Source organism: Carya illinoinensis, chromosome 3 (assembly GCF_018687715.1).
Source record: "Carya illinoinensis cultivar Pawnee chromosome 3, C.illinoinensisPawnee_v1, whole genome shotgun sequence".
Classification (NCBI taxonomy): domain Eukaryota; kingdom Viridiplantae; phylum Streptophyta; class Magnoliopsida; order Fagales; family Juglandaceae; genus Carya; species Carya illinoinensis.
Window position 1 is genome coordinate 3,934,985 of NC_056754.1, and position 72,089 is coordinate 4,007,073.

At 33.7% G+C, this 72,089-nt stretch overlaps 7 protein-coding genes across 8 annotated transcripts in view; 1 reads left to right on the forward strand and 6 right to left on the reverse strand.

Moving 5' to 3' along the window:
* Positions 1-12,679: 12,679 nt before the first annotated feature.
* On the reverse strand, positions 12,680-13,237 carry LOC122302197 (zinc finger A20 and AN1 domain-containing stress-associated protein 5-like). Its single transcript, XM_043113335.1, has one exon. The coding sequence runs from the start codon at positions 13,235-13,237 to the stop codon at positions 12,680-12,682; it is 558 nt and encodes a 185-aa protein (XP_042969269.1).
* A 1,326-nt stretch (positions 13,238-14,563) lies between these two features.
* On the reverse strand, positions 14,564-15,118 carry LOC122302198 (putative zinc finger A20 and AN1 domain-containing stress-associated protein 8). Its single transcript, XM_043113336.1, has one exon. The coding sequence runs from the start codon at positions 15,116-15,118 to the stop codon at positions 14,564-14,566; it is 555 nt and encodes a 184-aa protein (XP_042969270.1).
* Positions 15,119-21,043: 5,925 nt separating this feature from the next.
* On the reverse strand, positions 21,044-21,739 carry LOC122302608 (ubiquitin-40S ribosomal protein S27a). The gene has a single exon (XM_043113942.1). It carries the CDS (start codon positions 21,684-21,686, stop codon positions 21,216-21,218), a length of 471 nt encoding a protein of 156 aa, XP_042969876.1. The 5' UTR covers positions 21,687-21,739; the 3' UTR covers positions 21,044-21,215.
* A 6,988-nt stretch (positions 21,740-28,727) lies between these two features.
* LOC122302609 (glutaredoxin-like) lies at positions 28,728-30,716 on the reverse strand. The gene is made up of 4 exons (XM_043113943.1): positions 30,554-30,716; positions 30,368-30,456; positions 29,240-29,338; positions 28,728-29,114 (listed from the first exon to the last, which is right to left on the reverse strand). Exons 1-4 carry the CDS (start codon positions 30,607-30,609, stop codon positions 29,035-29,037), a joined length of 324 nt encoding a protein of 107 aa, XP_042969877.1. The 5' UTR covers positions 30,610-30,716; the 3' UTR covers positions 28,728-29,034.
* Positions 30,717-31,953: 1,237 nt separating this feature from the next.
* LOC122302611 (glutaredoxin-C2-like) lies at positions 31,954-33,574 on the reverse strand. Its single transcript, XM_043113945.1, has 4 exons — positions 33,413-33,574; positions 33,190-33,278; positions 32,278-32,376; positions 31,954-32,170 (listed from the first exon to the last, which is right to left on the reverse strand). Exons 1-4 carry the CDS (start codon positions 33,466-33,468, stop codon positions 32,091-32,093), a joined length of 324 nt encoding a protein of 107 aa, XP_042969879.1. The 5' UTR covers positions 33,469-33,574; the 3' UTR covers positions 31,954-32,090.
* Positions 33,575-35,415: 1,841 nt separating this feature from the next.
* Positions 35,416-42,105, reverse strand: LOC122302610 (isocitrate dehydrogenase [NADP]-like). The gene is made up of 15 exons (XM_043113944.1): positions 41,620-42,105; positions 41,188-41,231; positions 40,953-41,062; positions 40,065-40,102; positions 39,705-39,782; positions 38,868-38,921; positions 38,669-38,770; positions 38,500-38,588; positions 38,312-38,415; positions 38,103-38,171; positions 37,897-38,012; positions 36,931-36,965; positions 36,698-36,840; positions 36,227-36,349; positions 35,416-35,865 (listed from the first exon to the last, which is right to left on the reverse strand). The coding sequence occupies exons 1-15, from the start codon at positions 41,912-41,914 to the stop codon at positions 35,772-35,774; spliced, it is 1,494 nt and encodes a 497-aa protein (XP_042969878.1). The 5' UTR covers positions 41,915-42,105; the 3' UTR covers positions 35,416-35,771.
* Positions 42,106-64,777: 22,672 nt separating this feature from the next.
* The window catches only part of LOC122302612 (polyribonucleotide nucleotidyltransferase 2, mitochondrial), a 15,792-nt gene continuing 8,480 nt past the window's right edge, over positions 64,778-72,089 (forward strand). For both annotated transcript variants that reach the window (XM_043113946.1, XM_043113947.1), the window contains exons 1-6: positions 64,778-65,202; positions 66,228-66,383; positions 66,481-66,651; positions 66,967-67,092; positions 67,179-67,340; positions 67,489-67,608. In XM_043113946.1, the coding sequence (XP_042969880.1) occupies positions 64,864-65,202; positions 66,228-66,383; positions 66,481-66,651; positions 66,967-67,092; positions 67,179-67,340; positions 67,489-67,608 (1,074 nt within the window). In that variant the 5' untranslated portion in view covers positions 64,778-64,863. The remainder of the gene's footprint in view (positions 65,203-66,227; positions 66,384-66,480; positions 66,652-66,966; positions 67,093-67,178; positions 67,341-67,488; positions 67,609-72,089) is intronic.

Here is a 72,089-nt window from a genome sequence, read left to right on the forward strand (position 1 = left end):
TTTCTTAGGACTGGCTGGTTACTATAGGAGATTTGTGGAAGGATTCTCCCGTTTGTCTGGACCACTCACCGCCCTGACTAAGAAAAATGTGAAATTTACTTGGAATGATAAGTGCGAAACAAGTTTTCTTGAGTTGAAGAAAAGACTTACCACCGCACCGGTACTTACACTGCCGGAACTTCTTAAATCTTTTGTAGTATATAGCGATGCATCTAAGGTAGGACTCGGATGTGTGCTAATGCAAGAAGGGAAAGTGGTTGCTTATGCTTCACGACAACTGAAGAATCACGAACAGAATTATCCTACTCATGATTTGGAATTAGCTGCAGTAGTTTTTGCTCTTAAGATTTGGAGACATTATTTGTATGGCGAGAAGTGTGAAGTCTTCACAGATCACAAAAGCCTAAAGTACCTGTTTGAGCAGGAGAATCTTAATATGAGACAAAGAAGATGGCTGGAATTAATCAGCGACTATCAGTGCGACATCAAGTATCATCCTGGAAAGGCCAACGTGGTAGTTGATGCTTTAAGCCGCAAGAGCAGACAAGAAGCTTCATCAGTTCCTTCATCAGAAGTAAATTCCCTCTTATGTAGTATGAGAAAACTGTTGATTAGAAACCGTAGTCAGGAAACCATGTTGACTACAATCCAAGAATTCATTCCATTGGACTGGGAAGAACTGAAAGACCGTCAAAAGAAGGACAGTAAACTTGCGGAAGTTGTAAAAAGGATCGAAAAGTCAAAAGGACCAGTGGACTTTAGCCTCAGAGAGGATGGGACTCTGTATTACAAGGACAGAAGAGTCATTCCAGCAGATGAAGAGTTAAAGGAAAAAGTACTAAAGGAAGCTCATAACACACCTTACACTGCTCATCCTGGTAGTACAAAAATGTATCAGGATTTGAAACAGTCTTTTTGGTGGGAAGGAATGAAGAAGGACGTAGCAGAATTTGTGAACAAATGTTCTGTCTGTAGATTAGTAAAAGCAGAGCACCAAAAGCCAGCCGGTAAATTGCAGTCATTGCCAATCCCAGAATGGAAATGGGAGGATATTTCCATGGATTTTATAGTAGGCTTTCCAAGGACCTCAGCCGGAAATAATACTATCTGGGTAATAGTTGATCGTCTGACAAAAAGTGCTCACTTCATACCCATTAAGAATACAGATTCTCTAGAAAAATTGACGAGAATTTATATAGCAGAGATTGTCAGATTGCATGGAGTGCCTAAGACAATCGTATCAGATAGAGACCCTCGTTTTACGTCACGCTTCTGGAAAAGTTTACAAGAATCGATGGGCTCTAGTCTGAGGTTTAGTAGTGCATACCACCCACAAATAGATGGACAGACAGAAAGGACGATTCAAACTTTGGAAGATATGCTAAGAGCCTATGTTTTGGATTACGAAGGGAATTGGGAGAAACAATTACCTTTGATAGAATTTGCTTATAACAATAGTTTCCAGGCCACTATTCAAATGGCACCATATGAAGCCTTGTATGGTAGAAAGTGTAGATCACCTCTGTATTGGGATGAAGTAGGGGAAAGCAAAGTAGTTGGACCAGAAGTCTTACAAGAGATTAAGGACCAAGTACACTTGATTAAAGAAAGGATGAAAACAGCACAGAGTCGACAGAAGAGCTACGCTGATAATCGAAGGAGGAGCATAGATTTTAAAGTTGGAGATTGGGTCTATGTGAAGGTATCTCCTATGAGAGGAGTAAGTCGTTTCGGAGTGAAAAACAAGTTAAGTCCGAGATATGTGGGACCCTATGAGATAGTGGAGAAAGTGGGAGTAGTTGCATATCGTTTGGAATTGCCAACTGAGTTCCATGGAATTCATAATGTTTTCCACGTGTCTTCTTTGAAAAAGAGTTTTGGGAATCAGACACCAATGATAGTGGATCCCGATAGCATACCTTTACAATCCAACTTGACCTATGAAGAGAAGCCAATGCAAATTCTTGACTGGAAAGATAAAGAGTTGCGGAACCGTAAGATCCCATTGGTCAAAGTACTTTGGCAAAATCATAATATTCAAGAGGCGACTTGGGAGAAAGAAGTTGATATGCGAGCCAAGTACCCCCAGTTGTTTGACATCTAAATTCAGTCTTGCAGAATTGTTTTGGGCTTTTGCTTAATTGATACTTTGTAGTTCACTTGTACGGGACTGACAATATCAGACGTTGTACTTCGTTATTTGAATATCAATAAAGTATATGTGTTTCCTTAAATTTTGAATTATTATTTCTTACTTACTTCGATTTCGAGGACGAAATCTTTTTTTTTTAGGAGGGGAGATTGTAACAGCCCGCTAGAAATTCAATTGTAAAATTTCTATTAACTTTAGGAATCTCGTGAAAAACCCATAAGTTTTCACGAATCCATTAATCGTATAGGTTTTTGTCTAACTACATAGTTAGTGTTATTATTTACTATGGTATCAGAAGTGTATTTTTGATTATTGGAGATAGTTAGAAGTGTCAAAATGTATTATGATTTGTGCCATTAGACTCGGAGGGTTATTTAAAATCTTATGGCGCAATAACTTTTTTTTCACATTTTCGGACAAAACGTCTGTTCAAAACTGTAGATATTATTGGATAAAAAGAAATATCTTGAGGTAATTTTCGTGAATATTATTGGGTAAAAATATTTTGAGTTGATTTTTATAGATATTATTAGATAAAAATATCTTAAGTTGATTTTTATAGATATTATTAGATAAAAATATCTTAAGTTGATTTTTGTAGATATTATTGGATAGAATATTATGAGATAATCTTTTATAGATATTTTGGGTAGGAGAAAACCACACTCAACTCTCAACTCCAGCCTTATCACCTCCCTTATCTCGTCCATAAATGTGTCTAGCCAGCACCCATGAACTTATCTTCAATTACTCCTTCTAATAAAAGATTATCAAACACTCTCTCTCGGACAGATTTTAGGAGATCTTTTGCACGCCCATTTCGAAGCTGTTGTAAGTGTTTTATCATAAAGTCTCCTTCATATAAGTTGTTACTTTTTGAGTCTAGTTTACATGGATATCTTATTTGCCCCATTTGAAGATCATTTGGTCAGTCAAATATTGTGTAAACTATAGAAAGGTCATTCTGGGAGATAAACTGGAGAATATGTTATAGTTTGGAGTTTTTGACCAAGCTAATGGATAGATATTGATCCGAAATTTTTATGGAGTATTGTTAACATGTATATGTGACTATTGGTTGAGGATTTTTGCATGATTAAAGGTTTTGATGAAAGATGTTCTTAGATTTAGAAACTTAGAAACTGGAAGAGGAAAAACAGTTTCTGTTTTGAGAAAGTTTAACTCTTTGGTGGTCTAAACCTATTCTAATGACTTTGATAATTTTATTGGAGGATCCTAAACATCTTATATACATGTTATATTATTATTTTGAAGATATTTGATGTTAGTTTCAAAGATATGAAATTTTATGCAAATAGATATTCAGATAAGCCAAAGTGTGGATATTCTTGGCTAAATTTATGTTTTGGTTAATTTCTAACCATGTGATCTTGAATTAGAAGCTTGTATATGTTTTAGGACATCTTTTTAAACCATGTAATGGTTTGGTTTGAAGATCATATATTTATAAGTCATAGATCAAGAGATTTATCAAAACTAGTTGAGGAAAAAGCTCCTGTTTTTGGACTAAGTGTAAAACCAAAAACTCCAAATGTTATTTTGTGATTTTGGTGACTTTAGTTTGATGATTTAAAGCATGGTTGATGTTAGGATGATATTATGAATATGTTAGAAGTAAGATTTGATTTTTGAAATTCTTGGAGATGTTTTGATTTAAGGTCAAAACTTGTGATTCAAATGCTTGGATCTTTTTACAAAAAAGTTTGGTGTTGATTATTAGATTTTTCTAAATGGATGTTTTAAGTATGGTTTTGAACTTAGGATTGGAAGATGTTTGTTGCAAAATTTTGGTTTAAGCATGAGTTTTGAAGTTGGAAGGAATTGCAACAAAAATAAAGGGAAATGGCCTATGGATGTTTCGACCATAGTGTGTTCTTCATGGTTGTGTTTTGTTTTAAATTTTTATGAGTTGATATTTAAGTTTAGGACAAAATTTACATGAGGAATGTAAATTTTGGAAACTTTTGAAGTTAGTATGCAAAATCCTTAAGTTATGGGTAAAACGGTCAATTTCCCACATGTAGAGAGTAAAATGAAAATTTTACTCTTTAAGTTAATATTTTCCATATTTCAAATTATTAGTGATTTAGTTCTAATTTTTAGAATCACTAATTACAGTTCCTCGTGATCGCACTTGAAGTTTTATAAGAAACGCGGAGATCGAGGTAAGTTAGCTTTTAACTTACTAGCAGTCTACTGTGTATGTGTGCTAAGTAAAAGAATTACAGTGTATGTATGTATGTTATCATATATGTCATACCATGCCAAGTTATCATGTAATTGTCTATTATACAGAATTTATTCTGTCATCAATTTTTATCTGTTACACAATATATTCTGTCATGTATTACTATACATTACAAATATGTCATGTTAAATATGTTGTCTGTTATATGTTATGCCATGTTACGAAATGTTACTATCTCAAGTTGGTTATGTATTTAACTACAATTGTGATGCGTAAAATACATGGGGCCACAACAACTGTGGAGTATGTATTTTTCATGTTAAGTCAAGTTTATGTAGAATACATGGGGCCACAACAACTGTGGAGTATGTATTTACACATAGAATACATGGGGCCACAACAACTGTGGAGTATGTATTTTTAATGTTAAGTCAAGTTTGTGTAGAATACATGGGGCCACAACAACTGTGGAGTATGTATTTACACGTAGAATACATGGGGCCACAACAACTGTGGAGTATGTATTTTTCATGTTAAGTCAAGTTTATGTAGAATACATGGGGCCACAACAACTGTGGAGTATGTATTTACACATAGAATACATGGGGCCACAACAACTGTGGAGTATGTATTTTTAATGTTAAGTCAAGTTTGTGTAGAATACATGGGGCCACAACAACTGTGGAGTATGTATTTACACGTAGAATACATGGGGCCACAACAACTGTGGAGTATGTATTTTTCATGTTAAATTCAAGTTTCAGAGCAAGTTCATGCTAAGTCAAGTTTCAGATCAAGTTCATGTCAAGTCAAGTTCAGTTCATGATTCAATTTAAGCTATGTCAATTATGATATGTTGTACGCTAAGTTATGCTTTAATTACTTATGAATTTGATTATGCATTTATGCTTTTACTGTCATACATACATCATTAGTCTGTATGGAAGTTTTTTGTTAACTTGCTGAGATTTGTAATCAAATATCACTGTGTTAGTCCCAACTACCATTCCCCCGAATGGTAGATCTTGTTACAGGACCTGAAGGAGGATCAGGAGCTGACCAACTAGACATAGTCGACTGAACGACGGTGCGTCGTTAATGTTAATATAGTAGTTAAATTACTACTTGTACGATGGAGTTGCATCTCCAGTACTTTTGGATCATAACTATTTTGGAATAGTGCTGTGATCTTAGTTATTCAATGGATCTTTATGTATGAAGTATGTTTTAAGTATTGGGATATTTTCAGTTTGGTGCATAGTATTGCTAAAAAAAAAATTATCCGCTGCGAATATTGCATAATGTTAGATGCATGTTAGGATTATTGCATCTTATATGTCATGAACGGGGGCAGGTAACCTTGTGTTACATGTCTCGACGCTTCAAATGTCTGTCCGATCCCAAACGGAATTTGGGGGCGTCACACATAAGCACACACTAAACATAATATCTGGTCTACTGGCTGTTAAATATAATAAGCTACCAATCATACCTCGATATATCTTCGAGTCAACTGGCTTACCGGATTCATCTTTATCAAGTTTAGTTGATGGGCTCATTGGTGTTCCAATTTCCTTAGTATTTTCCATCCCAAACTTCTTCAGTAATTCCTTAATATATTTTGATTGATTGATGAATGTCCCACTTTTTGCTTACTTAATTTGCAATCCGAGAAAGAATGTAAGTTCTCCCATCATGCTCATCTCAAATTCTTCCTGCATAGTCTTATCAAAAACTTGACACATATTTTCATTAGTAGCACCGAATATTATATCATCAACATAAATCTGAATCAAAAGAATATCTTCATTTTCATATTTAATGAAAAGAGTTGTGTCGATTTTTACTCTTGAAAAACCTTTTTCAATCAAGAAACCACTAAGTTTTTCGTACAAAGCTCTAGGAGCTTGTTTAAGTCCATATAGTACTTTTGTGAGTTTGAAAACATGATTTGGGGAAATATGATTTTCAAAACCTGGAGGTTGCTCAACATATACCTCTTCATTTATAAAACCATTTAAAAAAGCACTTTTAACATCCATTTGAAAAAGTTTGAAATCTTTATAACAAGCATATGCAAGTAGCATTCGAATAGCTTCTAATCTTGCGACTGGTGCATATGTCTCATCATAATCGATTCCTTCTTCTTGATTAAAACCTTGGGCTACAAGTCGAGCCTTATTCTAGTTATGACTCCAGACTCATCTTTCTTATTTCTAAAAACCCATTTTGTTCCAATAATAGTATGATTTTTGGGTCTAGGAACAAGTGTCCAAACATCATTTCTTTCAAATTGATTCAACTCTTCTTGCATAGCTAAAATCCAAGATTCATCAAAAAGTGCGTCATCAATATTTTTGGGTTCAATTTGAGATAGAAAAGCAGTATGATTGCAAATATTTCTAAGAGATGATCGAGTACTTACACCTTGTAAAGATTCTCCCAAAATTTGTTCCACTGGATGATCTTTCACAAATTTCCACTGTTTGGTTGCATCTTGTATTAAATTTTGATGATCTTTCCTGATGGCTCCATGTTGAACTTCCTCTATTGTTTTCTCTTTGTTGAGATTGAGACTTTCCGTATTATTTATACCTTCTGTTTCTTCATCAATAGATTTCTTGGAGAGTGGAGAATTAGATTCATTAAATACTACATGCACTTGTACAGTCAAAGTCTTTTTATTGAATACTCTATAAGCTTTACTATTAGTAGAATACCCGAAAAAGATACATTCATCAGATTTTGCATCAAACTTGCCTAAATTATCCCTGTCATTCAAAATAAAACATTTGCATCCAAATACATGAAAGTAACCAATGTTGGACTTTTTCTCATTCCAAAGCTCATAGAGAGTTTTATCTAACTTAGACCTTAGCATAACTCTATTTATAACATAACATGCAGTACTTACCGCTTCGGCCCAAAAATAACTAAGCAAGTTGTTCTCATTGAGCATTGTTCTTGCCATCTCTTGAAGAGATCTATTTTTCCTCTCTACCACCCCATTTTGTTGAGGAGTTCGAGGAGCAGAAAAATTATGCACAAAACCATTTTCATCACAAAAAGTTTCAATATTTTTATTAACAAACTTTTTTCCCCTATCACTTCGGATACTTGAAATAGTATAGTCCTTTTCATTTTGAATTCTCTTGCATAACTTGGTAAAGGCATTATGTGCCTCATTTTTATGAGCAAGAAAGATGACCCAAGTATATCTAGAGAAATCATCAACAATAACAAATGCATAATATTTTCCTCCTAGACTTACAACTCTATTTGGTCCAAAAAGATCCATGTGTATCAGTTGCAATGGTCTAGTAGTGAAAATATGTTTCTTAGTTTTAAAAGAAGTTTTTGTTTGTTTACCAAATTGACATGCATCACAAATTTTGTCTTTAAGAAAATATGTTTTTGGTAAACCTCTCACAAGATCATTTTTTGAAAGTTTGGAAATAAGTTCCATGTTGGCATGACCTAATCTTCTATGCCATAACCAACTAGTTTCATTTTGAGCTGAAAAGCAAATAGCATCTTGTGAGGTAATTTCTTCAAAATCAATTGTATAAACATTATTGTTTCTAAAAGCAATAAAACAAATATTACAATCATGATCATTCAAAATAATGCACTTATCCATTTTGAAAGTAACTATAAATCCTTTATCACATAATTGACTTATGCTTAAAAGATTATGTTTTAGACCTTCAACAAGTAGAACATCTTCAATTATAAGAGAAGATTCATTACCAATTTTACCTATTCCCACGATCTTCCCTTTCGAATTGTCTCCAAATGTCACGTGTCCTTCTTCTTTAAATCTAAGATCAAAGAACTTAGTCTTGTCTCCCGTCATGTGTCTTGAACATCCACTATCTAAAAACCATTTGTTTTTACTTGTGGAAGACTTCATGCATACCTCAATGTCATCTTTAGCCATAAGACAAAGATTTGGTGATTCTCCATTGCTTGCTTCACTATCTGAACTACTTGAATCATCATCCCATGTAGCTTTCATTGCTTTCTTGCCCTTGTTTCGATCTTTCTTTAGCAGAGGACAATCTGGTTTGATATGACCAGGTTTATTGCATTTATAACAAATTAAAGTGTCATTTTTACCTGAATCTTTCTTGGAAAAATTTTTGAAAGATTTCTTTGGAGGAATTCTATTTTTCTTCAAGAACTTCTGAATTCTTCTTGTTATCATCGCAACTTCTTCATCTTTATTTTTATTTTCCTCATCTTCATCACTTTCACTTTCATGAGGAACAGCTTTAAGTGCTAAGCTCTTCTTTGGCTTTCCTTCTTCTTCTCCTCTTTTCAATGTGTACTCATGGGTGATAAGTGACCCGATGAGTTCATTGACTTCGAGCTTCTTGAGGTATCTAGCTTCAAGAATCGCTGTCACTTTTGATTCCTAGCTTTTTGGTAGAGAGTTGAGAATTTTTCTTACTATCTCCATCTTGAAATAAACTTTGCCAAGAGCTGTCAAGCTGTTTATGATGTTAGTAAAACGAGTGTGCATACTAGAAATAGATTCATCATCATTCATCTTAAACATTTCATATTCATGAGTAAGAATATAAATTTTTGATTCCTTGACTTGCGAAGTTCTTTCATAAGTAACTTCCAAATTATCCCAAATTTCTTTTACCGTAGCGCAATTCATTATTCTATTAAATTCATTTCCATTAAGAGCATTATATAATAAATTCATAGCAGTTAAATTTAAAGTATAAAGTCTATCGTCTTCACGATCAAACTCTTCTTCTTCCTTTTTGACCTTTACTCCATCAACCACTTTTGTTGGAATATAAGGTCCATTTACAATACATTTCCAGATTTCTCGACCTTGAGTCTGAAGGAATATTCTCATTCTAACTTTCCAGAATGAGTAATTATCTCCACAAAAGAGTGGAGGCCGGCTGCTAGATTGACCTTCACCAAACGAAGGTGAAATGTTAGCCATAAGATCTTAACTCAAAAGATAGTTAGCCTTATAATAGAGCTCTTAGCTCTGATACCAATTATTGCCTAGATGACTAACACAAGGGGGGGTGAATTGAGTTGTATTAAAAAAATAACAATTATAAATCAAATATATAATATAAAATATAAACAAAATATGAAATAACAATAAATATAAAGAGTAAGGGTAAGAGAGAAGCAAACTCAGTATGTTAACGAGGTTCGGCTTCACTGCCTACGTCCTCGCCTCAAGCTACCCCTTGAGAATTCCCAAATTCACTATTCAATCTCCTTCAGGTGGAGATAGAAACCTATTACATCTTTGAACAACACTGCTACAAAGGATCCGTGTAGAACACCCTCTACACTTGCAATCACCTTACACGTGGTGATTCAACTATTCCCCGTGTAGAATACTTTCTACACACACAAGGGTTATACACACCCTTTTTCTGATACAAGAGCTGATAGTGGGTAGGTTATCAGAAAACACTCCTCAATGAGTAAAATAAGAACAATACAACGCAAACTATATCTCTCAAAATGAACAAGGATTAAGGCTCAATGCTTAGAGAAGAGAGAATGAAAGTTTTGAATGAATGTTGTATGCTCTTGGTGTTGTGAATGTGAAGCTCTCAAATGATCTATTTATAGGCATATGAGATTTCATATTCAAATTTAAAAAGATTCACATGTCAAAGACAACATCATTCACTTTTTCAAAAAATTCAAATAAAAGGTTCTTCTTTTTCAATTGTCAAAGATAACATCATTCATTTTTTAAAAAAATCAAATCTAATCTTTTACTTTTGGCATATGACAAAATGAGCACACTTTCCTTTTCAAAAAATTCAAACCTAATCTTTTACTTTTTGCATATGACAAAATGAACACACTTTACTTTTCAAAATTTTCAAACAAAATCATCTACCTTTTGTATAAGTCCAAAAAAGTATCAATCACTTTTGAAAATATTCAAATAAAACATGCACATGTGAAAGATGACAATCAATCATCTTTAATATTTTCAAAGTTCAACCCTTTAATCAAGGCATGCACATGTAAAAGATGACAATCAATCATCTTTCAAAATTTTCAAATTTAATTTTCAAAAATATTCATGCACATATGAAAAATGTATTTTAATACTTTATGATAAAATATTAATTTTGAGCATTAATCCTAATTTTGAATTTTGAAGAGATTTACAACATTACTCTATAATTTTAATGTGAACTTGTTCCCTTCTTGCTCATGCTTGTTTCCTTGATGTGCTTGACTCCATTGTGTAGACAACTTGAGCTTGAGACTTTTTTATTCTTTGAATTCATTTGTTATCATCAAAATCCATGTATAAATATATAATTACACAAAACTTGAAATCTTGGTTTCAACATAGCTGAATAAATTTTTATACGCATAAGATTTTTTTGTCAAGAATATTTATGGTTGTCTCTTAGCTTTCAATACTTTTTTGCAAATTTTCCCTTTTCTCTCTACAGTCATTCGATAATTGTTTGCTTTGTCTCTTAGCTTTTACCCTTTTCCAAAGGATAAGGATTGAGTGTTGAGTCTTCACCTCACTTTCCAATGCCATGCTTGCAGCACTATGCTATGACGGTACTGCAGTTACTTCCAAATTGGCCTTTCAAACATATCTTCACATATTTTATTTAGTAATTTATTTTCCATATTTCTTTGACTATGGGTGGTTGGGCTTGGTTCAGGCTACTCGATTTGACATGATGAAGAAGAATGTCTAATTAGCATTCTATACATCTTACAATTCAACTACTTCTGCCAGTTTCAAAGGAATTTGGGAGCATTTGACTTTCCCGTAGTACTCAAGTGGCCTCAAGATATTAAACTTTGAAATCAAAACTGATATAGTAACATCATTTATGCGGTGTTGAACAATTCTATTACATTCCAAACATCAAATAGAAATTTGGCTCAAGAGTATCTTTGGCTCTTTGTTTACCCTTTTCCCTCTCTCCAATGAGTTGCTTTCTCTTGTATGCACCCTCACCCACTGTACTTGGATTGGATTACACCTCTTCTTAAAAAGAGCAAACTATTTATATAGAAATTATATTACTACATCATTAAATCAATATTTCGATAATACTACTGAACTGATTTCTGTGTGGGGCAAATTTTTTGGATGTGCCACATTTTTCCCTTTTGGCTGAATATATTCCTTTTGACTTCTGGGTGTTTTTTTATGCATGATAATTTAGAGTTGTATGTTCGTGGTGTCAACATGCATTGAATATACTAAACCTTCTTTTAAATCTCATCAATAAGAAAGTTTGTTTTTACTATCCTAGCATGCTTTTGGTGAATTTTTTTAGTACAACTAGGTTTGAAAGAACTGGTTTATAATTGAAAACTAATGATATAATATATAGGATCATGTTATAGCTTCTATTAATACTCTTCTTTTATAATATATCACAACGTATAATTATTTTTAAATTATATAAACATTATATTGTTATTTAATTAACTAAAAACATTATGTCCTTATTAATAAAAAATTAGTTATTAACAAAAAAATTATAAACTAAGCAAATGTGCATTGCACGTTGCTTTCATCTAGTAAAATAAAAAGACACAAAAAAATAGAAAAAGGTAAATAAAAACACTACAACTAAAAATTAAAAAAATAAAACAATAAAGTCCAACAATGAAATAAATTAAAATAGAAGGTAATTTAAATACTAAATAATAATTAATATCAAGAAATCACATTGAATCAACTAGGCAAATGTGTTTTATACGTTACTTTGACCTAGTATGTATGTGTGTATATTATATATATATATAAAAGTCAATCCAACGTAACAAATCAAACCCCACTGCATATTTTTATCGCATCTCAAGTTTTTACAGAAAATTAGAAATTGTGATACCAGCCAATTCCGATCATCACGTGATTATATTGTACCTAAATTTGTATTATTATATTCTAGATAATTAACCTGTTTTCACAGATACTGATTAATTAGACAAATAACACTTAAAGGCGAAGAACAATACCCTCCAATATTTATTTTCATTCTGTTTTTGTCAATAATTTCAATGCTCACTTAATCAAGAATAATAATATTGTGAAGGAGAAATGATAGTTGTAGTCATGAATGTACAAGTATCGTGCAATCACTTTAAAAAAAATAAATAGATATGAGACTCGTATGAAAAAAATAATATTTTTAATAATAAATTCTATTCTTTTTCAAAATAACTATTCGATACTTGTGTATTTTATGACTGTAACTAACATTACATATACGTATTGAAGTCCCAACTAACACCTAAATCAATCAGGACTTGCTCGCCTTCCAGCTCTAAACCCTCCCATGCAACTTGTCGGCCTTGCAAATCGGATTTTGCTGGGCCAAAACTTCCCTTCCAATAGCCTTGAAATCCACGGTGCATGCATGCTCTTCTGGGTATCTATGCATTCCACAAAACACGCTCCCACACCGGCAATCGAACCCTGTCAACCCCACTTTCTTGTTGCAGCTCTTGCACCTCTTCTTCCTCAAGCCCCCAGAACCCTTAACAATGGTGGCTATATCCGAAGTCATGGATGTTTGAGCATCTGATTTTGCAGGATTCCCCAAGCCTAGTGCTTCGATCACTGTCTCTGCAAGTGCTTCTTTGAGAAGGTCGGCGTTGTAGCAATTTGAGCACGGGTTGCTTCTGTCTTCCATTCCAAGCGGCCGGAAACAGCAACCATTCGTAGCAAGCTGCAGGCGATCCATGTTCTTAGCAAGTAGTACTTCTGGTGCTTCCTGGGAAAGTTCTTGTGCTTGAAAATCTTTGTAGCACTTGGAGCATAGGTTTTGTTTATCCTTGGATCCATAAAAGCCACAACCATTAGCGCAGAGAGGCGAATCCATGTTCTTGATTAAGATCTTCCTGCAAATCAATCCTTCGAGTTAATCTTCTTCTTCTTCTTCCTCTTCCTGATCTTACTCTTTTTAATTCTTGCTCAAGTACTTTTGGAGACTATAATTGAATGGTAATCAAAGCTGCTAATATATGGCAAATATATATAGGCGTGGACTGGCTGATATATGCATGGAGTTGGACTCTGGGAAACCGAATCCGATTTGGTCTTAGACACTTGGACCCGCCGACTATTTATTTAGACACAACACACCCAGACGGAAACCTTTCTTTTTGTTTTAATTTTGGGTGTCGGGAACGGTTGAAATTGTTGATGGATTAAAAACGAAACATGTTAAACTTCGAGTATAATCGGGAAAGCGAGCGATTCTCATTGGAGAAACATTACTCCACAGTGACCGAATAGTGATAGAATACTTTTTTAGAACTACTGCATTCACAAATATATTATACAAAATAAATTATAAATTAATGTAATTTTATGAAATTTATTAAATCTATTTTATAATTAAAATAATTATAATCTGACGTATCGCATCAAATAATATCAGTTTGTGGATTTAATTTTATATAATTTATTTGTGACTAAAGTATTTTCTTATTTTTTAACTCTTATTTGAGTACAAAACTATTTATAAATATCAATTGTTATTCAAATAAAAGTTAAAAATAAATAAAATTAAAATTAAAATTAAAAATTTGATTCGGTCACAATTTAGTCACTTTTACTAGTTCATGAAGGATCATTTTCCTCTAGGGAATTAATATATGTTGGCTATCGTAATTATTATACCAAGTTATATCACTAAGGTATTATAAAAAATTATTATTTATAATGATATATATGACTTAATAAGATAATATAAGTTTATAAAACCAGTGCATATTTCAATATCTTTATCTTCATAATTTGCTATTTTGCTACAGTAATTCCACTACATTTAGTTCGCGCTGGTCATCCATGTAAACTTTTTTTTGTTCATTTATTTTCTAATAATATTTTAATTTTATGATATTTTTATTTGATTAATTTTCTCGTATTTTTTAAAATTTCATAAAATATCTTTAACTCAAATAATTTAACTATTATTCACAAACTATTTCATTACTATTAATAAATTTTTCATCCTATCACGTTTCATCCGAATAACCAAACGAAACTTTAATATTGGAAAGATACTGATAAAGAAAATAAAAAGGAAAGAATAGTTGTAGAGACGGCAAACAGTAAGAAGTCTAATTCAAATACATATACTGCATATTGAAGTCCCAACCAACACCTATATTATAAATCAGGACTTGCTCGCCTTCTAGCTCTAAACCCTCCCATGCAACTTGTCGGCCTTGCAAATCGGATTTTGCTGGGCCAAAACTTCCCTTCCAATAGCCTTAAAATCCACGGTGCATGCATGCTCTTCTGGGTATCTATGCATTCCACAAAACACGTTCCCACACCGGCAATCGAACCCTGTCAACCCCACTTTCTTGTTGCAGCTCTTGCACCTCTTCTTCCTCACGCCCCAAGAATCCTTAACAATGGCGGTTATATCCGAAGCCAAGGCTGTTTGAGCATCTGATTTTGCAGGATTCCCCAAGCCTGGTGCTTCGATCACTGTCTCTGCAAGCGCTTCTTTGAGAAGGTCGACGTTGTAGCAATTTGAGCACGGGTTGCTTCTGTCTTCCATTCCAAGCGGGAAACAGCAACCATTCACAGCAAGCTGCAGGCGATCCATGTTCTTTGCAAGTGGTACTTCTGGTGCTTCCTGGGAAAGTTCTTGTGCTTGAAAATCTTTGTAGCACTTGGAGCACAGGTTTTGTTTATCCTTGAATCCATAAAAGCCACAACCATTAGCGCAAAGAGGCGAATCCATGTTCTTGACTAAGATCTTCCTGCAAATTAATCCTTCGAGTTAATCTTCTTCTTCTTCTTCTTCTCTTCCTTATCTTACTTTTTTTGATTCTTGCTCAAGTACTTTCGGAGACTATAATTGAATGGTAATCAAAGTTGCTAATATATGGCAAATATATATAGGCGTGGACTGGCTGATATATGCATGGAGTTGGACTCTGGGAAAACGAATCCGATTTGGTCTTGGACACTTGGACCCGCCGACTATTTATTTAGACCGAACGCACCCAGACGGCCTGAAACCTTTTTAGTCACGTTTGTCAGTCAAAGTATCATTTTCTATTGGAAATATATATTGGATATCATAATTATTATATCGAGTTATATCATTAAGAAATTATAAATAAATGTCATTCATCTTGATACAATTACAATGTATTCTCATTTCAAGAACATGAAGTAATTTCTCGATCGTAAAGAAGTACAGAATAGGGGTGGGCAGCGGGGGCCCGCCTCCCGCTACCCCGCCCCCGTCCGCCCCGCCTCCGCATGGGCGGACGGGGTACCCCGCACCACACATGCCGGGGCGGGAGACCCCGCCCCGCATGAAAAACACTAAGCGGGGGCGGGGGGCGGGCAGGGCTCAACCCCGCCCCACTTTTCCCCCGCCCCGCATTTTATATTTATATTTATAAATATATATATTTTATATTTATAAATATATATTTTTATTTTACAAATTGTATATATATAATATATTACAATTTATTAAACTTGTTCACAAGAATCTGTTAAGTCCCACATTGCTCAAGTAAGACTCTTGTATGGCCTTAGAGTTCTATATAAATGAGGCCTAGGGTGCCCATGGCATATGCAAGCTTGTGATGAACAAGTCTCATTCTCTTGTGATTCTTGTGAACAAGTTTAACAAATTTAAAAATTAATAACATAATTTTTATGTTATTAGTTTTTAAATTATTATTATATATATAAATTTTAATTTAAGATTTAATTATATAATAATTTGGGTCTAAAAATAATATTTTTAGACACAAAATTTTTTTTAAGCCCATTGAAATATAAGATTCTTGAAGTGGGCGGGAGGCGGGGCGGATGGGGTGTTTGCCCTGCCCCCCCGGCACCGGAGCGGGGGGCTCCGCCCTCGCCTCACGGGGGCGGGGTGCGGATGAAATATTCATCCCCCGCATCATGCGGGGGCGAGGTGCGGGGAAGGGGTGCACCAGCCCCGCATGATGCGGGTAGCACCCCTAGTACAGAATGTGTCATTACCCTTATTCTTGACTTAACTATAATAGTGCTTTAAAAAAAAAAAATGTAATAGTTGCTAGCTAGCCTATGTCTGTTTCTCCTATATTTTTTAAAATGAACTCAAAGAAATTCCCTATGGTTTGGTTTGATGACCCTCTCTTCTCGTCTTGTGTTTTTGGCAGTGGTGTTCTTGAAGTGCTCATTTATGACATGCTTAGTTATTAATAGCTGGAAATAAAGAAAAAAATCATAATTATTTACGCAGTTCAACATTGATGCATATGTTCACGTCGGGTCTTGCGTTTAAAATTCATTATACATGTGAGTGACAGTATTAGTAGTGAACTAGCTACTCTTTAGCTAAAATTTGATTTGATAATTCACTTTAACTATCCACTTTTCATAAACATTAAATAACAAAATCTTTAAATTCAATGAAACTTCAAGTCATCCTTCCACAAGTATTAAATAATATTCCTCGTTACTAGAATTTATACGTATTTCGTAATTTTCATCGAGTAGGTTCAACCTCAATAACCTTAACTTGGAATGGAAATAAGGAAAATGATATAGTTATAACCATCCTACTACTCATTTACTATTTTTTTGTATTTGATTTTTTTTAATTTTTTGTTTTACTTAATGATTAAGGAAGTGATTATTAATAAAATTTTATATTTTTTTAATTTTTTCTTAGTGATTAAGGATGTTAAAAAAATACTTAAAAGAAAATAATAAGAAAATAACAAATTTCAAATCCTTTATAAGTAGTAAATGGATAGTAATAGAATAGTAAGTCTATCACTACCTGGAGATAATTGATGTTCATTAATTGATCTCATTTGTAGATTCCATTAAAAAATCATTATTATTTAAATATTTGTGAAATAGGCATCTTGGTGAGTTATTAGTCCATTCTCATTAGAGATGCATGATAGGCAAGCTGAGAATATAGAAAATTCTCGTTTGGTTGTTGAATTTAACTTAATTCAGTCTAATTTTAAACTGAGTCTAATATTCAACCACTCAATTTTTAAATTACTAAACTCATCTCAACTCAAAACTTTCTTACACATGGGATCTACAACCTTTTTCAACTCAACACATCTTTATAAGTGGGGCCCATAACTTTTTTCAATTTTTCATAAATAGTATTAAACTCATCTTAACATTCAAATACATTTAAACTCATTTTAGATGAGTCGTACATAACTCACTCCAGTAATTCAACTTATTACTATTTATAAAAAATTTAACTCAACTCAGTTCAGTTTAACATTCAAACATAGCTTTAGCTTTTTTTTTAGTTATATACACAAGAGTTTTGCTACATACAAGCACAGTCGCGCACTAATCTATGTACTAATACTGATTTATTTATATTTAAAATTTAAATTAACATTATTTTCAATAAAATCTACTTTTTGACCAATCACATCATATTGGTATATAGATTAGTGCATAATTATGCTTGCAACTATATTTTTCCTATACACAAACACTTGCCGGTAACAATGACAGAGAAAACAAAGAGAATATTAGACCATTTGTGATTTCGTGTACAACTCACTCGATATTTCTCAAAAAAACAAAATGCAAAGCAGTACATTTAACCCATAAATCAGTACAATGGTAAAAGCAAAGCTTAGCATTCTTCTACCAATAGGAACCGACCAAATACAAAATAAAGTAGACTTTTATGTATGAGAATCCGTTAAATACAAAATATAATATATTTTCACCATATGTTTTGAACACAGAATAGAGTAATAAATGAAATGACCCAAACCATCGATGTTTGTACTCTATAGAGATGCTCATAACTTCTTCAATCCTTTTGGTAACTCCTATGGCTATGAAATGTTGGTTTCTTTCTTTGAGAGCTAAGAAATTGCATTGCAATCTGGAATATTTAAAATGAAATGAAAAATATATTATTTTCAACTATCAACTAGTCTTCATGTAACGCCTAGGCCCAATCTTAGCCAGGCCCATAGAAAAGCCCAATAGTAGAGAAAAATGACGTCGCTTCTAATAAGTAGGCTGGCTTTTTTCTCTCTTTTCTCCCACCAGGGACGGTTTCCCCTTTCCCATTTTTCTCCCCCGTCAAGTTTGTTATGAGGTGTGTTTTAGCCAAACTTCGGCTAGATTTTATCTATGAATGATTCACTATAGGTGCTTTGCATACAAATTCTCTATTCTCATTAAACTCTACAATCCCTCAACTTTCGAGGAGTAATCTCAAGTGTCTTTAATATTTGGGTCGGCCATTAAAAATTTTCATTTCAAACTTAAAATTATCATCTCATTATTATAATTTTATCAAATTTTTATATAAAATATAATAAATAATTTAACTTTTTTTTAAATTTTTCTAAATCTCAAAACAATAATAATATTATTTTATCTTAAAACTTAAAATTTTTATTTAAAAATTCTCAGTACCGAACTTAATTCTCTCATTCTCTTGAGCAATCCCTCCGAGCCTAAGAAGAAACAGCTTGTTGCCTCTTATTTATGTTTATGTATTGTACTCCAACTTTATGTCTAATCAAACCTTGTTGTTGTTGGACCCTCTCTTCATTTAAACCTGAGTTTTACTACGTATAAATAAAATCGCATACTAATCTGCGTATCAATACTGATTCTTTCATATTTAAAATTTAAATTAACATTGTTTTTAATAAAATTTACTTTTTAACTAATCACATTAAATTAATGTACATATTAATACGCAATTATACTTGCAACTAGATTTTTCCTTTTAACCCCCAACAGATTGTGCTAGGAAGCAGAAACCCTTTTAATTCTATTAACGGAATGAAATCGAATGTATTTTCATTTAAGATTTGTTAATTTCCATGCGTGCATTTGCAATAGAAAAAAGTTAGTTTGGCCACTCAGGTGTACAGTGCAGTTAGAAAAATTATTTTTTATTTTTATTTAATGATTAAAAAAGTAATTTTTAATGTATTGATGTATTTTTTTGTTTTTTAAAAATATTTAAATATATTAAAAAAATATGAAAATAAAAAAAGAGGAAAAAAAATAATAAAAAAAAAATTTGTCCTGAACAGCACGCTCAACGGTAACAGCATGGTAGCTTGGTCCTTCGCAATAATCTAATAGCAAAGCAATCTTAACAGAAAACGCAGAATAAAATCCATCCCTAGCAGAAAACAACAGTTAATCAAGTTCGAATCGAATGAATAACACATCTTCGCTTGAATTTTTTAATGGAATTAAAGGGGCCCGTAATTTGTTTGCCAAATTGGTCACCAATTCAATTTTTTTCCCAGAACTCAGATAAGTGTCATCCGGCATCACGTAAGAATGCATAAATGTAGTATAGCACGCATGCAAATACCAGAGCAGCTGCCTACAAGCCGCAGGTACATATCATTATCTGGTTTAGATGATTGCTGATATCATCATTGGGATACAACACCAGAAAATATGGCTGGATAGCAACTAAGAAATGGTAGCAGAAATCGATGCCAACAAATAAATAATCACCACCGAACAAAAATAAATTTCACTGCAGCATCTCTTGCCCGTATGGTCCAGTCATGACTACTTTTTTTTTATTATTATTTTTATTGGTACAGGATGTCCAGGAACTAGACAATGTGTTTCTAGTTCAAGTAATTCAAGGAGAATATCCGCCAGTCCGATGACCCTAGAGGTTGTTTGCATCGAAGGAAAATTTGAACCTTAGATGTGGGAAAGCATTCACCCAAGCCCAAAGCCTTTACTAATTGAGCAAACCCCCAAGGGTACTACTACTAATTTACTAAAAGCAGAAACAATCTGTAAGAACCATCTTAAAGCACGTCCTCACAACAAGGTGAATGAGGTATGTGTCAGAGCAACCCAGAAAACTCTAGTAAATCTTGATTCAAAATCTATACATCTCATGCCTGACTATTTAACGGCCAAAAAAAAAAAAAAACAGTTTCACAGACAACTCAACCGAGGGTTCAACACATTTTAAGACGCTCTTTAAGTATACAAACACTACAGCTAAATAAAGGTGCTCGCAAACAACTAAAGAAGGGTATTTCGAATCAGCCTTGTGACACTGAACCTTTACCTTCTTAATGTACACACATATTAACAGGCGAATACCTGCCAAGGAGGTCAAACTCAAATAGCTAATCCTTCCCAATAAGAGCAGGGTGAATAGGGAGGAGGGCAAAGTCACGAATTTATTACTTATCGACTGCATGCTTCACAGTTTCACTTCCCCCAAGAAAGTAGCTAATCTTGTCTATGTAGAGGAGTGATTAATGACAAACTAACGAAATCCCTGAAACTTGTTCTTAACTACCCCACAATAGCAAAGGGAGCCTGTAAAGTCCAGTATAGTGGGGCTATGTCTTTTGTTTTTCTCAATAAAATTTCAAATTACTTATAAAGAAAAGGAAACCATACTTATTGCTCAGTCCTACAAAAATATTCAATTCAGAGCATCCATATAATTCAATTTATTGCAAATTCGATGATCAAAACCCCCACAACAGATTATGCACGGAACAAATATCGCCCCCTGATCAAAACAGAAATTGCAATCGCCTCTGAAATTGCATAATTCAGCGAGTCTAAATTAATATTTATAATCTTCTAAATAAAAATCATATCTTACTAAATCCAATCAAGCATATTACTTGAACCTCAATTAAGTAAATGAAGTATTCAATTGCATCAAATCCAGATATCCATAAATTCAAAACATATATAAACTATCACATGCAGTAGTCTAGAAAACCAAAATTACCGGCTCAAAAAACGTCGAAACATAAACAAAGCGACCGGAAGGGTGGCCAATAAACTCGAAACTTAATTATTTCCTAATCACCACCAGCCTTCTGGTAAACATAGGTCAACCCACACTTGCCACAGTAGTGTCTATCAAAATGGTTAGCCATGAAGGTCCCCGCCCCACACTCCGCATTGGGGCATTCCTTTCTCAGCCTCTGGACCTTCCCAGAGTCATCCACCTTGTAGAACTGGAGCACAGCGAGCTTGACCTTCTTCTTCTTGTGCTTGATCTTCTTGGGCTTCGTGTAGGTCTTCTTCTTGCGCTTTTTGGCCCCTCCCCTTAGACGAAGTACGAGATGGAGAGTAGACTCCTTCTGGATGTTGTAGTCGGCTAAAGTTCGGCCATCCTCGAGCTGTTTCCCAGCGAAGATGAGGCGCTGTTGATCCGGCGGGATGCCCTCCTTATCTTGGATCTTGGCCTTGACATTGTCGATGGTATCCGAGGACTCGACCTCTAGGGTTATGGTCTTCCCCGTTAGGGTTTTCACGAAGATCTGCATGGTTGCGGTCTGGTGGTGATGTTTGAGAGAAAGGAGATGGGAAGTTTTATATGGGAGCTGGTGGATGTGAATTTAGGGTTTTCGTGCGTAGACGGGGTTTTGGATGGGCCTCCAGCTGCGGGACTTTGGAGAGTGTCATTTATTAAGGTCCATTTAAAAGCCATTTGGGTCTACCGACTCTATAATTCCGGCCCTGTATAAAGTATCATGACTCAAATAATTTGGAATTAAAAAATTGCAAATAAAATTTAGGATTGATTGTTTGGTTGGTTGAAATTAAAAGAAGAGTTTTTTTGGTTTTACATTTGAATTATTAGTTTTTTTCAAATTGCATATTTGGATAATTTCTACCTTAAATCACAAAGTTTTGAAAATTGTCATCCTCAAATATAAGTTGGTCATTACAAATGTGTTACTTTTTTCAATTTTAATGGACAGACGTAGACCAAATGTGTAATTTTTCAAGTTTCGAATCAAAATAACTTGAGTGGCTGCACAGATCGGGTCAGGTTGGCCCACCCTAAGTGACAGCCCAGGTCAGGTCGGCCCAAAATCATGTTTGCATGGATCGGGTTGCGGGCCAAGTTTTGATGGTATAGGAACACCTTGTCAATCTTTTATATTTTCTGATACAATTGAAAAAAAGTAGTGCCTGTAGTTTTTCCCAAAAAAATAGATCTATAACATGCATGGAGCCGAAGTTCATAATCATCTCTAATTTCATTAGCCCAGTTAAAAATTGAAATCTTTTCTTTCTTGAACTCAACAAATCCAAGTCCTTTGGAATTTCGAATGCTCTGTCCACACCTCAATTTATTTATTTTGATTGTTATGCTGTGCATTAATGAGGCTGTTCATTGGGATTGTACAGTAAAAGTTTCTTATCCTTCATTTCCGGTATCCCATATCAGTCAATTCCATGCTCATATACATGCAATGGAGGATATACCCAAAACTCAAGGTGTGGGTCTCGGAAATGATTTGGCCATTAACATAAATCCACACGAATGCAGGACGCTCCCCACATAATATAAAAGCCTCTTGTTGTAGTAAGCATGACTTCCCTAATCCAAAATTTGTCAGAAAGTCAGAATGAAAAAAGATCCACCTAATAACCACAATCCAAAAGGATTAATTATTATGTGTTATAAAATCATGAAAATAGAGAAAGAAATTCAAAGATAGAGAGAGAGCTCAGAGAGGTTAAGAGAGAATGAGAAGAGATTCTTTTATTAATCTGTTATCAAACTTATGAATTCATTAAAGGATTCAACGATATATATAGGAGTACAAAGGGGACTATGCTTTTGACGGTTAGTTCACTATGCTAGCACTATGCACTATGCATTTGACGACTAGTACTATGCATTTTGACGGCTAGCTAAATGTGGTCATACAATTCAAGATAGTTTATAACACTTCCCATTTGGATGACCATATTTAAAGAATATGCCTCGTTAAAACCTTGCCAAGGAAAAACCCTGTGAGAAAAAATCAATGGCGAAGGAAAAAGAGTACAGTATTCATGTGTATCGCCGAGTGCTTTAGGATTGCCTCATTAAAACCTTATAAAGGAAAACCCAGTGGGATAAAACCTTAGCGAAGGAAAAAGAGTACAATCAGCACAAGTCTTCAAGACATTACTTCCCCTGAAAAGTGTATGATAACAGGTCTTCAAATCTTCACATTCCAATGTTCCGCACAATTTTCTTAAATGTTGCAGTTGGTAATTCTTTTGTGAATAAATCTGCTAGGTTATCACTTGACTGTACCTTCTTGATATCAATTTCAACTTTCTTCTCATGAATTGCAATGATCTTCTTGTGTGTATCTGAAAGATAACTTGCATCTGTACATCCAACTAACTGTGGACTTGATTCATGTTGACAAAATAATCACAACTGGATCTTTCTACTCATCACTACTCTTCTGGAGTTGTACTCTTCTGGAGTTCTTGTAAATAACACAGTTAGTGGAGAATTCATTAACATTAAACCGCTAACCTCATTTTTTAATAAAAACGGTGGCCAGGCTTTTAAGATCAGATAGGCACCGCTGATTTTCAACTCTTCTGTAGGTGTTAAGCGTGCTGTCAGGCCCCGCAGAACTATGAAACTATATTTCGTCTCTTTTCTCTTGCTTCACGAGAGATGCTGTATCATAATTTTCTCTATAAAAGAGATATTCAGCTCATCCTCATTCGCATCTCATCTTCTTCACTTTTCTGTAATCATATTGCATTTTTACTCTACAATCTCTTTCTGCATTCTTATCCTACAATCTCTCTCTGCAATGGCTCAGCAATTTTCTCAGGGTCAATATATGAGGTATTCTGCACCTCATTCATCAGCTGTTCCTGCTTCTACCACAGGTGCTATCATGTAATATAATGATCTGACTCATAGGTCAGATAATGAAGCTATCTATGAGCTTGTGAGTCTCGGTACCTGATACTCATCATCCATTGTCGCATTTTCTCAGCGACTGCAATCCAGAACTTGTGGAGTTGACAATCTCCACGAGAATATTGTTATACTTCAGCGACTTCTTCTGGAGTCCAACATGAAGATAGGAGCAATAAAGTAAGAGAATAAGAATTTAAAATTCTTGCTTAAATCTTCTTTTCGATTGCCCACCCATTTATATAGGGATGCCATGTAAATTCTTGAAGAACAAGAGCGTTTGAAGAATGAGGCAAAGTGCCTTAAATTTCTATAATTTTTTCTTCAAGATAATAAAATAATATTTCACAAATATTTATATTTGTGTATCTATCATCTGGTAGATATTCTGTGTGCTTCCTTTTATTTCTTCTTTAATAATGCACACTTCTTATCAAACCCATAATATGAATCTGAAATACTAATTGTATTTAAAAGATGGTATTTCAAAACTAATAATATCATCCATCTTCCCCTTGAAGCCGCAAGAGTTTCAGATTTATATTTCAAATATGTGCGGTTTTCATGAGCTCTTCTGGAGCCTCAATGATATTTAAATCATATATATAAACTGCAATAATAGCTTGTTTCCATTTGCGTTTGTATTGCTTTAGATCATATAAGGATCTTTGAAACTTGATAGAATACATATTTCTAGATGTATTCATATTAGAAATTTCAGACATTTTCTATCCTTCAGGGATTTTCATATATATATCATGATCCAATGATCCATATAAATATACAGTTAATCATGCATATCCAAACTCTCGGTAACTTTTAAGCTAATAAAAATCTCAATATGATTTCAACTACTTTAAAATCATATCAATATTGTTTCTTCGAGAAACTAACTTGTGATTCCTATATCACATTTTTATATTAAAAACTTCAGGCTTTTTATATTATGTATATAAATATCCACTGATATTTAACAAAAATCACCTCTTTAGGTGTTTGGACTTCAAGTCCATATTTATCACATTTTACTTAGTGATATCAATTTTGCAGGAATTGAGAAACTGACTCGTGATTTATATATCACATTTTTATTTCTTTTCATAAATACCCACTGACATTCAACAAGCATCACCTCTTTAGGTGGTTGGATTATAAGTCTCAATGCATCATATTTTATTAGTGAATCAATTCTGCAGGAATTGTTTCTTTCAATTTTGGCCAATATTTTAAGTCATATTCTTCGACGGTTCTTGATTCACTTTCATCATTACTTCTGGTAATGTCAATTGCCATCTCATATGGAAATATGTTGTCGACAACGATTTTATTTTTATCCATAATTTCTCAATTATTCATGAAATGTAACGAGATCTCGTTATTTTCAGGTACCTGTCCCTCTTCAAGGGAAGACATTTTCATGAAAAGCCTCTTCAGGAGGCACTCTTCAGGAGATTTATACTCTTCAAAAGTTTATATAGGAGAATTTTATACAGAAAATTTGGATGGACTTTATTGCTTGTTCTGTGGGTATGGCCTCTTCAGGAGCACCAAATTATTTGTGCCTTTCTCTTTTGAGATACTCTATCTTTTGTATTGATAAGTCTCACATGTCTTTATACATGTTTTTAGACTGCTGAATTTCTTAATTGTCCTACAGGAATTTCAATCCTCGCTGGGATTTTAGCAGCTAGAATATGAGACATTTTTATCTTATTGCATCCAAAATTTAATTATCATCTAAACTTCTGATTCACATATGATAATTAAGATAACGTCGAATAATTTCATCTTATTTGCTTCAAGCAAATTTTTCTTTCCACTTCTGGTGGTAAGACTTTATAGTAAAAGAATCTTCTGGTTCTTTTATGGACGTCCATATGAAAATCATTCGACTTATCATAATTGATTTTGAATGATCAAGATAACCATAAATTATACAAATATTTTGAATCATATCACTTTTTGATGCATCATAATATTTGATTCAATAATTGTATAATATCATCTCAAAAAAAAAGCTTATAGCTTTTCCAATACGAGCTTTTGACTTGAAAAGATATTTATTATCACGTTCAATCTCTTAGTTTCTTTGAATGAAACGCATCATTCTTTTCACTTCAGGGAATAGAATGATATAAATTCATTATCATTCACTTCAGGGAATGATGTAGATCTAGTAAGACGTGACTAATGATTCTTATCAAAAACTCATTATTTTGTCCAGTCACTGAAAGACCAGATTTAAATTTGAATATATTGTGAACGTTTGCGTTTCATATTGCAGGAGCATACTCGATATTACTACTTCAGGAGCATATTCGAGACGTTCATTTAAATATATATTCTTTCCACAATTTCAATTATGCAATTTCAGGTGCATAAATCATAATGAGTTTTTGGTACACGTATCACTCATTTAAACTATGAGGTACTCAATAAAATTATTGATTTAGAGCGATCCTTCAGGGATGCTCTATTTCCATTCTAAGATAAATTATATCATCAATAATTCATAACAAGTACAAAAAGAATAAATAAAACTTGTATCTGAACTATGTGAATAAAATTATTCACAGATATAATTGATATGTAAATTATGGAAATTTTAATTCACCAATATTTACTTTAAAGATTTCAAATGATATATTGAAAAACTTACTTGAAATAGAAGATTACTATCTTCAGTATCATCTAAACCTTCGTGCACTGTAAAAATTAGTAAGATTGAAAAATATCACAGTACATAGCTCTTGTCTGTAAAACTAAAATTATTAGTCAAACATGTCAAGCTAATCATAAAAATTTACCTTTATCTCTTATAAAGAGGAAACCAGTCAACTATTATTACAATAATAATCTTAATCACTTACCAAATCCAAAATCACGTGATTCAGATTCATTCCCCATAAGCACCAACCTTTTCTTTTTATTTTATTTTATTTTATTTTATTTTATTAGTATTATTTTTTTATTGTAAAGATAATGCATTGAAAGCACTATGGATTTGATTAGTTGTTTTTTTTTTCTTTATCCAAAGATGCTTCCTTTTCCTCTAAACGACAAGAGGGGCTTTATGACTTTTATGACAAGCGGACTTTATTTTCCAACTTTTGTCTCTTTGGGTAGGTGTCAAGCTACCGAGTGCTGACCTCACCTATAGCATAGAGGTAGATTCACCGAAAAAATGAAAAGAATCATGGACAAGCTTTCATCGGTAATTTGTCTGGCTTCTTCATCTTCGCTGCTTTCTAAAGAGATCAGGAGGTTAAGATTCTTCATCCAGGAGCTAGAAATTCCTAGCTGGGATATAGCATAAGCGAGTCTGGTGTGCCGTTCAAGCATCTCTCTCCAAGTGTACTGGATATCATCGTACACAACATAAAGTCTGTCTCTATAGACCATTGCAGAGCGCTCCTCGGGTCACGTGGTTCCAAGCCCGGCTTGCTCCGCGAGTTTCACCATGTACACGTACTGCTCCCTGGTCAGTAAAGAATCAGATCCCTCTAAAGCTTTACCCAGTTGATCTTTACCCATGTAACCAGACACCTCAGATCTGGTGTTGATCTAGAATTGTAGAAGACCGCGTACTAAAAATGTGTTTGCAGTTGGAGCAGCTAGAGACAGAGAGGAAAATCGAGGAGAAAAGCTTGGTTGCAACACAACGAGGATAGCAGAAACACGTCCCTGACTAAACTGGCAGCGTCGGTGCTGAGCCGATCAGGCGAGATCACCATGGTGAGGATGACATGGCTTCTGCGATCTTCTGCAGCGGCAGGTTTTGGAGGTGCGCTACCAACTCGAGCGAGTGAACTACTGCCCTCTTGTGATTGTAGTCTATGCCAGAGATGGATCACCGAAGCGATACTAGATCATGCTTCCCGGATCTCCTCTGAATACAGCGTGAATATCGAAAAGAAAGTAGACATCGACGAGGACTACTCTCGAGCTCCTCTGTTTGTCCAAAAATGGAGTGAACCGACCGTTTGAAACCAAGGACTGTTTGAAGGAGGTGGTGGGGCGTGCCTTACTTCTCAGTCAAAGAGTTTGGAAACTTGTCGGTGCGCCCATATGGATCAACTACACTTGCACACCAGGAGATAGATAAACGCGAGATGATCTTGCTTCCGACAGTAAGAGTTGGTGAAGAAGACACCACGGGAGAACACCACGGGTGCTCTGGCATAGGTGGGTGTTGGCCTGGTAGGCGGTGGAGAAAAAAATCGCATTCATGTTGATAACGTGTTATAAAATCATGAAAATAGAGAAAGAAATTCAAAGATAGAGAGAGAGCTCAGAGAGGTTAAGAGAGAATGAGAGGAGATTTTTTTATTAATCTGTTATCAAACTTATGAATTCCTTAAAGGATTCAACGATATATATAGGAGTACAAAGGGGACTATGCTTTTGACGGCTAGCTCACTATGCTAGCACTATACACTATGCATTTGACGACTAGCACTATACATTTTGACGGCTAGCTAAATGTGGTCATACAATTCAAGATAGTTTATAACATTATGCAGTGATATTCCAATCTTATTACAAGATGACATGTCATTAAAACAGTACGTATATAAACAATTTTAATGACACAACATCGCATTATGGAATAGAACTACGACGTCATCGTACTCCCGAATTACCTAAATAGTTTTTCATATAAAAGAAACCCACGAGTACAACAACACATAAACACAGAACTGAGTTTGGGCACGCACAGGAATGATCAATTCCTAAAACGAGAAACAAGATACCTTAAACCCTATAAGCAACTGCATAATGCATATCTTCCTATTGGGCATACCAACAATCACAGAAAAATACGAGTCCCATGTTATTTAAGTTTTTGAAAAAGTTGGGACAGATTAGACAAACATCATAAAACTGGACACTTATTTATACTTTACTCACGACACACACAAACTTCACTCATGATCCATGGAACTTTATGCAGAAGACTTAGGAAGAGCTCCAGCTTCTGTCAGCAGGGGAATCAGCTTGCCCTCCTTGTGTAAGGCTGTCGTTTCTGAAACAATAGAAGGGAACATATAAGCATAAACTCCAAAACAAACATGCATGACTTAAATTTATACAAATATAAATGCGATACTAGGAAGCTTATAGCTTTGTGTTAAGGTATCAATATCCTACTGTCACAGCCACCAATTTGGTTCCCGCCGATGAATACATTGGGCACAGTCTTCTGTCCAGTCCACTCTGCTAGAGCTGATTGTATCTCACTGCCATCACCTTCAACACAGTTTTACAACGGTGCGGTTTGTAAGTAACAAATTAAGTGGATCATAATCATCTAAGTTTCCTAACTGAGATAACTCCAACGTGGAATTCTCAAAATCCTAACCATCATTTTTTATCAATTTATTTGGATTTTGTCATCTATACATCAACTTAAGGTAAAATTATAAACAATACTTGGCTAAGAATAATTATTAGGATTTTTTTAAGCATTTAACACGGAATTTCTGTACAAAATCTAGATGGACCTAATTCCAACGAAATAACAAAGAAAGATTCTATTTGCAAGCTGGTGTATAGGATTACCCTCCCCACTGTTGGCTTGGCATAATTTGATTTGCAAGAGAAGTTTAAAAACCAATCTCTTGCAAATCAAATCTTGCCATGTAAGCAGTGTGCAAGATGTATCCCTCCACACTGGCTTGCAAGTAGAATAACACAACAACAAACAATATTTTAAGAATCAAAGCATCATAGTAAACCCACACCACTAGATCTTGACAACACCATGAGAATCAGATATGTTCATTACTTTTTACGCATATACACACTTCAAAGGCATAGAAAAAAAATGCTTTTAAAGCAAGATAGACGAGGCTAAAAGTATGCTAGCTAATATTGCATAACCATATGTTTATTTGTAATACATTTTCCTTTTACATATTAAAAAAAATTTGTAATACATGCAACCAAACCCAATCACATCAAAGCAGACAGAGCAAACGATTGTCGTTATATGTGAAAAAGGAAATTAAGGGGAGTCGGATATACAAAACTACTGCATGTAAAGAGTTGGATTTGATTCCATAATCAACTGCAGTTAGAAATCAAATCTTTTTGCTTCTGCTTCAATGAAACTTTTAAATCATATTTCAATTCCTCAAATTCATACAAAACAGCCAAATCATGAATTTCAGTTCCAACGCCTTAATAAAGCGGTAGTGCTTTCTCCAAGAAATTAAACGGCGCAAACCATTAGAGTCAAAACTATATATATATAGAGAGAGAGCGATTTGATCTCACTTTCAGTGTCCAACTCAATGGCCTTGAAAGTGGTGCCCAATTGAGTCAAAAGCTGCTTCACGGTCACGCAGAACGGACAGTACGACTTGCTGTCACCACGATATCAACATCCAAATCTCTATAACCCTCAAATTAGAAGAAAATGATTTCATATATAAGCAAAGTGAGAGAAAGAAATAGAAAGACCTGAAAACAACGACAGGATTGGACGCAACGATCTCCTTGGCCTTTGGCAACGCCATTTTTCTCCCAAACCTAACGACAGCTCTTTGTAAAACCACTCGCACGGTACCTCAAAGAACTAGCACTAGTTTGGGGATCTTGTGAGAAGTGAAATATATAGAGATTGGGAACCGAAATTATTGCGAGGGCCTCCACGCTCGATCGCAGGCGTCCGTTTTTTTGAAGATATTTGTGGGCCCGTCTGGGTCTACTTTGAACGGTTGAACCCTACAAATTGGATTTTGGCCCAAGCCTCCGAAATTATGGGGTAAGCCTACGCTTATGGTTGCTTACTAGAAACAAAAAATATATATAATCAATTGATTTGTTAATTATCTTAAAATAATTAGTCAATTAGTTAATATGGGTTAAAAATAATAAGGTTCTTGTGGGTTAAGTTATTTAATGCATTTAGAAAAATACTTTAATTACAAAAGAATTACATAAAATTAAAAATACAAATTGACGTAATTTAATGTAATACGTCATATTGTAAAGTTAATTTTATTGTAAAGTATATATAACGAATCAAATTGTAAAGTTATTTTTATTATAAGATAGATATAACGATCAAATAAAGTCACGTTAATTTATGAACAAACATGTGTATAATCTTTTTGTTTTATAACATTTATCGTGTATTTATGTATGTATGTATGTATGTATTTCTTGAATGAACTCGTTAATAATTTGAGCTTAAATTGAAAGAGATATAGACAACTAATATAAATTTCATAATATTTGTTGGACATTTAGAAGTTGTTTGAATAGTGAGATGAAATGGTTTTAAATGAAAGTTGAATAAAATATTATTAGAATATTAATTTTTAATATTATTATTATTTTGATATTTGAAAAAATTAAACTGTTTATTATATTTTATTTGAAAATTTGGAGAAATTATAATTATAATAATGAAATGAGATAAGTTGAGAGTGTTTCTCAATCTAAACGGCCTCTTAACATTACTCGATAACTTCATTCGAATATTTTTTTTATTTTTTTATATTCATGAGTGTCAGGGCCAGCTTGTATGCACCAGCTTGTATGCACCTCGACTAATCTCACGGGACCTTGAAATTAACGGTCAGGTAAACCTCTAGTAATTCTAAGGGGATTCGAACTGGTAACTATTAGAGAGCAAACCTAATGCCTGATCAACTGAACAGCTTAAGCTACTCCATAAGTTACATCCAAATATTTGATTCGAATATTCTACTCGTCGATCTATCTTTCTACCACTTTAAGTTTGGTTAGGAACTTTAGGGGATCTCCATCCTCTAACGTGGTGCAAGGAACCACAAGAAAGTTTCCCTAAAAACTATAATTATAAATCGAGAAAGAAACATTAAAATGCGCTTCAATTCAATACACAAATTTCACGTCCAATTTTATTTAGCCTTTTGAAAAGCATCGATAGATAAGACAGAAACATAAACACGCCATAAAACAGGACACTTATTACGCTTTACTCATGAACCAAGATAACTAATAGTTCATTTTAAGCAGAAGAATTAGCAACTGCTCCAACTTGTGTCAGCAGAGGAACCAGCTTTCCCTCCTTGTTCATGGCCGCAGTTGCTGTAGAACGACAGAAGAGAATATTTAAGCATGGAGGTTCAAAAACAACAAACGTTAAAATTCTTTATCCATACAAATATATAAATGTAATATGAGCAAGACCGCACCGTCCCCGCCACCAATGTGGTTCCCGCCTATGAATACACTGGGCACAGTCTTCTGTCCAGTCCACTCAGCCAGAGCTGCCTGTATCTCGCTTCCATCACCTTCAAGACATCATAACATACCCAAGAACTTATTCATCCCTTTGCTCCTTTTAAATTTACAATATGATTACCTTTCTTTTAATAAATTTAACAGTTATCACAAATTAGGTGGTGTGTGTATAAATGAAGTCCTATCCCAGACATTGTAGAAAATTTCTCAAAAATAAGTGCTACAGATAGAAAGGGATTATACACTATCATGATTTCATGTGATACGTTAGATCCATTTTATGATAAAAGTAACTGTATAATCTGACATACACATCAAGTCATATAACTTTGTGGATCTATTTTGTGTAATCCATTTGTGGCTAAAGTATTTTTCTTTCTCAAAATCCTAACCCTTATTTTCAATCAAATGATTCAGATTATGTCCTAATGTTATGAGAAACAAATAAGTTCCTTGCTTCATATACATATACACCCTTCTAAATGCATGCTTTTATAGCAAGACATTCTGATATTGCATCAATTATCTGTTGTTTTCAAGCAACGAAATCAAGTCGGACCTCATCAACGCAGACAGTACAAGAACCTTTCGTTATCCGTGGACAACGAAATCCAGGGGAAATGGATTCAGGAAATTACTATATAACAAAGAATTGGATTAAGTCCAAATTGAATTACAGTTAGAATTCAAAATTCTTGCAAAAGCTTCAATGAATTTTTAAAATTTGATTTAAATTCCGCGCAAAAACGAAACGACTACACAGTGGGATTCCAGTTCCGACGCTTTTAGAGAAAGCTAAACAAGTAAAACGAGATAAACCACTCGATTCAAAAATGAAATATCTCAAGAGCATCTTATCTCACTTTCGGTGTCCAACTCATAAGCCTTGAAATTGGCCCCCAACTCAGTCAACAGCTGCTTCACCTTCTTGCAGAAAGGACAGTATGTCTTGCTGTCATCACAAACACCGATATCAATGATGCGCGCGCGGGCACACAGAGAGAAGTATATAAAGCCATAAAATCGAAAGGAAACGATTTCACATGCACGTATGGGGAAAGTATAGGGAAAGAGAGTTAAAGGGACCTAAAAACAACGACGGGATTGGACGCAACGATCTCCTTGGCCTTCGGCAACGCCATTTCTCTCCCAAAGCTGAAAACTGCTCGTACAATATGTTAAGAGGAGCACCGGCATGGATGAGTTCTGCCATTGGGGGGGGATTGCGTGATTATGTAGAGGGAAGAAATTGAACAACGATCTGGATCTGAAGTGGACCGTTGAGGGCCTCGATTTGTGGCCACCGATGTTTTGGATTTGGAAATTGGCGGGCCAACCAAGGCTATTTCGGACCATTAAAAAAATGTAAGAATATAAAAGGCCGACGTGTATGATCAATTAATTATCTTTATACTTTTTTTCGATACGTGAAAGATACATACCACCCAATTAATTATCTTTAAACTTGATAATAAGGATACGTCTTGTATACACTTTTCAATCGTGAAGCCAAAAATTTTACTCATCATTCTTATATCACTATACACGATATTTATTTATTTATTTTATTTTTTTCTATTACTAAATATGTGATATATCAATGATGAGTTGAAAAAATTAATTAGTTTAAAAAAATTAAACAAAAAATTAAATATGGTATATAATGTGTGAATATGATGAATAATAAAATTCTTTTCAATACAAGTAACAATCCTATACCACAAATTTGGTGAGAGAAAAAAATAAAATAATAAATAATAAAAAATGTATATGGTATAAAGCTGCTAAATAAAAATTATCTAAATTTTAATTATCTTTATACTCGACAGCCTTGAGGTTGTTTGGAAAGTTAGTTGAGATGTTCTCATTTTAAAATTTTTCATAATTTTATTTCTAAACATCACTCAATACAAAATACTTTTCAATTTCAAATATTTATTTTTTTTCACATAATCATTACATATTTCTCAAACTTTCAAATAAAATATAAAAATTAATACAATTTTTTTAAATTTTAAAATAAAAATTATATTCAGACAAATTTTTAATTTTTTATTTAACTTTTTTTTTTTCTCATTTCTCAAAATCTAATAAAATATCTTAACTCAAATTATTTCACTATTATTAACACAATTATCATATCATCTCATTATCCAAACATATTCTTAAGTTTCAACTATGGAGTGATGATGGTTACTATACAACTAATTGGATGGTACTAAAAGTATAAGGTTTAGATAATGAGTTGAGTTGAGATAAAAATTGAAAGTTGAATAAAATATTATTAAAAATAATTTTTTAATATTATTTTTATTTTGATATTTGAAAAAGTTGAATTGTTTATTATATTTTATTTGAAAGTTTAAAAAATTGTAATAATTAGATGAGAAGAATTAAGATCCGCTCATGAACCAAACAAAATCTAAATACTTTTTTTCATTTAAATTTTACATAATCAATAAAAATTAAAATTAAACCTAAAAAGAAATGAAAAAAGTTATATATTTATCATTATTCATATATAAAGTATCTACCTATTTCACACTCAATCCCGTTTAACCCGCACCTGCGTATAAGATTTTACTGTTGTGTTGGTACCATTACCGCCAATTGGAAGAGGATTATTATTTTTTAATGTTTTTGTTCAGTATTTTTCTTGCCAAACTATTCACAGAAACCTTAACCTCAAACCTTAAGCCGCTAATCCCAGAACAGGTGGTTTACAAGGAATGCAGTCATTAGACACAGGTTGGATGGACGATTACAAAAGATGAGGCAGAACATACAGAAGTTTTGAGAACCCAGCTGGGAAACAGTGTCCACCACTTTCCAGTACCTTTCAAGACGCACAGATAATATGACATGAAACAGGAATACCAATCAGATAAACAAATCTGGGTGGCCAGAATTTCAAATAGGCTTCGTTTGGAAGTTGGACTGAACTGATATCAATTCAGTTCAGTTTAATTTTAAGCTAATTCTAACATTCAAACACCCGACTTTCAAATCACTAAACTCATCTTAACTTAAAGCATATTTACACGTGGACCTACAACCTTTTTCAACTTAATATATCTTTATACGCAAGATCCACAACTTTTTTCTTCTCATAAATGCATAACTCATCTTAATATTCAAAGACATCTAAACTCATTTTAGATAGACCCTACAAAACTCACTCCACCATCTCAATTCACTGCAATTAATACAGAACTTAAATAATCTCAACTCAGCTTAAGATCTAAACAGGACCTAAATTGCCATTGAACACAGAACTTATTGCCAATGTAAAACTAGTTTGAAGCGCTGGGGCTTTATTAAAATATAAATAAGATAGAAAGCTATTCCCTCATAAGTCTAACAACCAAACCTCAAAAATTCTTCTTGCCTTGGGGATTGATTTCCTGAATGACCATCTGATAGGGTCACTTAAATGTTCGTTTATTTAAACCACAGCAGGTTCTCGAAGCCTGACCTCGAGATTTTGTGCAACAGCATCAAGAAATTCTTCCGTGTTCAAATAATACTCATTCGATACCCTGAAGACAAAAATATACTTTCAGTAATTAAGAATTATGGGCACCGAAGTACTCATCAATATTCAGTTCTGCAAAAATCTGACTTCCAAAACTAAACCGTTAATATCCACAGTTGTTAGACGTGCCAAAAAATTAGGAGCAGTCCAGATTTGGGAGATGTGCCAAAGTTCTGAAAGAACTAATCATTCAGGCAACTCAAGTCCTTAAACCAAATTTATCTATAACAAGCACTGTGAGACTCATTCCTCGTGTTAATTTATACCTTCATTTTATAGTTATGTGAATCGTGAAATAGTGTTGTAAAATTGGTTCCAAAAACATAATTATGGGCATCGCGTAACAGAGAGAATGTTCAGCTTACTTGGAGCCGTGGCTCAAAATTGCAAGATCCTTGGTCATTTTTCCTGTCTCCACAGTCCCAACGCATGCAGCCTCCAACTTGTGAACGAAATCCTGCAACCTTTCATCTTTATCTAACTTGGCCCTAAGAAAAGGGAGAGAAAAGAATTCAATGGTAGAATCAATAGGGTAAAATAAATCTATAAAAAACCAAACCTAAAGTTATCAAATTGTATAGTGACACCTATCTATTTACATATATGACCAAGGCTCAATAATTTACAGGCTAACATAAATGCTTTGAACATATTTCGAAAGGGGAAGAAAGAAACAATAAACTCTATGCATATGTGAATATGAACCCAATATAATGGTGAAGAGCCTCTGTAAAGTCAGAACATGTGACAATGTTTTTCTTTGGAAATGATATTGCTAGGATGGTATTTTCAAAGTGATAGATGTAACATCGATTTAATTTAAACAGAAAACTGACCTATGTTCTAGCCCCCGTGTCCAAGCAAATATTGAGGCAATACTGTTTGTACTGGTTTCTTGCCCCTTCTGATGTAATCGAAAATGGCGAGTCACTGTCCCATGAGCTGCCTCAGCTTCTAGTGTCTTCCCATCGGAGGATAACTGCACAAATTGTAGTTAATAAGATTTTGCATAATCCTAAGATCTGAATATAGGGAACATTAATAACAGTAATAGAAATCTGATACAAACCAGCACAGAAGTCATAAGGCCCAAGGAGCCAAATCCTGCAACAAAGAAACACGTTCAGACAGTTTCACTAAATGCATTTCACTTGCAAACACTTTTCAGGGTCATTCATATTAACAAAGAGCTTCCTTAATGATCACTCGGGGCATAAAGAGATGTAACGCCCTAATGGAAGACCCAAACCACATGGTCTATAATCCAAAAGGACTAGTCAATGATACAATTGGAGCCCCATTGAAATCTTATAAAATGCAAAAGCTTCTCCTTCCCAAGCAATCCAAGATCTCATAGACCACCTACCCTTATCCTTATCATATGGGGTGTCACAAGAGAACTATATCACGTATGATTGAGCAACAAAGTTTCTTACATTGTATCAGACTAGGGCCAGCTTTAGCGCTATCTTGGCTTCTCAATGTACACACCAGAATAGACGTATCATTAAGGGTGCACTTCTTGCCAGATATGAAAACTTTTATGAGCTTAGAAAGACTTTTTAACTAAATTCTGCGCTCCTAGGATGGATGGTACGCTGATGGTTGACTAATGGTGCAAACCCAACTTTTTCAATATCAAATCTTCATAAAATAAGGGGAAAAAAAGCATAAGAAATATATAAATTCTTTTTTTTTTTTTTAATCGGTAAAGAAATATATAAATTCTGAAGGGCATTGCAAACACATGTTTGCATCAATGCATATGAACAGACAAATCTCCCAAAACCACTAGTATAATTTTAAAAAATAGAAACTCAAGTGTTCTTTTTCCAAATGTAAAAGTCTAATCCTTAGTTCATAACCATTTAGCCATACTATTTCTTAACCAATCATCCATTTAAGAGAAAATACTCGAAAAAGTGAACTGGTAAACTTCATTATCACAAGCACATAATATGGCCATGGCCACAAGAAATGTCAAAAATACTTATGTAGTCAACCCTAAAAAGTCAGAATGAGCTCTTGGCAGCACCTTGAGCTAGTAAATCGCTTTGCACATCTCCATCGTAATTTTTGCAAGCCCAGACATATCCTCCTTCGCTTTTTAGTGCATAAGCAACCATGTCATCTATCAACCGATGTTCATACCTTAAAGCAATATAGCCCTTCAGTAAACGATTTGAAAATATGTTGAGCATGGAAATAGAACATCATACTCTACAGTGGACAAAAACAAACCATATTGAATTCTCTTCAAACTTTTGTTTCCATTTCTTCTCGTATACCTCCTGGAATATGTCCTTAAACCTGCAATAGTTCTAAAACTGTGAACATTGCGGTATACAGATAATCATTAAAGGTTGAAAGAATATGCTAGCAAATGTATAAGGTTCAGATGAATTTAGGGAAAGAAGCACGGCTAATGGAACAGATAATGCAACAACTACCTGCCATCGTATTTCTTCAGAATGGTATTTTTGGTGCTCAAGTAAAGAGGCCACTTCTTTGCATATGCCAGTGACATGGACGACTCGGCAAAAGCTCGAATAGACTGACAATTCACACAATTTTGTCAAAAATGCATAATCAACATACTGAAATGCATATTAAAGAATTGAAATATGATTAGACAAACCTCGTCAATATTATACATAGCAAGTGCTACTCCCGGACCTTTAAAATTAAAAACGTCAAGCTCCACTGGTGTGCTCCCATCTTCAGGGACTGAGGATAAAAACTGACAGATAAGTGGACAAGAAAAGCTTTTCAGCTCATATATGAACAGAAAAGTAAAATTAGCATACCAAAAACCATTTTAAGCTTTCCTGGCCCTTCAATGACTGTATCCGTGGCACGATACTGATCGCCATATGCATGCCTACCAATACATATGGGTTTCTTCCAACCTGTAAATTGAAAATAAGTGCTGAACAGCCTTCGATTTTTTATTTTTTAAATTTTTATGTAATTTCGCATTCAATATTATGAAAGACAGAACTTTACCGGGAACAATTCTGGGAATGTTACGGCATAGGATGGGTTCACGAAAAACAGTACCTATAGAAGTCAGCAACCCTTCAGTACCTCACTTCAACATATCTCCTCTGCTTTAAATCCATCCCCCCCCCCCCCCCCCCCCCCCCCAAAAAAAAAAAAAGTGCGAAAAAGTGTAAAGGGGAAAAAGAAAGAAATATAGACAGGAAAGAGAACATGAGCAAAATTTTGCTGTTGATTATTTGTAACAACTAACATATATTTTTCAGGTGTCTAGATTGAAAGCATTCAAACAAATAACCTGTATCATTCGTGATTGGTCACTTAAAGCTGGGACAGCTGCTAGTTTGGCAATTCCATCTATTTGGCAACATGAAGATTCCACTATCACTAACCAAATGTTACCTCCTTTTTTGGGACAGTCGATTGTGCTAAGAACATCAGAGAAACTAGATATGACACCCTAGTAACTGGAATTATAATTACAGTTTATTAATTTAATTTAAAAGATAACAGCTCCTTTTAATCAATTTAAAAAAAGCTTCGTATGTAATGAAGACAACTTTTTCAATAAGTCGGTATATAACTAGGACAGCATCAGCCTATACCTAATCAAGAGTCAAGACCAGATTTTCCCATTGAAGGAAACATTGTCACAACAAACATCTCATGTAAGTCAAGCATGCCAAACTAGCTGATAACACAGAGAGAGAGAGAGAGAGAGAGAGAGAGAGAGAGAGAGAGAGGAAAAAACCCAATTTATTTGATAAATGACTAAATAACAGAACAAAATGCATTTATACCCTTTCCTTCTATGAGGGAAAATACTATTTATCAAACACAAACCATTTAAGATGTTTCGAATTGTGCCATTGGGACTCCTCCACATAGCCTTCAGCCCAAATTCTTTGACTCTGGTCTCATCTGCAAAATATTGCATTGCAAAATGCTAATAATTCTCTGTGACTCAAAACAAAATCATAACCCATATTTAAGCAGCAAAAGCACCGCCAATTTCTTATGTACTTGATAACGATAATCATTATATGGACCAGCAAGGTCAATATGTCTATAAAACACGAATCAGCAAGGTCAATATGTCTATAAAACATGGACCAGCAAGGTCAACATGTCTATAGAACAACATTTTCTGGGGAAAATAATGGATGATGGAGAAAAAAATGGAGAAAAAAAAGAATAACGAACCAGGAGTAATTGTAGCACACTTTACTGCAACGTTGTACCTGCAGTAAATATATGGTTAAAATGAAATACAGAAAAAAAAAAGGTCCCAGATAAGACTTTAGGCATCGAGGTGAACTAAAAAACAGTGAATTCAAATAAAGTGTAAGCATTTGCATTTTGATTTGCTTTTGTTTTGAAAAGAGCAGCTAGTATAAACCATGTTACTTAAAGTTTTTTTTCCACCACCATGAAAATTTATCTATGCCAATTTCCATACACGTACTTTAATTAAGATGCAACAACACTCTGTAACCCCAGCTTTCAGGAAACGCTCGCCCATCATCAACCCTTGATGGCTATGATTTCAACCAGCAAACGGCTAAACCAAAATTAAAGTGGCAGATTCCTTTACATGACTTCTTCTGGTCACAAGAACCACATATGATTATGATTCAGTAACCAGGTGAACTAAACAGACATTCTGATCAGTTACCAACCTATGACCACTTTCACATGGCATTTGTCTCCTATTCTTAAAGCCTTTTTTATTCATTAGCATTGACAATTGCCATCTATAAACATGAAAATATAAAATAAAAAAAAATAAAAAAAAAAACCCATATTATGTACCAATAAACTAGTGGCTATGATACTGACACTACCCAATTACTTATCCCCATATTCTTATATCACCCAATGAATTTGTTATAATTCTGTTTGGTGCACACAATCGGCTTATAATGCCCTCTCCTTTTCATATTATGAAAAACAGATGAAAGGAAAAATAAAAAAGAAGAAGAAGAAGAAGAAGAAGAAGAAAGAAAAATGAAAAAAAGAAAAGAGGTATAAAATCCAACTCACTTGACCACAACACATGCATTTTAACATATTTCCGGTCCAATCACTTACTTAAGAGCTGCTTCAGCACTTTCTATAGTAACTCTGTCATCCGTTGCATCGCGGTTCAAAATTCCCAAATCAAAGTACTTTATATCCAAATCCACGTATGGAAATATAAGCTGCAATAGATTTTTTAATGAGTTATAAGCTGCAACAGAAAACCAGAATTTCCCTAAATACCAAATCAAGAGGCATCTACAAATCCATTAGAAAAACGGAAATCAGCCAAAATGAAAATTCATACTTTGTCTTTTATCGTTCTCCACATGACCCTTGCCATTTCATCACCTAATAGCACAGAAGATATACCAAAATCACGCACAATAATAAAAACTGCTTCAGAAGGGGACACATAATGAAACAACAAATGTTCCATTTGGTTGCGGAAAACACTATTGAAACAGAAACAAGGAATCCAAGACGATCAAATAGTACTGGGCATTTATAAAACAAGGACATTCACAATCGAAGATCGGCCCAGCTATTTATATGTTCCGCGCGTTCCAGATACTAGAATGTATTGGATTGAGTTTCTCATTTTCGCGAGCAAAAAGAAGTAAGATGTGATTTCATATCATTCAAAAACTTCGTTTCGCTTTCATTTTCCTCTATGTTTTTCGGCGAGCAAAACAGAGCCCGCTGAACAGGTAAAAAATATGGGTTTAAAAGAACTTACCGTCCATTTCCACAATAGGATTCTGCACCCGAATTCTATCGAATCCAGCCGAAGACGAGTAGCACCGCAGCGTGGCATGAGCGAAGCGAGAAGAAGAAAAGGGAGAAAAGGCGAACGAAACACTGTTCCCACGTAGAAGTCCATCGAAGAGCCTCAGATTACTCGAATAGAGTTGCGATTGTACTCTAGGGTTTCTCAGGGCCATAGACACCGACGATGACGATGAAGACGAGGTTAAAATTTTAGCGCTGGACATGGCGCTCAAACGGGATGGCGTCGCTCTCAGACTAAGCATTCGGGGATTTTTGGGGGACCGCTTTATATACGCGAGAAGCGAGAGGGACTTGCTCCGGGTTCAAGAGTTGAGTGCGGGCTGACATAGTGAATGGCGCTACTGTAGTGCGGTGGAGACAATATCTGAGTCAATGTAATGAAATCGAAAAACACAGTAAAAAATTATATAATTGAGACAAATAGAATGAGTATAACGAAGGCAAAGAATGCAATGAAATGGTGTAAGCGTGGAGGGCTGAGCACCCTCCAAGTGCGAGTTGGAGGGCCACCGAATCACCGATTCCCGACTCCCACTTTGTCGAAGGTTGAACCCGACTCGGATTTTGAGATGCACATATTCCATTCCGATTTAGACTTGTTGGAGTAAAGTCGGATTTTAGACTCTCTTTTTTTTTTTTTTTTCTTTTTTAACTTTGTATTTGATTATTTTTTTAAAAAAGAAAAATTTTGTAAGATTTCAAATTTTAATTTTTTCAAAATTTACAATCTAAATTAAATAATTCATTTTTTATTATAATAAAAAATACAACTAACTAAAAACAAGTAACATACTAACATGTATGTTGAATCCAAGATTTCAAGTTTTGTGTAATTATATATTTACACATAGATTTTGATGATAACAAATAAATTCAAAAAATAAAGAAGTCTCAAACTCAAGTTGTCTACACAATGAAGTCAAGCACATCAAGGAAACAAGTATGAGCAAGAAGGAAACAAGTTCACATTAAAATTATAGAGTAATGTTGTAAATCTCTTCAAAATTTAAAATTAGGATTAATGCTCAAAATTAATATTTTATCATAAAGCATTAAAATACATTTTTTACATGTGCATGAATATTTTTGAAAATTAAATTTGAAAATTTTGAAAGATGATTGATTGTCATCTTTTACATGTGCATGCCTTGATTAAATGATTGAATTTTGAAAATATTAAAGATGATTGATTGTCATCTTTCACATCTGCATGTTTTATTTGAATATTTTCAAAAGTGATTGATACTTTTTTGGACTTATACAAAAGGTAGATGATTTTGTTTGAAAAATTTGAAAAGTAAAGTGTGCTCCTTTTGTCATATACAAAAAGTAAAAGATTAGATTTGAATTTTTTTGAAAATGAAAGTGTGCTCCTTTTGTCATATGCAAAAAGTAAAAGATTAGGTTTGAATTTTTTTTAAAAGGAAAGTGTGCTCCTTTTGTCATATGCCAAAAGTAAAATATTAGGTTTGATTTTTTTGAAAAAGTGAATGATGTTGTCTTTGACATGTGAATCTTTTTAAATTTGAATATGAAGTCTCATATGCCTATCAATAGATCATTTGAGAGCTTCACATTCACAACACCAAGAGCATACAACATTCATTCAAAACTTTCATTCTCTCTTCTCTAAGCATTGAGCCTTAATCCTTGTTCATTTTGAGAGATATAGTTTGCGTTGTATTGTTCTTATTTCACTCATTGAGGAGTGTTGTCTGATAACCTACCCACTATCAGCTTTTGTATCAGAAAAATGGTGTGTATAACCCTTGTGCGTGTAGAAAGTATTCTACACGGGGAATAGTTGAATCATCACGTGTAAGGTGATTGCAAGTGTAGAGGGTGTTCTACATGGATCCTTTGTAGCAGTGTTATTCAAAGGTGTAATAGGTTTTTATCTCCACCTGAAGGAGGTTGAATAGTGAATTTGGTAATCCTCAAGGGGTAGCTTGAGGCGAGGACGTAGGTAGTGGGGCCGAACCTCGTTAACATATTGAGTTTGCTTCTCTCTTACCCTTACTCTTTATATTTATTGTTATTTCATATTTTGTTTATATTTTATATTATATATTTGATTTATAATTGTTATTTTTTTAATACAACTCAATTCACCCCCCCTCTTGTGTTAGTCATCTGGGCAACAATTGATATCAAAGCTAGTTGACCTGTACTATTCATACAGGCAGATCACTCATGGGAACTCTCGCTTGTGACTGTGTCACCGAAGCAAGACTCTCCGACCATGAGTGACAGTGCACCGGTAGAGACGGTGGCCGGCTAGTCTGGTAGGTACAATTGTTAGGTGACATAGGTGCGGCCTATGATCAGTAACAATTGGTATCAGAACTAAGAGCTCTATTATAAGATTAACTATCTTTTGAGTTAAGATCTTATGGCTAACATTGCAGTTTCATTTGGTGAAGGTCAATCTAGCAGTCGGTCTCCACTCTTTTGTGGAGATAATTACTCATTCTGGAAAGTTAGAATGAGAATATTTCTTCAAACTCAAGGTAGAAAAATCTGGAAATGTATTGTAAATGGACCTTATATTCCAACAAAAGTGGTTGATGGAGTAAAGGTCAAAAAGGAAGAAGAAGAGTTTGATCGTGAAGACGATAGACTTTATACTTTAAATTTAACTGCTATGAATTTATTATATAATGCTCTTAATGGAAATGAATTTAATAGAATAATGAATTGCGCTACGGTAAAAGAAATTTGGGATAACTTGGAAGTTACTTATGAAGGAACTTCGCAAGTCAAGGAATCAAAAATTTATATTCTTACTCATGAATATGAAATGCTTAAGATGAATGATGATGAATCTATTTCTAGTATGCACACTCATTTTACTAACATCATAAACAGCTTGACAGCTCTTGACAAAGTTTATTCCAAGGTGGAGATAGTAAGAAAAATTCTCAATTCTTTACCAAAACGTTGGGAATCAAAAGTTATAGCGATTCTTGAAGATAGAGACCTCAAGAAACTCGAAGTCAGTGAACTCATCGGGTCACTTATCACCCATGAGTACACATTGAAAAGAGGAGAAGAAGAAGGAAAGCCAAATAAGAGTTTAGCATTTAAAGCTATTCCTCATGAAAGTGAAAGTGATGAAAATGAGGAAAATGACGATAAAGATGAAGAAGTTGCGATGATAACAAGAAGAATTCAGAGGTTTTTGAAGAAAAATAGAACTCCTCCGAGGAAATCCTTCAAAAAGTTTTCCAAGAAAGATTCAGGTAAAAATGACACTTTAATTTGTTATAAATGCAATAAACCTGGTCATATCAAGCCAGATTGTCCTCTGCTAAAGAAAGATCAAAACAAGGGCAAGAAAGCAATGAAAGCTACATGGGATGATGATTCAAGTAGCTTAGATAGTGAAGCAAGCAATGAAGAATCAGCAAATTTTTATCTTATGGCTAAAGATGACATTGAGGTAACAAATCTTATTAATATTGAAAATCCTTCATATGAAGAATTGCAAAATGTTTTAGAAATGGTTTATAAGGAATTTGAAAAATTGGGTATCAAATATACTGTTTTGAAAATGAAAAATTTTTCTTTAACAAATGAAATTGAAATTTTAAGAAAAGAAAGTATCATTTTGAAAGATGAAAATCTTGAATTGAATAAGAAGAAAACCGATTTAGAAAATATTGTTGAAAACTTTACGAATGGAAAAAGAAATTTTGAAAAACTTCTTGGTAGTCAAAGATGTGTTTTTGATAAGGCAGATTTGGGATATATGCCAAAACAAAAATACAAACCTTATAAAAATTTCTTTGATAATCATTTTACATCAAAGACTAATATTCAAAATTCTTTTCATAAAAATAATTTTGTCAAAAAATGATATTATTATAATCATTCAAGTTTTTCATATATGTCACATGCTATTTGCAATTTTTGTAATAGAAATGGTCATAGTTATCATACTTGTCCTATTAGAAGAAATCATACAATGACTATTAGGGCCATATGAGTACCTAAAAATCTTGTCTCTTCTAATACTAATAAATAAAGGACTCAAAGAACTTGGGTACCAAGAAAAATCATTTTAATTGTTTTTATAGATATGCATGAAGTTTTCCACAAGCAAAAACAAATGGTTTTTAGATAGTGGATGTTCAAGACACATGACGGGAGACAAGACTAAGTTCTTTGATCTTAGATCTAAAGAAGAATGATACGTGACATTTGGAGACAACTCGAAAGGGAAGATCGTGGGAATAGGTAAAATTGGTAATGAATCTTCTCTCATAATTAAAAATGTTCTACTTGTTGAAGGTCTAAAATATAATCTTTTGAGAATAAGTCAATTATGTGATAAAGGATTTAAAGTTACTTTCAAAATGGATAAATGCATTATTTTGAATGATCATGATTGTAATATTTGTTTTATTGCTTTTAGAAGTAACAATGTTTATACAATTGATTTTGAAGAAATTACCCCACAAGATGCAATTTGTTTTTCAGTTCAAAATGAAACTAGTTGGTTATGGTATAGAAGACTAGGTCATGCCAATATGGAACTTATTTCCAAACTTTCAAAAAATGATCTTGTGAGAGGTTTACCAAAAACATATTTTCTTAAAGACAAAATTTGTGATGCATGTCAATTTGGTAAACAAACAAAAATTTCTTTTAAAACTAAGAAACATATTTCCACTACTAGACCATTGTAACTGATACACATGGATCTTTTTGGACCAAATAGAGTTGTAAGTCTAGGAGGAAAATATTATGCATTTGTTATTGTTGATGATTTCTCTATATATACTTGGGTCATCTTTCTTGCTCATAAATATGAGGCACATAATGCCTTTACCAAGTTATGCAAGAGAATTCAAAATGAAAAGAGCTATACTATTTCAAGTATCCGAAGTGATAGGGGAAAAGAGTTTGTTAATAAAAATATTGAAACATTTTGTGATGAAAACGGTTTTGTGCATAATTTTTCTGCTCCTCGAACTCCTCAACAAAATGGAGTAGTAGAGAAGAAAAATAGATTTCTTCAAGAGATGGCAAGAACAATGCTCAATGAGAACAACTTGCCTAGTTATTTTTGGGCCGAAACGGTAAGTACTGCATGTTATGTTATAAATAGAGTTATGCTAAAGTCTAAGTTAGATAAAACCCCCTATGAGCTTTGGAATGAGAAAAAGCCCAACATTGGTTACTTTCATGTATTTGAATGCAAATGTTTTATTTTGAATGACAGGGATAATTTAGGCAAATTTGATGCAAAATCTGATGAAGGTATCTTTCTCGGATATTCTACTAATAGTAAAGCTTATAGAGTATTCAATAAAAAGACTTTGACTGTACAAGAATCTATGCATGTAGTATTTGATGAATCTAATTCTTCACTCTCCAAGAAATCTATTGATGAAGAAACATGAGGTATAAATAATACGGAAAGTCTCAATCTCAATAAAGAGAAAACAATAGAGGAAGTTCAACATGGAGCCATCAGGAAAGATCATCAAAATTTAATATAAGATGCAACCAAACAGTGAAAATTTGTGAAAGATCATCCAGTGGAACAAATTTTAGGAGAACCTTCACAAGGTGTAAGTACTCGATCATCTCTTAGAAATATTTACAATCATACTGCTTTTCTATCTCAAATTAAATCCAAAAATATTGATGACGCACTTCTTGATGAATCTTGGATTTTAGCTATGCAATAAAAGTTGAATCAATTTGAAAGAAATGATGTTTGGATACTTGTTCCTAAACCCAAAAATCATACTATTATTGGAACAAAATGGATTTTTAGAAACAAGAAAGATGAGTCCGGAGTCATTACTAGAAATAAGGCTCGACTTGTAGCCCAAGGTTTTAATCAAGAAGAAGGAATCGATTATGATGAGACATATGCACTTGTCGCAAGATTATAAGCTATTCGAATACTACTTGCATATGCTTGTTATAAAGATTTCAAACTTTTTCAAATGGATGTTAAAAGTGCTTTTTTAAATGATTTTATAAAGGAAGAGGTATATGTTGAGCAACCTCCAGGTTTTGAAAATCATATTTCTCCAAATCATCTTTTCAAACTCACAAAAACACTATATGGACTTAAACAAGCTCCTAGAGCTTGGTACGAAAGACTTAGTGGTTTCTTGATTGAAAAAAGGTTTTTCAAGAGGAAAAATCGACACAACTCTTTTCATTAAATATGAAAATGATGATATTCTTTTGATTCAGATTTATGTTGATGATATAATATTCGGTGCTACTAATGAAAATATGTGTCAAGTTTTTGCTAAGACTATGCAGGAAGAATTTGAGATGAGCATGATGGGAGAACTTACATTCTTTCTTGGATTGCAAATTAAGCAAGCAAAAAGTGGAATATTCATCAATCAATCAAAATATATTAAGGAATTACTGAAAAAGTTTGGGATGGAAAATGCTAAGGAAATTGGAACACCAATGAGCCTATCAACTAAACTTGATAAATATGAATCCGGTAAGCCAGTTGACTCGAAGATATATAGAGATATGATTGGTAGCTTATTATATTTAACAGCCAGTAGACCAGATATTATGTTTAGTATGTGCTTATGTGCACGCTTTCAATCATCTCCAAAAGAATCACATTTAATTGCAGTTAAGCGCATTCTTAGATATCTTAGTGGTACAATCAACCTAGGGTTATGGTACCCTAAGCACACATCTTTCGATCTAATCAGCTACACAGATGCAGATTATGCTGGCTGTAAAATAGATCGAAAAAGCACTAGTGAAGCATGCCATTTCTTAGGTCATGCACTAGTTTTTTGGATTAGTAAAAAATAAAATTCTATTGCACTATCTACTGCTGAGACAGAATATGTTGCTGCGGGTAGTTGTTGTGCTCAAGTTCTCTACACGAAACAACAACTTGAAGATTTTAAACTCATGTATAATCACATTCCAATCAAATGTGATAATACAAGTGTTATAAATCTTTCAAAGAACCCAATACAACATTCTAGAACTAAGCATATTGAAATAAGATATCATTTTCTTCGAGATCATGTGCAGAAAGGCAATATAGTACTAGAATTCACAAACACACACGATCAGTTAGCAGATATTTTCACAAATCCTTTACCAGAAGATAGATTATGTATGATCAGAAGAGAAATAGGTATGATGCATGGTATGAATATCTCTTAAAAGATAGACTAAAGTCAATAAAAATAGAAATAGATTTTTTAAATACTTTTACATAAACTTGAGATTCTTAGCCTCATGTTTGAACGCTCATTCTCTTCATATAATATCATGTCATTCTTATCCATGGGAACCGGCAAGCGGAATGAAAAATCTAATAAAGATTTCAACTGTTTATTCTTCTGCCGAATGATTCCTTCCCTTGTGTGAGACTCTTGAACAATTCGTTGAAGTACAACAATTTGTTCTTTGAGCTTTTCAACTTTATGATTTTTGGCTTGTAGCCGCTGAGAAAAAGCAACAATAGAGGAAGAGTAGCGAGTTCCAAGACTCACCAAGTCATAAATAGCATCAAAATCTGACTTATTAGTCAGATTATTATTTTCCTGCTGCAACATGGCACCAATGGCAGCTGCAGAAAGGACAGGAGGTTGAGATGCAGAATGCCTCATGGATGGATCTAGAGAAATGTTAGAAGAATGAGCCATTGAGAAAAGAATAGAAGGCTTAAAACGAGAATGCTGAAGGAATGCAAATGAGTTATAGAGATGAGAAGAAAACTTGATGCGGATTGGATGAACTTCAGGACTGATTTTATAGAGATAGCATAAAGAACAAGACAAGCTATCATCCAAGTCAAAGAGCAATGTATTTTTTCCCGATCGGTGAAAATGACATTTTTTTAGAAACTCAGAGCCTTCAATCTCGTTTGTCAACAACATCAGGCGATTTTTTCAAATCTCCAGCCGCACTTGTCGGGTCACGGACGGATGAAATTTATTTATTTTTTTTAACTATCTACAGTGTCTACTAACGCACCGTTTTCTTCAGATCCATTTACTTGTTGCGGATCCTTTTTAATGATGCCAAAAGGGGGAGAAGTGTTAGACTAGAACATTAACATTGTTTAAATTGCTAAACTTATTATATATGCTTTGAATTATATTATACTTTTTCTTGAAAAACTAACGCACATTCTCAGGGGGAGCTTAATTATTAATACAACTTTCAGGTTCTATCAAGTATTTGTCATCATCAAAAAGGAGGAGATTGTTGAACCCAAGATTTCAAGTTTTGTGTAATTATATATTTACACATGGATTTTGATGATAACAAATGAATTCAAAGAATAAAGAAGTCTCAAACTCAAGTTGTCTACACAATGGAGTCAAGCACATCAAGGAAACAAGCATAAGCAAGAAGGGAACAAGTTCACATTAAAATTATAGAGTAATATTGTAAATCTCTTCAAAATTCGAAATTAGGATTAATGCTCAAAATTAATATTTTATCATAAAGCATTAAAATACATTTTTCACATGTGCATGAATACTTTTGAAAATTAAATTTGAAAATTTTGAAAGATGATTGATTGTCATCTTTTACATGTGCATGTCTTGATTAAAGGGTTGAACTTTGAAAATATTAAAGATGATTGATTGTTATCTTTCACATGTACATGTTTTATTTGAATATTTTCAAAAGTGATTGATACTTTTTTGGACTTATACAAAAAGTAGATGATTTTGTTTGAAAAATTTAAAAAGTAAAGTGTGCTCCTTTTGTCATATACAAAAAGTAAAAGATTAGGTTTGAATTTTTTTGAAAAGGAAAGTGTGCTCCTTTTGTCATATGTAAAAAGTAAAAAATTAGGTTTGAATTTTTTGAAAAGGAAAGTGTGCTCTTTTTGTTATATGCCAAAAGTAAAAGATTAGGTTTGATTTTTTTGAAAAAGTGAATGATGTTGTCTTTGACATGTGAATCTTTTTAAATTTGAATATGAAGTCTCATATGCCTATAAATAAATCATTTGAGAGCTTCATATTCACAACACCAAGAGCATACAACATTTATTCAAAACTTTCATTCTCTCTTCTCTAAGCATTGAGCCTTAATCCTTGTTCATTTTGAAAGATATAGTTTACGCTGTATTGTTCTTATTTCACTCATTGAGGAGTGCTTTCTGATAATCTACCAACTATCAGCTTTTGTATCAGAAAAAGGGTGTGTATAACCCTTGTGCGTGTAGAAAGTATTCTTCACGGGGAATAGTTGAATCACCACGTGTAAGGTGATTGCAAGTGTAGAGGGTGTTCTACACGGATCCTTTGTAGCGGTGTTATTCAAAGGTGTAATAGGTTTCTATCTCCACCTGAATGAGGTTGAATAGTGAATTTGGGAATTCTCAAGGGGTAGCTTGAGGCGAGGACGTAGGCAATGGGGCCGAACCTCATTAACATACTGAGTTTGTTTCTCTCTTACCCTTACTCTTTATATTTATTATTATTTCATATTTTGTTTATATTTTATATTATATATTTGATTTATAATTATTATTTTTTTAATACAACTCAATTCACCCCCCTCTTGTGTTAGTCATCTGGGCAACAATGTATTCAGAAATAAAAAATAAAAAGAAAGTCATATTGTTACATGTACTCTCATCCAAGATTTTGAATTTTGTTCCATTCCAGTGTAGTGGTTGATACACTTTACCACTCAATTCCGTTTTACTTCAAATTCCGGTCATTCCAATCTTGTTTCGGCAACTCCAATCATCATTTTGGCCGAAATTGAACGTTTCGGTCTTCATTCTATTTCAGGCTATTTTTGTAATTTTTTTATACTTAGAATGCATTTTTGTAAATTTTAAATCCAAACCGTATTTAATTAATTCTAAAATATAAATATATTTATATAATTTTAATTTTTTATAACTTTAAATATGTCCCACCATTCGTTTTTTTTTAAATATCATTATTTTTAATAATTTATCTATTCTTTTATTTTGTTTCTTTATTTTTGTGTCTTAACTCAACTTTGTGATTTTTTTCAACATATATTCATTTTATAAATATTTAGTTCTTCTATATATATACACATATACATGATATACATTTACATATATATGTATTTATTTGATTAGTTGTTAATTTATATATACATATAAATATTTATATATAATATATAATTAGTCTCAAAACAATACACTAAAACATACTGGGATCGAAATATTTTATTCTAGTATCTTGACTGAAATAGTTACTAAAACGGTATTCAAAACTTTGCTCTCATCATCTACTATTCACACCCAACTAATCACTACAATAAAAATCTACACCCACCATTCATCATCCACATACATCATAATAATATTTACTTATCACTACTATAACAAACATTTTTTAAGTGCCAATCAAATTAAATGTTCCCAATAACAACAAATTACAAACTTCCAAAATTACAAACTTCTAATTGCCCGACAAATGAACCAAAATAAAGTATGGAATGTTTCAAATTTCATATTTTGCCCAACAAACTTCTAAATGCCAAATGTTTCAAATTCCAAATTGTGCCTAAAAAATATGAAAAAATTAGCACGAAAAACATACGGGAGCTATGCTATAATCGTAAGTGTAAGAACAAAATATAAACGAGGGTGGTGGTATAATTTATGAGCCTATCTTTAGTACTTTCACTTTGGCCACGGTTTCTGATAAGAGGAATGCTACACAATATCTTACACCACATACTTTATATATTAAAATATTATTTTTTATTTTTTATTTCATTTTATTCTTATTAAATTAATTAAATTATTCTATTTATCATCTACACACTTCATATTTATTATAGAAAAAATAAAAAATAAAATAAAATAAGTGTGGTGTGTAAAGTGTGAGGATGATAAGAAAAATTTTCCTTCTGATAATCATAACGCATATGCAGCCTGCAGGCCACACTGAACACAAGAAGAAGTAGAAGCTCCATGACAGAAAATTAGAGACTCACCATTAAAGTATGCTTGATGGAGGGGATTAATTATCGCCATATAGATACAAGCGATCACGTGATAAATGGAAAATTAATAGATTAGTACTATAAATACCTACCATTATATACATAATATTCTATGTACTAGTCATATTTTATTACTTTTTTAAATTTAAATTTTATAATTTTAACCATTTTCAGTAGTTACACATCCGTAGGCAAGATTATGTATGTTAGTAAAAAATTGCACAGCAGTATGAAAATGGTGAAAGAGTCATTCACGGCCTGTTATGGTGATATGGGCCTCTATCGGTGTGATCGGAAGCCCCCACTATGATCTGGTGAGGCCATGTATTCGTTCATTATAGTGAATGAAAAATAAATACTAAAAATATAAAAGAGAGATAGACACACAAATTTACATAGTTCGACATAAAGTATACGTCCACGGAATTTTTTGGAAGAAAATATCCATTATAATAAGTTTATTTACAGTCTCTCATTGTCTCTTATTTCTCATTATATATAATGGATATCTCGAATATATTTGTTAGAAAATATCTTCTCGCTAGAGACCATTTCCAAAGGTTAGAGAAACTAAAGTCAAAGTTGAAATAGAAGTAGTTCCCCTGAAGTAGTTTGGCCATTTCCTTTCATATCCCCCATTTTTTCGTACACTCTTAGAAAGTGATGAGGTTTGACCATCTTTCCATTACTTGTCTAGCATTTTCCTTTCCTTTTCATTTTTTTCCTTCATCTCTTATCCAGACAACCTTTTGTTGCTTGTCCCCTCATTGTCTTCTTTTGTTTTCTAGTGGTGGAACCTCTCTCATCCAATTGAGATTAGTAGGCTTACTTTAAGCAGGGTATATTTCATCCCTTCTAATATAGGTAGAATTGTATATATAGATAGCACTTTAGTGGTGGAACCTCTCTCATTTTTTTTGTTTGTATAATTTTTGCTTTGAAATTTAAAAAAATTATATTATTTTTCGTATTTTGTTAAAAAAATTAGGAAAGTTGTATTGAATTTTGTGTTTAGATAATGATTAAATAATAATTAGATATAAAAGTTGAATATTTGAAATTGAAAAATATTTTATCTTTAAATAATATTTGAGAATAAAATTACGAGAATATATAAATGTTCAAATTAACATGCCCAAGTGTCAATATAGTGTTTAAAATTGTTTGCTAGTGAGAGGGACACAAAAATTTTCAAGTTCTTATCCGAATTTGAGAATTTCAAGTGAACTAGAGAGTAATATATGGATGAATCTTATATATAGCTACAACATTTATTATTGCCCATATGCATAATTTGAATTGCTTTAAATAAGTTATAAATGTTGTAAAATCTAACTTATGTGTCAATCTTTCACCTATTTGAAATTGAAGTAGTTTGATCTCCAAGAGGGTAATAGTTTGAATGGATTAATAAATTAGAGAAATGTTATAAGTACAAATAAATTTTATAAAATTAAATTTACTTATTGACTTGACTTGATATAATATGTTAAATTATAAAATTATTTTTTTTATAAAATAAATATAATATATTATATAAAATTATATCAATTTATAAATTTAATTTTACGACATTTATATCACCGCATAACAAATTTTACATATGCATGAAAACGATCCATCAATAGAAAAGACCACATGGTTATTTTTATCCTTTTAACCTTAAATATGTATATTAGGAGATACGGGATCCCAACGTTGTCTCGAAAGGTTCAAAGATTATTGAGGAAAGTGAAAAGAGAAAATGCGAAAGAGTGTAATGCTTGGGCGGTATGGATGCTTCGATATTATCTTAATATCTAAATGTTATAAATATAAATATTTTTTATTTTAAATATTTAATTTTTATAAAAATTTTAAATAAAATATAAAAAAATAATTTAATTTTTTTTAAATTTTAAAATAAAAGTAATGTTAACAAATAATATTTTAATAATATTTTAACTTTATAATATTTTTATTCAATTTTTTTTTTATTTTTCAAAATCTCATAAAATATTTTAATTTAAACTATTTTTAACTCATCTCAATTAAAATATTTTATTACTATTTACAAACTATTTAACCTTATCTTATTTCATCTCACGGTCCAAAATAGACTTAAATCCATATATAGTATTCCCCGCATGCTATCTGCTTTCGTGTGCATCAACGATATGTTAGGTGCCTAAAAAATAATACTTATTTTCTCCAATTTCATTGATGATAAGTGCAACCGCTTAAATTCCTTATTGGACATCTCAGCCATGTTCCCCACGAATCACGATGGAGAAAGACAAGCGTGTCTCATTCATAAAGGCTTAGAGCCCTTTTTACTTGAATTCCATTTTGCGAGTACTTCTCAAAGCGAGATCTTTACATGAGGAGAAAAATGAGATTCCATGTTACAGTATTTGTGATGCTTTCAAATTTCGTTTGGGATCGGACGGACATTTGAAGCGTCGAGACATGCAACACAAGGTTACCTACCCCCGTTCATGACATATAAGATGCAATATTCCTAACATGCATCTAACAATATGCAATATTCGCAGCGGATAAATTTTTTCTTTAGCAATACTATGCACCAAATTGAAAATATCTCAAAATGCTTAAAACATACTTCATACATAAAAATCCATTGAACAACTAAGATCACAACACTAGTCCAAAATGGTTATGATCCAAAAAGTACTAGAGATGCAACTCAATCGTACAAGTAGTAATTTACGTTAATTACTATATTAACATTTATGTCGCACCGTTGCTTAGTCAACTGTGTCTAGTTGATCAGCTCATGATTCTCTTTCAGGTCCTGTAACAAGATCTACCATTCGAGAGGAATGATAGTTGGGACTACCAAAGTGAGATTTGATTACAAATCTCAGTAAGTTAACAAAAAACTTCCACACAAGCTAATAATGCATGGATGACAGTAAAAACATAAATGTATAATCAAATTTATAAGTAATTAAAGCATAACTTGGCGTACAACACAGCATAATTGACATAACTTAAATTGAAACATGAACTGAACTTAACTTGACATGAACTTGATCTGAAACTTGACTTAGCATGAACTTGCTTTGAAACTTGAATTAACATAAAAAATACATACTCCACAGTTGTTGTGGCCCCATGTATTTTACGTGTAAATACATACTCCACAGTTGTTGTGACCCCATGTATTCTACACAAACTTGACTTAACATGAAAAATACATACTCCACAGTTGTTGTGGCCCCATGTACTCTACGTGTAAATACATACTCCACTGTTGTTGTGGTCCCATGTATTCTACGAAAACTTGTTCTTTAACTGCTTAAATACATACTCCACAGTTGTTGTGGCCCCATGTATTCTACGTGTCACAATTGCTGTGTCTCACGTAGTGTATGCGCCACAATTTCTGTGACCCCATATATAAGTAATCAAGATGAAACGTGACTGGAATACGAAATGACTGAAGCCCTGACGTAACATAACGTGACTTGAACATAACTTCAAATACATGACCAACTTGAGATAGAAACATTTCGTAACATGACATAACATATAATAGACAACATATTTAACATAACATACTTGCAACAGTGAATATTACATGACTTGACATACATGTAATAGATAACATACTTAGCATGACGTATTTGTAAGGTACAGTAATACATGACAGAATATATTATGTAACAGATAAAAAATTGATGACAGAATAAATTCTGTATAATAGACAATTACGTGATAACTTGGCATGGCATGACATATATGATAACACACATACATACACTGTAGTTCCTTTACTTAGCACACATACACAGTAGACTGCTAGTAAGTTAAAAGCTAACTTACCTCGATCTCCGCGTTTCTTATAAAACTTCAAGTGCGACCACGAACAATTATAATTAGTGATTCTAAAAGTTAGAACTAAATCACTAATAATTTGAAATATGGAAAATACTAACTTAAAGAGTAAAATTTTCATTTTACTCTCTATATGTGGGAAAATGACCGTTTTACCCATAACTTAAGGATTTTCCATACTAATTCCAAAAATTTCCAAAATTTACATTTTTCATGTAAATTGTGTCCTAAACTTAAATATCAACTCAGAAAAATTTAAAATAAAACACAACTATGGAAAACACACTATGGCCGAAACATCCATAGGCCATTTCCCTTGATTTTTGTTGCAATTCCTTCGAACTTCAAAACTCATGCTTAAACCAAAATTTTACAACAAATATCTTCCAATCCTAAGTTCAAAATCATACTTAAAACATCAATTTAGAAAAACTAATAATTAACACCAAACTTTTTTGTAAAAAGATACAAGCACTTGAATCACAAGTTTTGACCTTAAATCAAAACATCTCCAAGAATTTCAAAAATCAAATCTTACTTCTAACATATTCATAATATCATCCTAACATCAACCATGCTTTAAATCATCAAACTAAAGTCACCAAAATCACAAAATAACATTTGGAGTTTTTGGTTTTACACTTAGTCCAAAAACAGAAACTTTTTCCTCAACTAGTTTTGATAAATCTCTTAATCTATGACTTATAAATATATGATCTTCAAACCAAACCATTACATGGTTTAAAAAGATGTCCTAAAACATATATAAGCTTCTAATTCAAGATCACATCGTTAGAAATTAACCAAAACGTAAATTTAGCCAAGAATATCCACACTTTGGCTTATCTGAATATCTCTTTGCATAAAATTTCATATATTTGAAACTAACATCAAATATTTTCAAAATAATAATATAACATGTATATAAGATGCTTAGGATCCTCCAATAAAATTATGAAAGTCATTAGAATAGGTTTAGACCACCAAAGAGTTAAATTTTCTCAAAACAGAAACTGTTTTTCTTCTTCCAGTTTCTAAGTTTCTAAATTTAAGAAAATCTTTCATCAAAATCTTTAATCATGCAAAAATCATCAACCAATAGTCACATATACATGTTAACAATACTCCATAAAAATTTCGGATCAATATCTATCCATTAGCTTGGTCAAAAACTCCAAACTATAACATATTCTCCAGTTTATCTCCCAGAATGACCTTTCTATAGTTTATATAATATTTGACTGACCAAATGATCTTCAAATGAGACAAATAAGATATCTATATAAACTAGACTAAAAAAGGAAAAACTTATATGAAAGAGACTTTATGATAAAACACTTACAAAAGTTTCGAAATGGGCATGCAAAAGAACTCCTAAAAGCTGTCCGAGAGAAAGTGTTTGATATTCTTTTAAAGGAACGTGTAAATGAAGATAAGTTCGTGGATGATGGCTAGAGATGCTTATGGACGAGATAAGGAAGATGATAACGCTGGAGTTGAGAGTTGAGTGTAGTTTTCTCCTACCCAAAATATCTATAAAAGATTATCTCAAAATATTCTATCCAATAATATCTACAAAAATCAGTTTAAGATATTTTTCAAATGTGGAGTAGACTTGGAAGAGTAAGGTGGCTAAAATCTTTCCATGTGTATTTTAAATCTCTATTCTTAAGATATTTTCCAAATGTGTATTTTGCTTAGGTGTCATGATCTCACACCTTGATTTCCTTCACAATTCCATCTAATGGTTTCTCTCTGTGCCAAGTATCTAATACTATTCATTATGTGTGGTTAAGATCTTGCCAAGTGTCCAAATAAAATTTCGCTAACCTAATTTGGATATTTCACACTGTGATTTTGAGAACACTGCGCTTAGTTGTTTACCGAGGTTGCTATTCACTCTAAAAATAAACGTAATAAACTTAGTACTGAAAAATCCTAAATATTCAATTAAGCCTAGTGGTGTAGACTATAATGTACTCTGACACTTCTAACTATCTCAAATAATTAAAATCGCATTTCTAGCACCATAGTGAGTGATAACACTAACTATGTTGACAGGCTAAAACTTATGCGATTAGTGGATTCGTAAAAGCTTATAGAGTCTTCACGAGATTCCTAAAGTCAATAAAAATTCCCCAATTAAATTTCTAGCGGGCTGTTACAATACTTCTCCATATGATCTTCATGCTTATGGAATTCATGAGTTTGCAGTGCGTTAGGGCCAAATTTCAGGGTTATTCACGTCCAGAAACCATACATTTTAAGATATGGATCAAAAGCAGCAACAGCAATGGTACTGGAATCAACAACAATTTCCATCACAAAAGGATTTCCAGCCATGGTTTCACATTTCACAGCAACCATGTCGCCGAAGACTAGAAAAGAAATACACCAAACGGAGCAAATCCACTTCACAACTTATGAGAATGGTGCTGCAGTTCGCAACATTTGACCGCATTAACGTTCAAAATACTGCTGGAAATTAGGCCTTGTTGAGCGGTGAGAGAGTCTCTGATCAAAGTCCAAGAAATGTAACAAGAACTATGGTGATCAATCATCATATTATATAGCGTGAAAAGCTTCCATGCATTTGTTTCGGCAGTTGTGATAACTCTATCCGTGTGTTTTACGTACTTAATATTTCTTTTGAAAGATCAACTATAATTTCCATTCATGAACACAAAGTGCAAGAAATGCTTTGGTCAATGCGGGCAGATTAGCGACGAGTACTCTACGTACTATTTCTGACATCTATTTTGACGACTCGAGGTAACAGGCAAGCTGCACAATTCAAGCAATTAGAAAAACAGTTTTGCATGTCTTTCCAAATTATATAGATTACATACATGATAACAGGGGAGTTGCCCAAACAGGTTTACAAAGATTCAAATGGAACTTCTACCTTAAAATATTGATAATCCAACTCAAATCCCCGACCCAAGAAACTTATTTAAACTTTTGCTTCGCATTTAGCAAATTAATATATTATGATGATCTCTACGTACAGAAGACTTAGATGTGATGAGTTATCTTCTAAATGTCCATTTGATACCAGTGGTCATGATGGATGATTCACATCATCTGGCAGATACAAGATGATTATACGTGGATCGGAGCATCCGACATGCTTCTGGTTTCAAAAGCAAGCCATGCACATGTACTTTTCATGATTCACATACAACTTTGTATACGAAATAGGAAAGTACATGCGAATAAACAAAAGATATGAATTTTTGGCCCAGTTTGGATACAACAGTGATCTCAACTCATCTCATTTAATAATTACAATTTTTTAAAATTTTCATATAAAATTTAATAAACAATTCAACTTTTTTAAATTTTAAAATAATAATAATATTAAAAAAATAATATAATTATAATAATATTTTATTAAACTTTCATATCATATCAACTCATTATCTAAACAACACCTAATTTAGATGGATGAAGGCACTGCAATCAAACTAAAGGACCTTTGGCTGGGCCAGACGGCCAATGGTTCACATGAATTAATAGACATGCACCCAAGATAAATACAAAGTACAGAATGAAAGCAATTACAGGGACAGAACTTCCCCCCCATGCGAACATAATATTTGCTCATGTATTGCAATAGTAACTAGTCCTAATTTAGCACCACCTTGGTTTGTGCAACAGTTGCATGCATGCAGTATATATGTGAATGCCCTTTATGCATTAGAATCCAGTCATGAAGTGTTTCAAGGTGAAGAGGAGAAAGGAAACCCAAAACTTTTAAAAGTCTACAAACCCCCATAAAGACAGGATACATGCGTGATGATCAATTGGTAAATAGCTGTGTAATGTGAATGAGAACGTAAAGAGTCAATGCATGGAATGGGTCGAGAGGCATCAGCAACAAAATGGGCTTCGAACTCTGTTTGGATTCGAGGGTACTTGAAAATACTTATCACTGATCAACACCAACCTCTATTGTTGCTGTCAGTCTAAGGCTGAGTTTGTTTTCTCAACTCTTCTAAATTCATCTCAATTTATCTCATCTAATCACTATAATTTTTATAACTTTTAATATAAAATATAATAAATAATTCAACTTTTTTCAAATTCTAAAATAATAATAATATTTTATTTAATTTTCAACTTTTATCTCAACTCAACTCAACATCCAAACCGGTCTCATAGTGAATCTTTTGTATGAGTACTAAACTCAAAAATATTCCGATCTACAATCTAAATGATCCATACGTGCTCGGAGACTACTTTATCACAGCTCGTATTAATGTTTTCACATTTATACTGCGTTGTGCATCTCGCACTATCGTTAGAAAAATATTATTTATCATCTTTATACTATATAATTTATCATTTTTATCATTCTATTTAAACACACATTGACATGTATGTGTTTACATAAAATGATAAAAATAACAAATCACATATTAATATATGGGGATGATAAATAGAAATTTTCCTATCATTAACATTGTCTTGCATATATTTGTAGTTTTAGAGTTGTAAATTTGTGTAACACGATAAAGTGTCGTGCAATTATTTTGAAAAAAAAGTAGAGTTTATTCTATTGAGATTTTGCTCATTTGTCATAGTCTCACATTGGTTGGGAATTGTTGCCCAGATGACTAACACAAGAGGGGGGTGAATTGAGTTGTATTAAAAAAATAACAATTATAAATCAAATATATAATATAAAATATAAACAAAATATGAAATAACAATAAATATAACGAGTAAGGGTAAGAGAGAAGCAAACTCAGTATGTTAACGAGGTTCGGCCCCACTGCCTACGTCCTCGCCTCAAGCTACCCCTTGAGAATTCCCAAATTCACTATTCAATCTCCTTCAGGTGGAGATAGAAACATATTACACCTTTGAACAACACCGCTACAAAGGATCCGTGTAGAACACCCTTTACACTTGCAATCACCTTACACGTGGTGATTCAACTATTTCCCGTGTAGAATACTTTCTACACACACAAGGGTTATACACACCATTTTTCTGATACAAGAGCTGATAGTGGGTAGATTATCAGAAAACACTCATCAATGAGTGAAATAAGAACAATACAGCGCAAACTATATCTCTCAAAATGAACAAGGATTAAGGCTCAATGCTTAGATAAGAGAGAATGAAAGTTTTGAATGAATGTTGTATGCTCTTGGTGTTGTGAATGTGAAGCTCTCAAATGATTTATTTATAGGCATATGAGACTTCATATTCAAATTTAAAAAGATTCACATGTCAAAGACAACATCATTCACTTTTTCAAAAAATTCAAATAAAAGGTTCTTCCTTTTTAATTGTCAAAGACAACATCATTCATTTTTCAAAAATTTCAAACCTAATCTTTTACTTTTGACATATGACAAAAGGAGCACATTTTACTTTTCAAATATTTCAAACCTAATCTTTTGCTTTTTGCATATGACAAAAGGAGCACACTTTACTTTTCAAATTTTTCAAACAAAATCATCTACCTTTTGTATAAGTCCAAAAAAGTATCAATCACTTTTGAAAATATTCAAATAAAACATGCACATGTGAAAGATGACAATCAATAATCTTTAATATTTTCAAAGTTCAACCATTTAATCAAGGCATGCTCATGCAAAAGATGACAATCAATTATCTTTCAAAATTTTCAAATTTAATTTTCAAAAATATTCATGCACATGTGGAAAATGTATTTTAATGCTTTATGATAAAATATTAATTTTGAGCATTAATCCTAATTTCGAATTTTAAGAGATTTACAACATTATTCTATGACTTTAATGTGAACTTGTTTCCTTCTTGCTCATGTTTGGTTCTTTGATGTGCTTGATTTCATTGTGTGAACAACTTGAGCTTGAAACTCATTTATTCTTTGAATTCATTTGTTATCATCAAAATCCATGTGTAGATTTATAATCACATGAAACTTGAAACCTTGGGTTCAACAGGAATGAAGGATAAGCAAAGGCATTGGGCCTATAAAATGCTGTTTAACCTCCTAGGTAAAGTCAAAGTGCACCAGTCAAATGCCTAGTTAGTAACTTTTAACTCTAATTAAATTTCTCTGTTGTCCATTTTTGTAAAATAGGAAGAGGTTTGAGTTAAAGTTTTGCTAGTGAGGAAAGCTTTGTGAGTGTGTTTGGGGTGAGAAGAGAAATTGTGTGATTGTAACAATTTTTATATAGTGGTTTTTCTCATGTTTTTGAAGTTTTCCACTTAAAATGTTGTGTTGTTATTACTTCTTCATAATTCTTGATATTCTTGCAAATGGTAGATCCTAGGAGGTAACTTTGGGAGATCTAAATTTTCAACAAGTGAATTAGAGTAAAAAGTTACTAGCTAAACACTTGATTGATACACTTTACCCAGGAGGCTAAACTCTATTTTATAGGCCTTGAGCCTTTTCTTCTCCTTCATTCCCAACCAATGTGGGACTAAGACAAATGAGTAAAATCCCAACAATTGGTACTTCTTCATTTTTTGCAAAGTGTAAATTTTATGGAGTGAATTTGGAAAGTCTAGAATTTTAATATATTATTAAAAAATTAATTAATTTTTAATATGAGTCCTGTATTTACTCATTTTTTTAAATAGATTGTACGACGCTTGCTTACTCTATGACTGCAAATATCATTTTTCTTTTTTAAAAATGAATATCATTTTTCTTCAAAAAAAATATACAAGACTTGCATACTCTAAGAGTTAGGATCTAAACTTATTTGCTTACATAATTACAGGTATTTAAGATTTAATATATATCTATTCTATATTAAAAGCGCCGCTTTTATGAACAGTGTTTTTTGGGCAAATTTCATTTCTCAATTCTGCCCCTCTGCCTTTATCATTTCCCATTTTAATCCCTCAGTCATTCTATTTTGTTTATTCTAAGGGTGGGCAGCGGGGATTGTTAAAAAAAAAAAAAAAGATAAATTAGATCAAAGAATTTTAATAAAAATAATATATCTACTTGTAAAATTTTGTAAATTACAGAAGTGAATTGTTAATAAGATAAAAATATAGAAAACATGGAAAACCAAATTTATATATATAGTCATTCAATAGTTGATTATGTTTGAAGAAATTAATTTTTGAAAAAGATGGCTGAATCAGATCAAATAATTTTAATAATAAATAAATAATATATCTACTTGTAAAAATTCTGTAAATTAGAGAGATGAGACGTGAATAAGATAAAAAGATAGAAAATATGCATAATCAAATATATATATATATATATATATCTAATCTTTCAATTGTTGGTTCTCATTAAATAAATTACACCTTTTGAATGAGATATTGTTAATAAGATAAAAGCATAGAAAAAAATGCAAAAGTGAGTTTATATGTATAGTCCTTCAATGGTTGATTTTGTTTAAGAAAATTAATTTTTTTTAAACAAAAAGTTGAATCATATCAAATAATTTTAATAAAAAATAATATATCTACTTGTGAAAGTTTTATAAATTACAGAGGTGGATTGTTAATAGGATAAAAACATAGAAAACATGTAAAATCAAATTTATATATATAATCTTTCAACGGTTGATTCTGTTTAAATAAATTAATTTATGAAAAAGATGACTCAATCAGATTAAAAAATTTTAATAAAAAATAATATATCTACTTGTAAAAACTTTATAAATTAAAGAGGTGTGTTGCTAATAAGATAAAAATATAGGAAACATTCAACTGTACATAGATGCTTAGGCATGTAACATCTTCTAGGAGTGTGTATATATATATGTATGTATGTATGTATGTACATACATGGTCATCGGGATCACTTTTGACAGTCCACTCGGGTGAATACGAATTATGAGTACAGTTTAAAACAGTTTTTCGAAATGATATGTTGTGAAATATTTTGTTAGTTTTTTAATAGAAGATTAACGGAAATACTAATTACAAATTGTTTAAAGCTCATGTAATTTTATAAAAATTAAAAACTGAAGCCTCATTTTATAAAAATATAAAAACTCAGACCTAATTTTGAAATTATCCCACTTATATTAAATAAATTCTTTATCATGCTTTATCCATAAACTTATTAATTAGGTCTGTGGAATTGCTTTAAAAAAAAAAAAAAAAGAAAAGAAAAAGAAGGACTCTAGAATTTACAAGTCCAAGCTCTCTATCTTTGTGAAATAATCCGTTAAAGACCACAAGCACTTTCAGTTTCAGGTCAACGTTGGGCCGGCCCACCACTACAAACGAGTATCACCGCCTATACCCTATGGTGTACCTAGAAGCCTTAAACCCCAAGTCCCCAACCCCGCCTTTTTTTCTTATAAAAAAAAAAAAAAAAAAACTGTTAAACCCTAAACCCTGCTCTCTCTCTCTCTCTCTCCAGTGTCTCTGCACTCGTCTATCATTTTCATTAGGCATGGCCTCGATGGCGAACAGAGCCAACCCGCTTCTCGCCAAACTTCCACACTTCCTCACATGGCGACCTCTCGGCTTCCGCACCATTTGCATGGGCCGCCTTGGCTTCGCCACTCAGTCTCAGCTGGAACCAGACCCCCCCACGCCCGTCGCGGGCACGAAGGTTCTGGACATCGCTAAAGAGGAATTCGAGATTGGATCGCGCTTGATAACTCTAGATACGGGCAAGATCGCTCGCTTCGCTAATGGTGCCGTGATTTTGGGCATGGACGAGACCAAAGTCTTATCCACTGTCGCCGCGGCCAAAGGGGACGCTGTTCGTGATTTCTTGCCCCTCACTGTACGTGTGTCTTGATCAATTTTTAGCTTTTAACTAAGTTGCACATTTTGATTTTGATAAATGCACAATTAGATGCGTGATGTTTTGGCTTGTCTTATTAGTATTACGTCTTGCTTCCGAAATTTTAGGTGTAAATGCGAGTCAAGTTTCTTTCTTTTTTGGGTGGGTTAATAGAAATAAATGGAGGTCGCTTGTATGTGTATATTTAAATTGGAAATTATGGACATTCAGGTTTTTGTCTAAACCGCTCCTGTATTTGTTGGGTTGCAGTGGATAATTATTTTCTCTCAATTTTTAGTACAATATACTTCCTAGAGGGCCCAAGCGAAGTGTTATTATAGAGCACAGAGTAGGGATATAGGATTTCTGTGGTGAATTATGCCGTACGTGAAAACAAATTCTTAGAGTAAAGTTTATAATTAGCACATCCTAAAATATGATATTAGATAGAATGCAAAGTAGGAGAAAAGATAAGACCAGTGAAGACTAACTCCACCAATAATGTGAAAAAAGGCCATACTGCAAGGATTTTTTTTCTTATTGGCACTAGGTGCCCGGGAATAGTGTCTTGACTAATCTCGGGAGTGCTTAGGCCCTCAGAAAGGAGTTTCCTGCAAGTGCACATTTGGTAATTCAAGAGAAAAATCCCTAGTCTGATGGCCCCTAGAGAGTGTTTGCACCCAAAAGGATTTGAACCTTAGACTTGGGTGAGCATACCCCAAGCCCAAGGCTTTCACCACTTGAGCCAACCCCTAGGATTTTTGCTCATGCTTCAATCTTGGTAGAGGAGTTGACTACTGCTGTGGTGATATTTGTGTCGCTTGGAAAGAGCAATCTAAGGCCTTTGCTACCTTATCTATCTTTCTGATGATAGAGTCATGCTTATAAAAAATCTGAGCTGCACCAATATCCACCATTTGATGTATCTAGATTCACTTTCTAAGATGTGCTCCCATATCTTTGTGGGTGTGCATGCCCACTATATCAATCATTTTGTGGTTCTTAATGGATTTTGTTCTAATAAGGTTGATTATCAAGAAAAGCAATTTGCCCAAGGTGTTATCCCAAACACATTCATGCGGAGGGAGGGTGCTCCAAAAGAACGTGAACTTTTATGTGGCCGTCTTATTGATCGACCCATACGACCACTATTTCCTTCTGGATTCTACCATGAGGTTCAGGTATGTTGTTACTGTTTTTTTTTTTTTTTTTTTTTGACTCTTCCATTAATATTACTTATCAAATAATTTATATCAAGTAATATTTCCTGATTCATAGGTAATGGCAAGTGTGCTTTCTTCTGATGGAAAACAAGATCCAGATGTAATGGCAGCTAATGCGACATCTGCTGCTCTTATGTTATCAGATATACCTTGGGGTGGCCCCATTGGTGTGATACGAATAGGGAGGATTTCTGGGAAATTTATTATTAACCCAACCATGGATGAGGTAAGGCTCAACCCCAGATTATAATTGTATATGATGGATTCCTGTACAGTGAGACATTTGAGCTTCTTGCTGTTGTTGGGAAATCTTTTGCTATATATTGTTCTAAATCAATGTTCCTGGAAGTCAATTTCCCATGGTAAATGATTCTTATTTGTTAATTTTTTATATTAAGAACACAAAAATGGAACAACACAAAAATATATATTATTTTTCCTGGCAGGTAAATTATTAACATAAATAGAACATTAGATTTTGATGCCTGCATTCTCTTTAGATAAGTATTTTCTTATTTTTTGTATCTATGGTTTAATGCAGCTTAGCTTAAGTGATCTTAATTTAGTATATGCCTGTACAAAGGACAAAACCTTAATGATTGATGTGCAAGCTCGTGAGATCTCAGAGAAAGATCTAGATGCTGGGTTAAGGCTGGCTCATCCTGAGGTTAGTCATTAAACTTGTAGAAATGATCCACCATATTGCTTTTTTTTGGTCTAATTCTACTTATATGATTGAATTTGAACATTCAGGCAGTGAAATATCTTGAACCCCAAATCAGACTGGCTGCTAAAGCTGGTAAGTGTAAGAAAGAATATAAACTGTCTATGATATCAGATAGAACGTTGGAGAAAGTTAGTAACTTGGCAGAAGTGCCTATAGAGGCTGTTTTTACTGATCCCTCATATGGCAAGGTACATACTATCTATGTTTATGGTTACAAGTATTTGACTCTGGAGAACTATTTTGCACCTCTCTATCTCTCTCTACATATACACTCACAAACACATATTGTTGAAGATATTTTTTTAAAAATAATATGATGTTATGTTTTAAATTCAGTTTGAACGTGGTGAGGCTTTAGATAAGATTACACAAGATGTAAAGAGAGCACTTGAAGAAGAATTTGATGAAGAAAGCTTGAAAGTCTTACCCAAGGCAGTAGACACAGTGAGGAAAAAGGTATCCATGAACTATAAACTTATACAGGGACAAGCTTATATAGAGATCTTGTATTTTAAGATCCCTTACATGTTCTCTGAATTCTTCAACAACTTTATCATATTCCTGCCTCTTTAACCACTCATTGCTAGATACATCTGACTTTCCTTTTTCTTTCTTGGAAAGTTTCTGAATAATAGCTTCAACTGAATGAATTGTATTGAAGAACACATTATTTTCTTTTCCTGTACTCAAACTTTTGATTATACAACTCAGGATTATTATTAATCATTGTCTTGGAAACCCATGAACTTTGAATGCTTTTTTAAAAAGGAAACCTTTAATTGTTAATTGGGTGAGAATCTTCTACAAATTTTTTATTAATTAAAAATTATTAAAACGTCTGTACACTCAAATATTTTCTCTCTGTACAACCAAAACTCTGATGAAGAAAAGTCCTCTCTTTTCCTCCTGGTGACGTTCTAGTACATGTATTGGTGAGCTAGTGTTTGATTTTAATGAGTTATGGGTCTCTCGAAACTGGTGGTTATTAAATCTAAGGCATTTGAGGTAGTAAGGGATGGTAGGTTTGAACTCATAACTGAGAAAGGTTGGAAGGTGTTGAAAGAGATTAGTTTGGGTTAGGCACAACAAGGTGGTTCATCAAAGCCTTGGAGGATTGCTTTGAAGGCTGGGAGGAAGGAGTTCTATTCTGCGCATAGGGAAGGAGATAGGGGCTATGTTGCACAGCGACACCTTAACTCACGAGACTATTTCATGGCATTGATGGAGTATGGTGGGGGTGGGTATTGGAACTTCTTATTCATTCCAAAAGATAGGGAGGGAAGGGGTTGGAGGAAGCTGGCAGAGGTTCTGAGGAAGCTGGAAGTGTAGGTGGTTTTGTGTTCCTACCACCACAATCGACGTCGAGAGTCCAACAACAACCACCATATCAGTCGTACTGGGAGGCACTGTAACCTAGAGGAAGTATCAGGGGTGGCCATAACTCTGACACCTAGGCATGCTCAAGAGGAGGGGTGGGCCTGCAAAGGGGTGTCGCCACTTATGTAGGAGCCCAGCCACTGGAGGAATGTGGCAGAGTTGCTGTCGATTTGTATGAGGAAAGGGAGCTTCGAGTTTGCAGGAGATGAAGTGTCAGATTGATTTGTTGCAAATTAATATTAACTGGATGATATGGTGTGTAGAGGAGAAAAAAAGGGTGGGCTGTCTACCAAGTGAAGCAAACAAGAAGGGTGCATTAGGTGGGCTCACTGCTTTGGGCAAGGCTCATTCAAGTGGGCCTCAACATGGGAAGCAGAAGTATATGGGTCATGTAGGAGATACAGACTTGAAGGGGAAGAAGACAACTAATGGGCAGGGCCCATGTAAAAGCCCATGTCGGGTTTGGCAGGAAAAAGGCTCAAAATCCCGATATACAGGAGCCTAAAACATTAGTACTCGAGTTTGGCACAGAAAGGGACGGCGGTCTGCGGTGACTCAAGTGGTGGTCCGACGGTGGTACTACAATCGCCGAAAGTGGAGGTTGGGGAAATTGTAGAAGTCGAAGGTTTGGAAGTATGTATCTCTGACCACGAATACTTGAGTGTTGCTCAGGGAGGGCTGCCACCTTGTGGACTGCCACATAACTTTCCGGCGAGCCTTGGACACCTCTGAACTTGTCGTTATCCTCGGGCCAGGCATAGATAAGATCGTGGGGGGAAGATCTGGCCCACAGTGAGCCTTATGAGGGAGCTCCTGAAGACACACTAGCTATTTTGGAGAGTGGGAGTACGTCAGATAAGGGGGAGATAGATGGGGAAGGTCCATTGATGCTGTTTGATCCCTGCAAATGCTCAACAGAGGGGGAGGAGTCAGCAAGGAAGGATCCTACCCCAATAAGTATGATCCCTCCTACTATTTCCCGTGATTGGGTATTGAAAAAGGTAGACGAACTTCAGAGTTGTATGGGGATTTCGTGTAAGGGCTATGAAGATCAGTTTAAGGCACGGATTATAGCCATTGAGGCAGGAAAACATGGCGCAGGATAAAAAAGAGATAGGAAGCTGAAGAGATTGACGTGGCCCATTAATTATGATGGAAAGGAGGGGAGTGCAAGTCGTGGAAGAAACAAGGGGAGGGCTGGAACAGTTGATAAATAAAGCCCAAAATTTTGAGTTGGAATGTTAGGGGGCTGAACGAGATTAATAAACGCATTCGAATAAGAGCTTTACTAAGGCAATGAAAGATGGACATCATTTGTTTGCAGGAAACAAAGTTGAAGCATATCAATAGAAGAATTATTCGGAGCATATGGAGTTGCCAATATGTAGGCTGGACGTACTTACCCTCGAAAGGGGCCTCAGGTGGAGTTTTGGTTATGTGGGATAAGAGAGTGGTGGAGAACGTTGTTGAGTTTGTTGGAGAATATTCGGTGGGGTTTTTTTAAAAAATTCCGATGATGGTTTTTTATAGGTCTTTGCTTGGGTTTATGGTCCTAATTTGGATAGTGAATGGTGGATGCTTTGGGACGAGCTTGCTGGCCTATGTTGTTGGTGGGAGGCTCCATGGTGTGTTGGTGGGGATTATAGTGTGACAAGATTTTCCAGCGAAAGATCAGGGGAAGGATGACAAAATCAAGCTACGGTGGATTTGATTTCATATTCGAGTTAGGTTTTATGGACATACCTTTAATGAGAGGTGAATATACTTGGTCTAATAATCAAACTAGGTCAAGACTAGACAAATTTCTCATATCTCCTTCGTAGGAGCTACAATATCCAAATTTAAGTCAGAAAAGGCTCTCGAGTATATGCTCCGATCACTTTCCTGTAATGTTAGATTGCGGTGGTATTCAAGGGGGATAAATGCACAAAGTTTTTTCACCGAGTTGCTAATTTTTTCAGACTTGTTGGGAGGTGGTGAGAGAGGATGCAATGCTGGTTTTTCAGGAATTTTTCACTTATGGCCAATTTGAGAAAAGCTTAAATGCTACTTTTATTGCTTTAGTCCCTAAAAAAGCTAGTGTAATAGAGGTACAAGATTTTAGGCCGATTAGTCTTGTGGGCAGCGTGTATAAGGGACTTTCAAAAGTTCTTGCTAATAGGATAAGCACGGTCATAGAGAAGATTATCTCTAAGTCCCAAAATGCCTTTGTGAAAGGGAGAAAAATTTTGGACTTGGTTCTTATAGCTAATGAATGCTTGGATAGTAGAATCAGGTTGGGAGTTCCAGGTATTTTATGCAAATTTGATATGGAGAAGGCATACGATGATGTTAATTGGGATTTTCTAATATATATGCTGAGTAGATGTGGTTTTGGGGAAAGATGGAGGACGTGGATGAGGCATTGTGTGTCAATGGCTCGCTCCTCGGTCTTGGTAAATGGTGATCCCATGGGTTTCTTTAATAGTTCATGGGGACTACGACAAGGTGATCCATTATCACCCCTCTTATTTGTCCTAGTAATAGAGGCTCTAAGTAGAATGGGGTCGGCTACAATAGATGGGAGACTTTTTTAGGCTTCTCAGTGGAAGATATCCACAGCTCCACCATTATTTCTCACCTTTTGTTTGCAGATGACACCTTACTGTTTTGCGAGGCAAATGCAGGACATATTCAATTTTTGAAGGCCATCTTACTTTGTTAGTGGTATTTAGGTTGAAGATTAATCTTGCTAAGACGGAGATGGTCCTGGTTGGTGTTGTAGCAATATTAGAGGGTTGGCTAACATCCTAGGTTGTGTGATGTCTTCGTTGCCATTGAAATACCTTGGTCTTCCATTGGGGGCTTCTTTCAAAGCTAAGACAATTTGGGAGGTGGTGCTGGAAAAATTTGAGCGTAGGTTGGCTAGGTGGAAAATGTTGTATTTATCTAAAAGGGGGCGGATCACACTAATCAAGAGTACTTTATCCAACCTTTCCATAAACTACTTATCTTTATTTCCCCTCCCCGCTAGCATTGCAACTAGAATAGAGAAACTTCAATGTGATTTTTTGTGAAGTGGAATAGGAGATGAGTTTAAATTTTACTTAGTGGGGTCGGACAAGGTATGTTCTCCTTTGAGAGATGGTGGCTTGGGGGTTCGGAATGTGAGGGCTTTTAATAAGGCATTATTAGATAAATGGTTGTAGTGTTATAATTGTGAGAGGGGAGCCTTTGGAAATGGGTGATTGACACGAAGTATGGTAGTGAACCTCTTTTTTTTTTTTTGGGGGGGGGGGGGGGGGGTTGGTGTTCTAAAAGGGTAGGGGGACATATGAGTGGGGCTATGTAAGTATATACGGAAAGGTAGGTGCTCCTTTGCTATTAATACTTGGCTATGTTTGGGGGATGGTAGTAGGATCAGCTTTTGGGAGGATGTGTGGGTGGGAGACACGGCCTTGAAGGACGCTTATCCCATGATTTTCAGTATTGCAAGGGAAAAAGAAGCTATGGTGGCTGACTTACAGGTAATCAATCAAGGTTCACAGGAGTGGAACATCAACCTTATTCAGGATGCACAT

Coding starts and splice junctions, on each gene's coding strand:
- LOC122302198 (XM_043113336.1), bottom strand. CDS start 15,118: ATGGATTCGCCTCTTTGCGCTAATGGTTGTGGCTTTTATGGATTCAAG.
- LOC122302608 (XM_043113942.1), bottom strand. CDS start 21,686: ATGCAGATCTTCGTGAAAACCCTAACGGGGAAGACCATAACCCTAGAG.
- LOC122302610 (XM_043113944.1), bottom strand. CDS start 41,914: ATGCTTAGTCTGAGAGCGACGCCATCCCGTTTGAGCGCCATGTCCAGC. Junction 38,416..38,499: donor CTATGTATAATATTGACGAG/GTTTGTCTAATC, acceptor GTGAATTGTCAG/TCTATTCGAGCTTTTGCCGA. Junction 38,013..38,102: donor TTTGAAGAGAATTCAATATG/GTTTGTTTTTGT, acceptor TATTGCTTTAAG/GTATGAACATCGGTTGATAG.
- LOC122302611 (XM_043113945.1), bottom strand. CDS start 33,468: ATGGCGTTGCCGAAGGCCAAGGAGATCGTTGCGTCCAATCCCGTCGTT. Junction 33,279..33,412: donor AATCCCGTCGTTGTTTTTAG/GTCCCTTTAACT, acceptor TTGTGATGACAG/CAAGACATACTGTCCTTTCT. Junction 32,171..32,277: donor CCACATTGGTGGCGGGGACG/GTGCGGTCTTGC, acceptor GTCGTTCTACAG/CAACTGCGGCCATGAACAAG.
- LOC122302197 (XM_043113335.1), bottom strand. CDS start 13,237: ATGGATTCGCCTCTCTGCGCTAATGGTTGTGGCTTTTATGGATCCAAG.
- LOC122302609 (XM_043113943.1), bottom strand. CDS start 30,609: ATGGCGTTGCCAAAGGCCAAGGAGATCGTTGCGTCCAATCCTGTCGTT. Junction 29,339..30,367: donor CATTGAGTTGGACACTGAAA/GTGAGATCAAAT, acceptor ACTGTGTTGAAG/GTGATGGCAGTGAGATACAA. Junction 29,115..29,239: donor CCAAATTGGTGGCTGTGACA/GTAGGATATTGA, acceptor CTATTGTTTCAG/AAACGACAGCCTTACACAAG.